Raw genomic sequence first — 70,814 nt, forward strand, 5'->3', positions numbered from 1 at the left:
TATGTGAAAGACAGTTACCTGGAACTGGGACGCTCTGTACCCTTGGAAAATCAGTGCTATGTGACTTCTTTCTGTGACAAGGTGGCCGAGTGGTTAAGGCGCTAGACTGCTGATCCCTTGTTTTCTGCATGCATGGGTTCAAATCCCATCCTTGTTGATCATAACACTTTTTGGCAGGTTTCTTTATTCCTTGTAATACGATATCCCCAGGATTTCTCCACTTGTTCCCCAAATCTTCATTCTTAATTCTGCCAAGAGCAAAGATAAGCCCCAACTCAACTGTGACCAACATCCAACACAAGCACTACTTTCCAGTCGTGCTCCCTCTAAGCTGTGTGGTGTGAGCGGTGTTGCAGACACACCTGGCAGCAGAGCATGAGCACGCCTGCACATCCATGCATGCTGCACAGCGTAAAGGGAATGCTGCTCTCCAGGTGTAGGTGCGGCACGCCTGATCTTGAGCAGACCCACACCACCTTCTTCTCCACCTGTTGTGAAAACTACTCAGTCTTCTCCCTTGCCTACTCCACCTTGAGCAGGGCTTGCATCTTCTCCAAATCCCTTTTGGGCTACAAACACCAGGATTCAAAGCACAGGGAGGACCAGGAGCCACATATCTGAAGTGGTTTTAATGTCTGGCCCAGTAATGATTCAGTACCAACCTTGGGCTACTGAAGCATCACCTGTAGCAGCCTTCAGCACCAGCAATCTATGGTGGACTTTGTCCTCTTTATCCCGCCTACAGCTCTGGTTTCACAGTCACCTCATATATATGTGTTATGGTTATACATTCACAAGGTATTATTGTTGTAGTTTTTATTGATATCTCACCCTATCCAGGCCTCAACTGCAACAACTAAAATGAGGGTATCTTAGTAGATTTGCCTAGGAAATACCTGTCCAAAGTCACAGGCATGACACCTATTCACTGGGTAATGAATGAGTTAAATGACAGACCTCAAATTCAACTGCAGGAGAGGCAACTTCACCGAGCAGGTGCATTTCCAGTATGGTCAGCCTCAAAGGGACTGACCTGGGTTTTCAGGACTTTGGAATGAAACACTGCTCATAAAGGATGCTATTTGCATACGCCATAAAGTCTAGCAAAGCAGGCAAGAGTGAAGAGCACAGGCCAACACATGGGTGCAGTGTCAGTGTCTTGGGCATGTAGGCTCAGGTGAATAATCTGACCTGAATATGCCTGTTCTGAAGGAAACTTCAAGCCACTAACAATTCATCACCTCGGCCTGGCTTGCTGGGAAGCAATGACTGTCAAAAAAGATTTCAGAGAAGTGATAAATGAGCAGTTGAGTATGAGCTCCCATGACCACACACTGCCCAAAAGGCAACTGCCATTGGGGTGCCTAATTTGGGAACCGAGGCAGTTTCTGTTGTACTGTTGGTTCCCCGTGGCAGTAGTGCATCCAGCCATACTTTACCACGGCTTGGTATGCTCCACAGATGTGCACAGATGCTGGGAGCGCTGCTTGCAGTGAGAGGGATCCCTGGGCGGGGGTTATCCCAGCATGATCATGAATCTTTGCGCTTTTGCAGTCTGCCAGGAGGAGCAATGACCCTGCTATCCAGTCTGAAGCTGCTGCCTCCTTTGAGGCTCAAAACTAAAAAAACCCTTTGATTTAAATTAGAGCGTTTTGGTCCCCATCTAATCGGGACCTTGGTCATGTGCCAAGCAACGCTGTTTGGGATGTAGCCAGGAGGATCCATCTGCAGGAGAGAAGCCAACCTGAGAAATGGTGCTGGAGCTGGGAGACTCTTGGGAGAGCTGCCCCTGTGTGGCTAGGGCTGATGTGCCAGTGAGAGCAGCAAGGCAGAGGCTGGTGTCTCCCCAGAAAGCAAAGCCCTTGGTCTTCCATTGGACATGCTCCGTGCCTATTTCCTTTGGGGCACTACCCTTTTTTGCTAATGTCATTTCTGCTGGAACATGAAAAGAGCTAGAAGCAATGAAAAGTGGCACCACATGGATTACTCTGCACTTTCCCAGTCACGCGTAGGGGCAGATCAAATACCTCACAGAGCAGAGGGGAGAGTGCTGAGGACATACCACATGATTGAGGTGGAGCCCTTTGGGTCCACCTCAACCCGTATGATCAACATGCTGCTCCCCATGGAACAAGCCAATGAGACGCTCCTTTGGGCAGTCAGACCACAGCTCTGCGTCTGTCCATCCCACTCACTGCTGCCCAGCACAGATCCCTGCTCAGGCATGACTCCCACTGCCTGGAAAGGAAGCAACCCTGACCCCGGAATGGAAAGCATTATGGACGTGTCCAAAAGCCCAGCAGGTGCAAGGGCAATGGGGAAGGACTAGGCTCACTGTGGATATGCCACAGCCCCAGGCTGCAACTTGTGCCCATTGTCAGACAAGTCCAGAGTTTACCAACTTGCAGAGCTCCTAGGTGCTGAGCATTAGCTTCAGCCAGTGTCCTTGGAGAGAGTATGAGGGCATGGCTTTTCCTCCCTACATCCCATTGCAGTACCAGACCCCTTGCATGGTCACGGCATGGGAGGGAGGGAGGCTTGGAGCTGCCAGGATGGCACTTGCCCCAATCCACATTTGGAGGAAGTTACTGTCAGTGGGAAGCAGCAGAGCTGTAGTTTACAAGTCTGGGATCCCCATCTTCTGTCATGCAGAAAATGTCACCTTGTCCAGACCTGGGAAAGACTCTCCGAGTTGGAAATCATGTAAGAAACTTGTCTCCCTCTCCCTCCCAGATCCAGCCGTACCCACCCAATATTTTTGCACCCTCCTGCCCCAGCCCACCCTAACCAGAGCTAACACCAGTACAGAACTGAATAAGGGAAATGTGGGGCATTAAGGGAAATGTTTCCCCAGATCTTGTCTCCCATGGGCTGTAGGAGTGGTTGGCAGTGGGTAGAAGGACTGCCTTGTGTAGCTGTGTTTATAAACTCCATGCCACTCCACTGCCAGCAGAAAAGCAGAAGTGTGGCAGGGGAGGAAAAAACGTGGTCTCTGACCAGGAATCAAACCCAGGCTGTGGCAGTGAAACCACTAAGTCCTAAGTACGAGACGACCAGGAACCCACTTAAAGCCCTCGTTGTGCTCCTTTTTTATTCAGTCTTGGGCCCCTAATCTGCAGAATGGACATGAATTATATCTGTAAAAGAAGGAAGGGCCTGGGCAATTGCAATCTATGTGCATGTGTGTACTTATAGATTTCATAGACATTAGGGGCCTGAAGGGACTGAGCAAGATCATCAATGTCAGCCTCCCTGCCAGAGACAGCAAGTCCGTGGGGATCAAATGATCTCAGCAACAAATATCTAAACCCCTTTTAAATGAGTGCAGAGTTGGTGCTTGCACCACATCGGGGGAGTCTGTTCCAGACGCTGAACACTCAGTCCATAAAAAAGTTTTTCCTTATGTTCAATCGAAATCAGCCTTTTAGGAGCTTGTCACCATTGGACCTTGTTATTCCTGAGGGGGCCCTGGTGAACAACTCTTCTCCCAGGTCCTGATGCACTCCCCTTATGTACTTCCAGGCTGCCACCAAGTTTCCCCTTAGCCTTCTCTTCTCCAGGCTGAAAAGTCCCATGTCCCTCAGCCTCTCCTCAGAAGGTTTCTCTCTTGGTCACCGATAATATGGTGGCTCTCCTCTGGACTCTCTTGAGCTTATCCACATCCCTCCTGAACTGGGAGGCCCAAAACTGAGTGCAGTACTCCAGTTGTGGACTCACCACAGCTGAATGAAGTGGGAGGAGGCCATCCCAGGTTTTGTTAAAGATGCATCGATGCATTCACGCCAGAGTTTGATTAGCTTTGCTGCCCATGTCATCACATACTGCCCCTCACCCCCAGCCCCTTGGCCAAAGGAAACCTAGGGAGCTGAGGATAGAGTGCTCTCCCAGGACGCTAGGTCCCAAAACTCACTTGCAACAGTCTCCAGTTCCTGTATTTCTTCCTTGGAAAGAGGCTGATTTGGAAGAAGAGGGGAAAGGTGCCTCCCTTTCTGCCACAGAAGCCAGGCCCAGTCATACCGCGTTTGTGGAAGAGTCTCGCCCCCAGGGTCCCAGATCCAAACTGGGTGTGTGTGTGCAAGTTTCTGTGTAAGATTAGGGGTGCATGATACCGCTCAATGTGGTCCTGTGAAATCCCTGGTATGTGGTGAAAAACTAAGCCCATCAACTATAGAGTGGGGACAAAATCCACCCTCAGAAACACAGGCAGAGGTGACCCAGGATATGGCACCGATCATATTCTGTGTCTGTCTCTGCAGCCCCTGACTGCTTTGGGGAGGGGAAAGCCTCAAGGCTCCTGCGCAGATCCTCATCAAGGCCTGAAGAGTCCACCCTGCACCAAGCCCCTGCTCTCCACAGCCAGGGCCAGAGCTGGGGTTGGGGCCAGGGCCAGGGCCCCGGTTGGGCAGGAGCTACAGGGGTGCCCACCCCAGCACCAAACATGAGGTTTGGTGTTCCCAGCTGATGGGCTCAGGTGTTTGTTATGTTTTCACAACTGGAAGGGGTAAAGGTCCGTCTGGCTGCAGGGCAAGTGAGTAGCTGCACCATCGGGAGGAGCAGAGAAGAACTAGACTGAAGCCAAGCAGTTCTTGACAGAAGCTGCTCTTCGATGTGCTGCGCTGTGTAATGTGGTGCAGGGTCACTCTGCTGCTAACCTGGTGTGCATGTTTCACTCGTGTCCTCCCAACACTTTGACCTCTGCCCTATGATGCATTTGAGCTGCCTCCTGCACACGTCCTACAAAGGGAAAAGCAGTGCAAGAAAAGTAAGGCTGAGTTGCCCCTGGAGCATACATGGGTTTCAGTTGCCTTACAGATTTGTGAGGTGAGGCCAGGGGAAGCTCTAGGAATTGGAGAAGCAAGTGCAAGAGCTGCCACCAGTGCCACCTTCCACACGGTCCAGGTACAGGAGGACACGATTGCATCAACCTATGATATTTTTCAGTCCCTGAAGCAATTAGACTGCTCTGAGCGCAGCTTAGCATCCCCTGCTCTTCAGTGCCAGTACTTCCCTCCTCTCTCACATGACTTTCCTCAGGGTGGAAGCAGCATGGAGCTTCCTGCTGTCTGGTTTCTGTGGCTGACCAAGAGGTGGCAGAGAGTCAAGCCTGCTCCTGCCCTGCTCCAGCTGGGAGAGCAGGGAAGCAGCAGCTGGAGTGCCCGTCTTGCATAGGGACAGTGGCAGTGGCAGGTGGGGCCACACTCCTTGCACGTCTTCCCAGTGGACCCACAGCGAACAAGAGCACCTGGAACCCACTGCCACTCTTCTGTCTGGCATACCAAGGTGCAGAAAGGGAGGCTTGGGGGAAGATGCTCCACAGGCTGAATCTGGCCTGTGGGGCATATCTCCTGCACCAGTGAATTAAGCATTAACCATTGCTGAGTGGGAAAACCTGAGAGTCTAAGCAGGATGGATCAGACTCCCAGCCAGCAGCCAGCTTGTCTGTGTGGGAAGCCTGGGATCCCTCCTATCTCGGTAGCTCTTTCTGGCAGGCTCCGCACACTTCCTCCAGATCTAACGTTGCCTTGGAGAGACTCAGACTTTCTCTGAGGATCTCAAGGTGCCCGAGGGTGCCACAGTCCCTGCATTAGAAACCCTCTTTCACAAGCCCAGACACACAGCAGCTCCTTGGGTCCAAGGGGTCGGTGGAGCCCGTGCCCTGGTCCCTGCGGGTGGCTGCACCAGGTACTCGTGGCCTGTCTGAATTTTGTTCCAGTTTCTTGCCCTTGGGTTTTGGTGCCACCGTGTGGCCAAGCCGGGATCAAAGCTTCAGGACTGAGGGAAAGGCACAGCACATCCTCAGGAGGAAAAAGAGCAAGAGAAGGAAGCGTTTAGCAGAAGATGGTTTCAATCCGGCAACCTCCGGGTTATAGGCTCAGCACACTCCCGCTGCGCCACTCTGCTGTGGTAGTCCCAAACTTGTCACCATGCTTCAAATAGCATCTTCACGATCCCCTCTGACAGCACAAGTATTTAGTACTGTGGCCTGTGCCAAGCTGGAGGGACTCTGCATTGGAAATGCAGCCCTGGCACACGCTCCTGCCTCGGGTTAGGGACAGACAGCTCTTGCCACTGCTCTGCGACGGCAGTGCCCCAGGCCCTGCTCTTGCACCATCTCTGCCCATGGCACCAGCTGCCGCCGTCCCCACCAAGGCTCTGCATCCCCCACGGGGACAGTTGAAGCAGCTGGATCTCCCCGGGCCAGCAAGGACCAGCTGAGGACTGGCCACCCTTTGCTGGGGTCTGCAACAGAATGACACGAGGGATTTTTGAGGGACATCACTCCTGGCATTAGGAGCCCCCTCCTGCCCCCTGGCCTGGGCCTGGCAGCAGAGACCCTCCTCTCCCTGCCCCACCTCTGCCCTTCCCTCTGTCCAGCAAAGGAAGTGCTAAACCACCTGCTGCCAGAGGAAAGCACCGCCTCGCGCTGCCACCGTAACCAGGAGCACTGCTGTTCTCTGCTCTGCACAGCATCCATTCCCAGCTGCGGGGCCCACAAGCGCAGGAGTTTCCTGGTCAAACTGCCCGAGTGGAGGGCACTGATCCTGGCACCTGCCTGGTCCCAAATATCCCCATCAGCAATGCAGCACCCCAGGACTGGCTGTGGTGTGCAGGCTCCCTGACACCCTGCAGTGTCACTCTTCCAGCTGCTCCTGTAAGCGCAGGGATGGGGCAGCTCTGACTGTGCGCTGAAGCTTTTCTCGAGTTGAAAGGGAATTGGGTCTCTGGAGCACTGCTGGGTGTCCCTGCTCCATACAGTGAGGGAGACTGCTCCAAGGGGATCACAAGGGTCAGGTCTTGTCCTCCACAAATCCCTAGAGCTGCTGCCAGTTTGAGGGAAGATGCACACAGTGCGGAGGAGCCTTCTTCTCCAGCTGGATGACCCTGGTCTGGTAACCCTGCGTGGATGCTAAAGTGGTGATCACAGCTGTTCCCAGCCATTGATCGGGGTTCAGTTCCTGGCCATCACTGCTTATCTTTTTCTCCCAGTTTTGCTTCCTCACTCAGCCTTTGAGATCCCAACTGCGGGGGTTGGCACAGAAGAGAAATGTGATTCACCAGAAAAACAGTTATGATAACTGTGGGCGAGAGAAGTGGAGATTTTTACCTGCACTCTGGGTACTCATCCCTGCACCCCAACGTGTTTGCTTAGGTGACAGGTGAGGAGTGGCTCCTGCAGAAGCCTTTTCACCCCACGCCTTCCGAGCATCCGTCCATGCCCAAACAGGCCAAGCACTGGCAGAGGACAGGGGCAATATTAGCTTCTCTTCCCTGCAGGCTCCAGCAGATGTAGCCTTTCAGCCCTGCCTTTCAGCCCAGGCCAAGTCCCAAATTGCTCAAAGTAGACAAGCAGTGCAGTGCAAGACATTCCCGTTCAGGTCTCGCCCAAGCCAGACAACACCGGGGAAGCTGACAGGCAACTCTCTGGCTGGCACCTTGCAGGGAGCAGTGTCCTGCATTGCCCTGGGATTCCCAGAGCGGGGGCGGGAGCCCCAACTGGCCAGATGCCAAGGAAGAGGCAGATGCCCATGGTCCATGGTTGCAACGTTTTGCTCCCCTCGTCGCAAACATTGAGAAGAGGGGTGGGGAGCCCGGGATGGAGTAGGAGCATTTCTTCCTCTTTGAATCAAATGGGGAGCAAAGCTTCAGGATGGAGGGAAAAGCACAGCACGTCAGGAGGAGAAAGAGCAAAAAAAAAGGAGAGCCATTCAGCAGAAGGCATCGATCCATCAACCTCTGGGTTATGGGCCCAGCATGCTTCCACTGCAACACTCTGCTGCTGTTTATGTATTCTTGTTGTGTTTCAGAAAGCAACTTCACGACCCGCTCTGACAACATGAGTATTTTTTACTGTAGCCTCTGCCTCAGCTGGAGAGATTCTGGGGTGGGAAGTGTCTGCCTCATGCCTGGCCGGCTCCGACCTGCCCAGCAGGGCTGCGACGGAGCCAGGCCTTGCTGCCACTCCCAGCTGGGACAGGAGTCAGGTGCTTGGTGCGAGCTGAGCGGAGCAGTGGGAGCCTGTGATGTTCGGGCACCAAAGGCCGCTCACCTCCTCCTGGGGCCTTGCCCCTTGTGTGCAGGGTTAGGGCAGAGACCTTTCCCCCAGGGCAATGGACAAGGCTGGGGCTGAGCTCCGTGTGCATGCTGCTCTCTGCTGCGGGGCACATCTCAGCTCTTCCCCAGTGCATTACCTCCCTGTTCAAGGTCTGGAGCCTCCTTGGACCTGTGGAAGAGAAAGGCCAATGGAAATGAGATGCTGAAAGAACAATGCAACAAATAACCATGCCAAGGACCGGAGCGACCTGGTGACAATGAGCACCATGGCAGGAACCGGAGGGGCAATAGCGACTGGCCCCACCTTGCCCGAGGCTGGAGCCCACCTGGCAGCTCGGACCGGTTGGGGCCTCTCGCCTCTCCCAAGACCTGCAGGGATCCTCACTCCCATGCAACGCACCCGCTTGTGCCACCTCCCTGCTTGGGGTCTGCTCCCGGTCTGGGCTCTGCTCCTCTCTCCCAGCTCTGTGGTCCCTGTGGCAGAAATGCCACCGTCGGTGCCCCTCTGCAGAGACCTGTCTCAGCCAGCCTGGGAGGCTGGTGTTTCATTCCTCAGGGTGGGGATCTCCCACCTGGTCTACATGACAAAAGCCTGGCGCCTGGGAGGCAATGCTCTGGTCACCTGGGCAGGGGGGAAAGACCCGGCCCTGCGCGGGCCCAGGTAGCCAGGGATGCTGGGGAGATTGGTCGGCTTGTGGCCAGTATTGGCAGCTTCAATTGGACCGGGCTGCTGAGGTCAGAGAGGTTATTTAAGGGCTCGGTCCAAGAAGAAGGGAGTCAGCCATTAGCCATGCGGTCATCCAGGTGAATCTGAGCCTGGCTCTCTCCTCATCACCGCATGCTCCAAGAGTGCCCTGCCTCCAGAGGATACAACAACCACCTCTGGACGATGAGAGTGAGTAAGCTACTAAAGATCCGATTAGATATTTAGTTTCAGTAACTCAGATGCGTTTAAACGGCTACCTCAGCCACCCTGGTTTGCTCAATGGGATTCCTTTGATATTCCTGTAAGATTTCTATGATACTGCTCTACCTTTTACCCTGTTTTCACCCTACCCCCTGTAATCAATAAAGTTCTCCTTTGTGACCGGTGTGGGAGACTTATTTAGGGGTGGGTCTAAATTATGCCAAGGAGGCCCCTTAGGTCTGTGGACTAAGGGAGACTTTCCTAATAAGCCCCTGACTTGGGGAAGTGCCCCAAGTGCTTGTATTGGATCTAGTACCCATTGGACGATCAGGCCTGCGTTCTCCAAGGCGCGCAGAGCCAGAAGTGAGTCCAGAGCCTTGGATGGTGGCAGCGGGACCCCAGGCTAGCGGGTGTGCTCCAGGGAAGGGGTCGGCCGGACGGGAGGCACCCTAAGGGAGGCACTCGGAGCCTGGACGGTGGTCGGGCGCAGGGAGGTGGGCGGCTCAACGCAGGAGCGCCCCCTACTGGCCCGCCACACGTGGTGGTAGTGGTGGGATCCGAATACCCTGCTGTATTAGAGGCATAATTTGGGGAAAGGAATAGAGTCACTGAAATCCCTTGAGCAAACAATTTCTAATTTGACATCGGGTCGACTGGATAGGGTAGAGAGTCAGGATGGCGGACGAGTATATCCGGATGACTGTGCCCGAACTGAAGGAACTGGCAAAAGAGAGAGGCCTTCATGCAACAGGAAGGCTAAAGAAGGATGAGCTGGTTGAACTCTTGTGCACCAGCGAGTCAGAACCATCGTCAGCTTCATGCTTGTCAACTCCTGGGCCTGACCCAGGACCACACTCCCGCTCGCCAAGCCCAGAGGCTGCTGGGAGATCACTCTCTGAGAGCGAGCAACAGAGACTCCATGAGAGAGAGATGAAAAGGATGGAGCTGGAGGAGAAACAGCTGGAAGACAAGAAGGAACAACGACAGCTGGAGGCCCAGCGCCAGCGTGAGAAGGAGCAGATAGAATTGAAAAGGCTGGAGCTGGAGGCCCAGCGCCAGCGCGAGAAGGAGCAGATAGAATTGAAAAGGATGGAGATGGAAGAGAGGAGGTTGGAAAGGGAAGCCCGGTTGGAGGCACAAAAGCTGGAAGCACAGCTCCATTTGCAGACCATTGGCGAAACGCGAACCCTCCGCAAGCGTCCGGGGAACAGCCCAAACTGGACGTCTCCGCCTTCGCTCGCTACCGAGAGGGAGACGATCCTGCAGTGTTCCTAAGCAACTTCGAAAGACAAGCCCAGCGGTGCAAGGTGCCGGAGGAAAAGATCATGATGTACCTGTCTGCTCTGGTAGAAGGTGACATGGCGGTGATCCTGAACAGCCTGCCCCCAGATGCAGCTGATGACTATAATGCCTTCAAAGCTGCTGTGTCCAAACGGTTCAAGTTAGGACCGGGTTATTTTCGGAAAAAATTCCGGAATACGCGCCCACAACCCGAAAAGTCATTGAATGATTATGCGGTCATGTTGTACGACACATACTTTAAATGGTTGGCTGAAGCCAAGGTTGACAATTTAGATAAGGCAAGCCATCTCCTGGTGCTGGAACAATTCTATTTTTGGTGTCCGAGAGAGGTTAAGACCCTGGTCAGGGACAGGGACCCCAAAGATGCTTACGAGGCCGCAGACATTGCAGACCGTCTGTTGCTAAACCGTGAGAGGCCTCCCTACTCTGGGAAGGAGCAAAAAGGGTTCCAAAGAGGGGGGAAGGGAGGCCCAGGTCAAAAAGGGGAAAGAGGGCCATCTCCTGCCGAGCGCAAGGCGGCCCCAGATTCGGACAAACCACCCAATTCGGAAAAGAGGGGGTGCTATAACTGCGGGGAGCAGGGCCACATCAAGCCCAACTGCCCAAAGCTAAGCACTAGACCCAGGCCCGTCAGGCGTGCAACAGCCGTGAGCAGCGAGGGGGAGGGCCAGAGCCCCTCTGAGGAGAGTGTCTGTTGCTACAGGATCACAAACTCGGAGGAGGTGATGGCCCCCCACCGGAACATGATCACAGTGAAGGGGAGGACCCTTGTGGGGGAACTGGACACGGGGGCCAGTGTGACACTGATTAGTTCCAACCTGGTCTCACCTGCAGACATAATCCCGGGGAAGACCCTCACTATTCACGGAGTGGGGTCCGCACCCCAGAAGGTACCGGTATTCTGTGCCCCCGTCGTGTGGAACGACTGTGCAACGTACCTGGAAATGGGGGTACTGGAAGGGGCTCCGGCCCCCATCCTGGTGGGACGGGATCTTATAGAGCAGGAAGCCCAGCTCCGGAGGTGGGAACAGATCCAAGAGCCAAAGCCCTGCACCGTTCATGCGGTGACTCGCCTGCAGAGCAGGAAGGCTAAAGAAGGGGGGTTAGGAAATCCCCGGGAGAAAGTCACACCATTGGCCGCAGGGGAAGGGACCCCTGCAGACGGCGATTGCACCCTGGTCCCAGAGGGAACCGGTAACCCCGAGGGTGGGTTAAGTGACGTCCCGGGGAGGTGTGTATTCCGTCAGTGGCAGAGGGAGGTGACACTAGCAGGGAGGAGACCCAGGAAGTCCCTGTGGGTGAGTGTGCACTCCCTGCTGATTGCCTAGTTGGGCAAGAGGAGTTCAAGCAGGAGGTTTGGGAGGACCCCGGCTTGGAGGGACTCCGGCAGATGGCTCAGGAGCAAGAGACTGAGTTCACTCCGGACAAGAGGGAACAGGTGGTCTGGGATAAGGGGCTTCTCTATTGGTTGTGGGTGCCAAAGAACCATGCCGAGACCAGGGAGCCCCAGCGCCAGCTCATAGTACCCCGGAAATACAGACAGCAATTGCTTGCCCTGGCTCATGATCTACCTTGTGCTGGTCACATGGGCAGGGAACGGACACGCCAGCGGTTGCAGGTGAACTTTTTAAGGCCCAGAATTGCCCAGAATGTGACGGACTATTGCAAATCTTGCGAGACATGCCAGCGGACGGGCAAAAGCGGGGACAAGAGAAGGGCTCCCCTGCAGCCCCTCCCGATCATCAACCAACCCTTCCACAGGGTGGCCGTGGACATTGTGGGACCGCTGAAGCATAGGACTCGTAGGGGAAAGAAATACATACTGACTCTGGTGGATTACGCAACGCGGTACCCGGAGGCAGTTGCCTTGACCTCCATCGAGGCCCCCGTGGTGGCTGATGCCCTCATCAAGGTCTTCTGCCAGCTGGGTTTTCCCTCCGAGATCCTGACGGACCGGGGTGGGAACTTCATGGCGGAGGTAATGGAGTGCCTGTGGGACTGCTGTGGGGTGCAACACCTTAAGACCACAGCCTACCACCCTCAGACAAATGGGCTGGTGGAAAGGTTCAACGGGACATTGAAGGGGATGCTCAAGGCCTATGTGGACTCCAACCCCAATGACTGGGATGAGAAACTGCCGCATCTGCTCTTTGCCTACCGGGAGGTGCCCCAGGAGTCCACTGGGTTCTCGCCCTTCGAACTGATGTTCGGGAGGCGAGTGCGAGGTCCTCTCGATTTGGTGAGAGAGGAGTGGGAAGGGAAGATCGCTTCCACAAAGACCTCCGTGGTGGAGTATGTGCTTGACTTCCGTCAGAAACTGACTGACATGATGAAGGTGGCACGGGACTCCCTGGGACAGGCCCAGGAGAAGCGAAGGTCCTGGTATGATGAGAAGGCCCGCTTACGTACCTTTGAGCGGGGTGAGAATGTGATGGTTTTCCTGCCACTAAAAACAGACAAGCTGCAAGCTGCTTGGGAAGGTCCCCATGCTGTCCTGGACAGACTGGATGATGTGACCTATGTAGTGGGTATTAAGGGTAGGAAACCTAAGACAATTCACGTGAACATGCTTAAACCCTACTACGACAGAAAGGAGATGGTATTCTGGGTCCCCTCCGTTGAGGGAACTCCGGAGGACCCCGAGGAGCCGGTCATGTATGGAGACTGGGATGGCGAGGCAGGGATCGAGGATCTCCGCCTGCCGGACCATCTGCCCTCCCAGGACAAGGACCAGCTGCTCGCAGCACTCAAGGACTTTGAGACTGTGTTCTCTAACAAACCAGGTAGAATGGACCTGGCGGTACACTCGATAGAGACGGGCAGCCATCGCCCTATATACTCCCGACATTACCCAGTCAATGAGAAGGTGAGGCAAGAAATAGAACGGGAGATCGCGGAGATGGAGCAGTTGGGGGTAATCCGGCCTTCGACGAGTCCCTGGGCCAGTCCGGTGGTGCTCGTCCGGAAGCAGGACAGGACCATCCGGTTCTGTGTGGACTACCGGAAACTGAATGCCATCACCACCCCTGATGCATACCCTATGCCCAGGATGGACACGTTGCTGGATCGCCTGGGCCCAGCCAAGGTGATCTCAACTCTCGATCTGTCCAAAGGATTTTGGCAGATGGCCCTGGACCCAGATGCCATAGCCAAGTCTGCCTTTACCACACCTACGGGGCTATACGAGTTCACAGTTTTACCTTTCGGTTTGCGCAACTCGCCCGCCTCTTTCCAGAGACTGATCAATAATCTGCTGCAAGGATGTGAGCAGTTTGCCATGGCTTACATCGATGACATCACCATCTTCAGTCCGGATTTCGAGTCGCACCTGACTCACCTGACCACCGTGCTAGGTAAGATCAAGCAAGCTGGTCTTACGGTGAAAGCCAAGAAGTGCCAGTGGGCACTATCAGAGGTAGTGTACTTGGGTCATCGTGTGGGTGGAGGTCAGATTGCTCCCTTGTGGGACAAGATCGAGGCTATCAAAGACTAGCCACCTCCACAGACCAAGAAGCAAGTCAGAGCCTTCCTTGGCCTGGCGGGTTACTACCGAAGATTTGTCCCTGGGTTTGGAGCAACCGCAGCCCCGCTGCACGAGCTGACCAAGAAGGGCAGCCCGGACCCGGTGGTCTGGAAGCAGGGGTGCCAGGAAGCGTTCGACGCCCTCAAGGCGGCCCTGGTCAAACAACTGATCCTGAAGGCACCGCTCCAGGATAAACCCTTCTACGTGGCAACGGATGCCTCCGACGTGGGACTGGGAGCTGTGCTCTTACAGGAGCACCAGGAGACACGGCACCCCGTGGCGTACCTCAGCCGGAAGCTGATCCCTCGGGAGCGAAACCTGTCCTCCATCGAGAAGGAGTGCTTGGCCATCGTCTGGGCCCTGAACAAGCTGAAGCCCTACTTGTGGGGACAACAGTTCACCGTCCTGTCGGACCATGCCCCAATGCAGTGGCTGCAGACCATGCACAACACCAATGCCAAGCTGCAACGTTGGTCTTGGCAGCTGCAGGAATTTAATTTTACGGTCCAACACATAAAAGGAAGCCAGAACGTGATAGCGGACGCCTTGTCACGAAAGGACTCTGGGTAGCGAGTCCTTGGGACTTGGGACTAGTGAGGAGATCACTAGTGTAAGACTGCCATCAGGTTTTATGGTTTCTGTATGTTATTGTCTTAACTTGTTCCATGTTCCAGGTTTTTCCCTTTTCCTTCTTCTGGCATCCCGTGGGAACTCCCTGACCCGACACGCCCGGACCCACGGCCCTGTGAGGCCCTGTGTCCGAGCTTGCAAAGGAGGGGGGGGAAGTGTGGCAGAAATGCCACTGTGGGTGCCCCTCTGCAGAGACCTGTCTCAGCCAGCCTGGGAGGCTGGTGTTGAATCCCTCAGGGCGGGGATCTCCCACCTGGTCTACATGACAAAAGCCTGGCGCCTGGGAGGCGGATGCTCTAGTCACCTGGGCAGGGGGGAAAGACCCGGCCCTGCGCGGGCCCAGGTAGCCAGGGATGCTGGGGAGATTGGTCGGCTTGTGGCCAGTATTGGCAGCTTCGATTGGACCGGGCTGCTGAGGTCAGAGAGGTTATTTAAGGGCTCGGTCGAAGAAGAAGGCAGTCAGCCATCAGCCATGCGGTCATCCAGGTGAATCTAAGCCTGGCTCTCTCCTCATCACCGCATGCTCCAAGAGTGCCCTGCCTCCAGAGGAAACAACAACTACCTCTGGACGATGAGAGTGAGTAAGCTACTAAAGATCCAATTAGATATTTAGTTTCAGTAACTCAGATGCGTTTAAACGGCTACCTCAGCCACCCTGGTTTGCTCAATGGGATTCCTTTGATATTCCTGTAAGATTTCTATGATACTGCTCTACCTTTTACCCTGTTTTCACCCTACCCCCTGTAATCAATAAAGTTCTGCTTTGTGACCGGTGTGGGAGACTTATTGAGGGGTGGGTCTAAATTATGCCAAGGAGGCCCCTTAGGTCTGTGGACTAAGGGAGACTTTCCTAATAAGCCCCTGACTTGGGGAAGTGTCCCAAGTGCCTGTATTGGGTCTAGTACCCATTGGACGATCAGGCCTGCGTTCTCCAAGGCGCGCAGAGCCAGAAGTGAGTCCAGAGCCTTGGATGGTGGCAGCGGGACCCCAGGCTAGCGGGTGTGCTCCAGGGAAGGGGTCGGCCGGACGGGAGGCACCCCAGGGAGGCACTCGGAGCCTGGAAGGTGGTCGGGCGCAGGGAGGTGGGCGGCTCAACGCAGGAGCGCCCCCTACTGGCCCGCCACACAGACGTCCCGTGCCATTCGCTTGAGCCTGGAAACTGGGTCTATATCAAGGTTCATCAACGGAAAAACTCACTCCAACCCAGAAGGAAGGGCCCCTTTCAGGCGCTCCTAACCACTAACACTGTTGTTCGTTGCCAAGGACACAGACATGGACTCACGCCTCGCACTGTAAAAAGGTTTCACCTCCATTGGACCCCGAGGCAGCTGAATTCCAACCGGACAGAAAGACTCCACAAGCTGGTAGTGAGCTCAGGGTTTACTGCACTGGCTGGCCATTATTTCACATGTGGAGACAAGGCCTATAAACACCTTCCTTCCGGTTGGGTACTATGTCTCTGCAATATATCCCGCTATTGCTGTTAGATCTTACCGGCCAAAAGGAAAGATTCGCAACATGCAGGAAATGACAGAAACTCAGAGATTTTGGGGAATCATGTTTCCCAACTATGGCTCAGGCTTGGCCATGTCTGAAATAAAGAAGGTTGCAGCATCCCTAGAGAAGATAGCTAATGCTACTGCCATTAGTCTTCACGAAATAAATAATGAAATGAAGGAAATAAGGCAGATGACTTTACAAAACAGACTTGCTTTAGATTACATGTTAGCCAGCAAAGGAGGAGTCTGTGCTTTAATTGGTAAAGAATGCTGTACTTACATCCCCGATAATTCAGAAAAAATACAAGATTTGGCTGAACAAATTACATGAGCCAGACAATTGGAATTTAAGTTCATGGTTCAGGTCCCTTTTTGGCTCCTTAGGATCCACTATTATTTATGGATTATTGATATTCTTTATTATTATCGTCCTGATATGTGTAATTTTTATGCTCGTACGTTGTTGTCTAAGCTACATATCTAAGCAAACCCAACCAGGGAATAGATTAATGTTCCTGCAAAAATCTGAACAAAATCAGCAGGAGGAAAATGGAAGAAAACACACCACAGAAACTAAAATAATGGTACTAAAAAGATGTGAGCAGATTGAAAGAAGATATAGAAGGATGCAAGATGAAATAAAGAGACTCATGGGAATAGAAATAGAATAAGATGAGACTTGTAAGTCTCAAAGAGGGGAAATGTGGAAGCAAAGAATGGCTGAGGCCTCAGGGGGGAGAGAGAAATTCCTTAGATAAGAGGAAGATGACCATTAAAGCTGTCTTGAAGGACACAAGACAGATAGCCCCAAGGTGGGAAAAACTAGTTTAGGCAACCCTTTGTCTTGAATCTATAAAAAGGTTAATTGCCCTGGTTGTAAGGCAGAGAGCCAGAGGGAACCCTTCTGTGACGGTCTCTCTCTGATAGCTATCGAAATAAAGTTTCTACCTGACCCGATTCCAAAGTCTACAGTGTGTTTTTTTCCACGACAAGAGTTAAAGTGACCCATTCATTAAGAGATGTCATTGTCACCAATCCCTTGATTCAGGGATCATCTCTGCCATCACTCACTGACGGGTCTTGAGGTGAGTTAAGAATCAAATCCTTGAGCCATCGGCAGCAGTTACAGGTCTTTCCTCAGGGGAAAGTAGGCTGTAGGCAGTGATTCCTCTGCTTGTCCTTTCTCTGTTCGCTCTACTTTGCTTTGAGGGCAATATGCTTCACCTTGCAATGGACGGCCATTGGTTGAGCCTGCGTCAATCACTGGAGTCAGCTGGTAGCTAGCTCTTCCTAGGTCTTCAAGTTGGCATACATTTTCTAGATATATGCCTTCAATATGCCCTGGCAGCACTTCCTCTGGCCACTGTGAGATCTCAGGCCAAGCCTAGACTGGGAGCTGAGCAGTTGTTTTGGGAGTTACGATTCAGGCATCCCCACACAAAGTCTGGTCTAGTGAAGTTGGTGCTTGAGGATCACTGACTCCAGGCTGGTAACATTGGCTTCAGCCAGGATGCTGGCGTTTGTGCGACAATGTTTCCATTTTGTGTGGAGGATCTTCATAGGACATATGTAGTGATACCTGTACAGGCTGTTGAGATGACAATGGTAGGTCATCCACATTTCACACTGGTAGAGGAGAGTGGGGTTGATCATTGCATTGTAGATCTGGATCTTGGTGCTTTTCCAGAGACCTTGAGGAATAAAGACACAAGGAAGCCATTTCCCCAATGAGGCACTTGTGCACTGGATCCTACACTGGCATGTATGTGGTTAGGAAGAGGTGGATCAGGGAAAGCGTGGGTCCCTCACTGAATGAGGGAGGCAACCTTGTGACAGAGGATGCAGAAAAGGATGAAGTGCTCAATGCCCTTTTCACCTCAGTCTTTACAGGCAAGGTCAGCTCCCAGACTACTGCACTGGGCAGCACAGTTTGGGGAGGTGGTGAGCATCCCTCAGTGGTGAAAAAACAGGTTAGGGACTACATAGAAAAGCTGGATATGTACAAGTCTATGGGACCAGACGGGATGCAACCAAGGGTGCTGAGGGAGTTGGCTGATGAGATTGAAGGGCCACTGGCCATTACCTTTGAAAACTCATAGTGATCAGGAGAGGTCCCAGATGATTGGGAAAGGGCAAACCGTGCCCCTTTTTAAGAATGGAAAGGAGGAGGATCTAGGGAACTACAGACCAGTCAGCCTCACCTCAGTGCTTGGAAAAAATCATAGAACAGATCCTCAAGGAATCCATTTCTAAGCATTTGGAGGAGAAGAAGGTGATTAGGAACAGAGGCAAGTTATGCCTGACCAACCTGATTTCCTTCTATAATGAGGTGACTGGCTCTGTGGATGTGGGGAGACCAGTGGCTGTGGTGTAACTTGATTTTAGCAAGGCTTTCAAAATGGTCCCCGACAACATTCCTGCAGGCAAGCTAAGGAAGTACAGGCTGGCTGAATGGACTATAAGGTGTATAGAAAACTGGCTGGAGCACTGGGCTCAGCGAGTAGTAATCAATGGCTTGATGTCTAGTTGACAGCCAGTATCAAGTGGGGCTCCCCAGTGGCCGGTCCGGGGGCTAGTTTTGTTCAATGTCTTCATCAATGACGTGGAAGATGGCATAGAGTGCACGCTCGGCAAGTTTGCAGATGAAACCAAGCTGGGACAGGATTGTAGATATACTGGAGGGTAGGGCTAGGATTCATAGTTTCATAGTATTTCATAGTTTCATACTGCTTAGGGTTGGAAGGGACCTAAACAGATTCTCAGGTCCGACTCCCTGCCTCAGGCAGGAACGGGTGCCGTGGTCATATCGCCCCAGCCAAATCATAACACCCCAGCCAAATATCTGTTCAGCCTCCTCTTGAAGACTCCCAAGGTAGGAGAGAGTACCACCTTTGAATAACGCCACATATAGGGGTACCGCCTCATTTGGGAGCCCATTGCAGAGCCTGGCATCTCTGACCAATGCTGCATAGAGGGAAAGGATCACCTCCCTGGACCTGCTTGTGATGCATCTGTAGATGCATGAGAAGGCGTGGTTAGCCTTACTGACCGCTTCCTTGCATTGGCAGCTCATGTTCATCCTGGAGTCAACAATGACTCCAAGATCCCTTTCTGCCACTGTGTTGACAAGAAGGGTGCTTCCCAGCCTGTAGGTGTGTTGCTGGTTCCTTCTCCCTAGATGCAGCACCTTGCATTTGTCTGTGTTGAATTCTATCCTATTCTCATGCGCCCACCTCTGCAGCCTGTCAAGATCTAGCTGGCTTCTGTCCCTCCCCTCCAGCGTGCCCACCTTGCCCCACAACTTGGTGTCATTAGCGAATTTGGACAGTGTGCATTCCATGCCCACATCTAGATTGCTGATAAAAATGTTGAACAGTATAGGCCCCAGGACCGAGCCCTGGGGGACTCTACTGCCCACATCTCTCCAGGTCGAAAACGACCTGTCCACCACCACTCTCTGGATGTGGCCATCTAGCCAATTTATCACCCATCTGACTGTGTGGGCATCAGTGCCGCAGTCACCTAGTTTTTTTAAGAGAATGTGGTGGATAACCATGTCAAAGGGCCACCCGCTTGGTGAGAGGGCAGCAGGACAGGCCCTACGAGGAGAGATTGAGGGACCTGAACCTGTTCAGCCTCAGCAAGAGGAGGCTGAGGGGAGACCTAGTGGCTGCCTACAAGCTCATCAGGGGAGGTCAACAGCAAATAGGCAGAGCTCTTTTCTCCCCAGCACCACCTGGGGTGACGAGGAACAATGGTATTAAGCTGATGGAGAATAGGTTTAGGTTATAGATCAGAAGGCAATATTTTACAGTTAGGGTGGCCAAAATCTGGACCTCACCCCTACCTTGGGCAAATTCAAGAGGAGGTTGGATGATCACCTGTCTGGAGTCTTGTGAACCCAACATTCATTCCTGCCTGTGGCAGGGGGTCAGGCTAGATGATCTGTTCAGGTCCCTCCTGACCCTAGCTACTGTGAAACTACTATGAAACTGTGAAAGGCCTACTTAAAGTCCAGGAAAACAACATTCATCCTGACACCCTCATCCAGGGACTTTGTGACCTGATCATAAAAAGAAACCACATTAGTCAGGCAGGACCTTCTCTCAATGAACCCATGTTGGTTGCCCCTTAGCATTACCTCCCCTGCTGGGCCCTTGCAGATGTGCTCCTTGATAATTTTCTCAAAGGTCTTCCCAAGGACTGAAGTAAGACTGACTGGCCTATAATTTCCTGGGTCCTCCTTCCTCCCCTTTTTGTAAATGGGGACCACATTGGACCTTTTCCAATCCTCTGGTACCTGGCCAGTGCCCCACAAGCGCTCATAGATCCATGCCAGGGGCCCTGCTATGACCCCTGCCAATTCCCTCAGCACCCTTAGGTGAAGAGCATCTGGACCTACTGATTTAAATATGTCCAGCCCCTCCAAAAATTCTGTAACTAGGTTGTCCCTGACCCCATAGATTATGGTTGACCCCTTAGATCTAAGTGACCCCATAGATTATGGTTTCTCTAGGACACTTTGGATAGGGGCAAACCTGCCTCAGGCAAGAAGCTGGACTAGATGACCTCTGGAGGTCTCTTCCAGCTGTACTCCAGCACAGGAGAGTGCAATTGCAACATCTAATGGAAAAGCCCTCAGGGACTGTCACTCATACTTTGCTACAGGGATCCTCACTTTCTACCTCTACAAAGGCAGCAAGAAGAAGGAAGTCTGTTTCAGGTCAGTGTGAAAAGGGTGAAGAACTAATTTTCAGTAGAAGAGTGGAAGGAAAAGCTGTCATCCAGCTCCTGGGCTCTGGCTCTAATTTGCTGTGGACAGTGGCCACTCCTCCAACTGCACCTGCGGGGCTGTGCCTGGGATGGGCTGATCCTGATGCTCGTAGGTAGACACCTCAAAGGGTCATCATAATGCTGCTCTGCTCTTCTGCTCTATGTCAAGCCACATGTCAAATTACGGATCAGGATTTTTCCCTTACATTAGAGTGGCAAGGACATCAGGAGGTATGTTTCTCTTCCTTGGATCCTCTGTGCATATATTCAATAACTTCTCTCTCCTTGCAGTATCAGTGCCTTCATGTCCCCTTCTTTTACCTGTGCCATTTTCTGTGGTGTTCAACTTTGGTCTGGTTCTTGTACTTGTTCTATCTGAAAGTTTGCAATGGGTGATTGTTAGGAAACTTTGGAGAAAGGGGTGCTTGGAAATGCAGAGGACTAAACTGGATGGTCTTAGAGGCCCTTCCAGACCTCTGTTCCTAAGGGCTCCTACTTCCAGTCTATTGGAAATGGGGCTGCTTCTTTAAGAGCAGACTCTATTCTCACGTGATTGGATATGGAATTCCTATAACTTCCTGTATGCCGATCCCTTCACTTTCCATCCAGGGAGCACTCTAAGAGGAAATCGCATATATCCGTTTGGAAGAAAAAAAGGATTGTTTCATACTGGAAAGAATGTTTCCAGTAAACCCTGCAGCTAGTTTATAACTGCAATTAGTTGTGAAACTTAATATTTACATTTTGTATTAATATTTTTGTCCATTTTAGTAATGGGAGTTGGCTCGTCGAGGATTGGACACAGGACAAATTTGTAAGCAGGATCAGTCAGGTAGGTGAATTTCAGCTGCTTCACAAAAGTTTACCTGATTGTAGTGTTTTATTTACCCTCTGACAGACACCGTTTTTGACAGTTAATTTAATAATACAAAGATTAGATGATCCTATGATAGTTTGTTTCAGTCTTTACCCAAAGATTGCATTATGTGCATTTTCAAAATGAATTGCATTCAAATTCCATTTTGTTACAGACTGGTTGGTCAGAACAAACAACCAAAAAACTATCCTTCTTGCATTGAAGTTAGTAGATTTGTAACAGAAGAACTTACTTTATTTGGAAAAATGGAAGGAACTAATCGTTTCTCACTCTAGTGTCACATACTTATTTTCCTCTTTTCATCTCTTCTAACTGCAGTTCTCAAGCTCTGACTGTCAAGCTAAATCATGTGACATGTATCTCTGAAAGTGGTAGAATAAATTGTATTTCCAGAATGAATCAAACTCCACATTTTACTAGTTATGAACTCCATGAGGATCCGGAACATTTTAAAGTATTGATGTATAGGAAAAGACATATTTGCTGAATGGGCACCGGAGGGCATTTGTAGACAACACGAGATTTCCCATTTACACTGACACAATAAATGGGATGCCTTTACGTCCTCTTTTTTTTCTCTACAAGAGAAAAATAGGGGGCATAAAGGTGTTGGGTTTTGTATCAATAGAGGACAGAGTAACAGAAAACCAGAATGTCCTCTATGATGGCCACCCTACATTTGCTGCGGGCCCCCTACCCTCCTATGGTCGTCTCTGTGTGTGTGTTTAATATTGATGAGATAACATGGGAAAAGTTTCTGTCACACTGGGAAGCAAGGGTGAGATCTCCTTCCCCGCTAGGGAGTGTCTGTCTAAGCCACAAACCATCTGACTCGCACTCTTTCTTCTGGCCCCACATATACCCGCTTCCTTGTTGCCTAGTGAGGGGAGCTTCAGCACTGTGGGATCTAGTTCATTGCTAAGTTGTGACCTGACGGTTAGAGTATTTTTCTGGGATTAAGGGTCTGCGGTTCAACCCTACCTTTAGGAGACATGGAGCCTACAACTCAGGTCTCCCACTTCTTGAGTAAATGAGCTAAACACCAATCTATTGACTGTTACGCAGGGACTTAATCAAGCGCCTAATTAAATTAGGTTGCTCAATGGGCTGTACCTTATACTGTCTGCTCACACAAAGCGGGTGGTCCTTGGCCCCGAGACAATTAGTTGGTAAACCAGGGTATATCTATCACTACCCAATATACCAGGCAATTAGATGAAGTGGGGTTAACTACCACACACACTCAATTAGCACTAAAATGAATAACATGGTTTATTAATAACAAGAGCAACTAATAGCATTTAACAATTTATACTAACCACAACTAATCAACAAACATTAATCAATTAACTAAAACAGGGAGGAAGGAGTGGAATATATTACAGAGGGGCAAGAGTAATTTTATTTATCTCTGCCGCCGTCTGATCCATCACCAGACGTCCATCCTCCAGTACAGGTCGGTGGTGGCTTACCTCCCCCTCGGTGCCTTTCTAACAAGGGTACTTAACGGATAAAAGGACAGAAGAAGGAGGGGAGGGACGGAGGCGAGACTTATTAATAAAGTAAAAGGGCCGCTCAGTGTCAAAGATACACACACCCAGGAAGGAAAAGTCTGGGGAGCCGACACTATTTACCTTGGTGTAGAAGCGGATCCGGAGGGGAGCAACTGCGAGGAGACCTTCAAGTCTCTCAAGTGTAAACAGTGCAGCCTCTGCGGAGCGCCCCTCTTCTCCTTCAGTCCATCTCTCCTTATGCTCTCACACCCCAGACAATCTCCCACACGGGCCTCAATCAATCTCACTTCCTTGGCCACACGACACACACGTGTCCTGAGACACACAGACCCAAAACCTCACAGCCACACATCCACCCTCAGACACACGCCCTCGGTCCCATACAAAACCACACACAGCCCCGGCACACACCAAGCTCCGCCCGCACACCCCCTTTATAGGCTGTGTACACACGTTACCTAGGCAGCTCTCCACTCGGCCCCAAAATCTTCACACGACACCTCTTTTAGGGGTCTTACATCATCTTTCATGACGTAGGGTCACTCCCAGGTCACTTGGTGACCCGCTGTCCATTTGTGCTGTGGTACCATAGTGTCTTCATCCTTATACATAGCCCCAGGCCCTAAATTTGGCTGCAACAGAATAATGCAGGTAAAAGCTACTCTTCTCCTCCTCCTTCACCTCTGCCCCTAGCAGACAGATAGGCAGTGATTCTGTTTTGCTGCAAGGTGAAGAAGAATCTGAAATTGTTCCTAAGTGCCAACAACTGTAGATCTGCTGTACCGGCGCTAATGAATCACGGAAAATGAAACAGGGTTTAGCTGTGAGCGTGCGCTGTGACATTCCTTGGAGAAGACTGGGCAGAAGGAGAAGACAGGAGTGCACCAGATATGACAGAAGATGGGGGCAGATTTCAGAGTTCAGAATCTAAGAGCCATGACACTTCTGTGAGGGGCGCGTTTCACCCAGCCACCAGTGGAGAAACTCGTGCAAGGGGCTGAGGGTGAGAGCAAGGGACGGAGAAAATATAGATGGTGATAAGAAGCTGACTGATTTTCTGTATCAAGCACTAGCAGAGGCTGAGCTACCCAGAGAAGAGATGCCAGTGACATTGGATGGCTTCATAAAATAAAAAGGCAACAGGCCCAAGTGGCATCACCCAAGTGTTATGGAAAAGCTTCAGTTGGAAGTGGTCAGGGTTGGCTGTGTTGAATGGGAAACAGTGCATCTATATCTGAAGTGGGAACTAAGGGAGATCAAGGAAATAACATATATAGCCGTGGGTTTTACACCTTCATGGGGTAGACTGGCATAAAAGATAATTCATGAGAGATGCACAAAATATCTGGAAGATCATGATCTGAATGTGGTCAAGTAGCCCCATTTTTATAAAGGAGCGTTATGTCTACCTAATCTCAATGGATTCTTTGAACACAGCTACAGAGAGCTTCGGAGAGAAAAAAAAAACAACAAAAAACTGGCTAGATGAATGGGGTTCATGATGGCAAATGAAGTTCATTCTTAATTAATGAAATCCACGTGGCAAGGAAAGTTCTGAGTCTCTGAATTGGCCTCTATCCGTTTTTCCAGTCACTAGTAAATGCCAGGGACAGTGGATAAGATTCACAAGGAGTGCCAGAAACAAGTCTGGGGAATTCCTGACCTATGCTGGTTAGACCATGGTGCTGCAAAATGAGACAAAAAGATACGTTCAAAGCTTCTCTGTACGAGATCCTGAAAACCAGATGTCATGATGCTAGAGAGCTGGCAGGAGCCGGGAGGGGAAAAGAGGAAGCCGCGTTTCTGGAGCAGCTGCTGCATGGAGCTGGTACATCATCAGAAGTGGGGAGTGGGAAAGAGATACCTGGATGACAAGAGGAGTGAAGGCATGGCAGAGAGGGAGAAGAAAGGAACGGATAGGAAAACGGGGAGCAGAGAGGAGTCTGCCATCAGTTGCAGGGAGGAGGCGGCTGTCATCTCGTAGAAAGGGACGAGAGACACTGCCTATCTGGAAGGGGCAGAATAACAAAAGGAAAAAAGGAAGGTCTAATAGAGTCGGTTTGACACTGAGGAGCCAAGGATCAGATGGAGAGAAGCGGCAAAGACATATACTAACAAGTAAACTTTTCTTGAATCCTAGATTTACAAAAGAATTAGGTCGGGTGAAAATTCCCTTGTAAAAGAGAAACCCCCCCCTCCAAGATACAACAAGCCTGGCTCCAATTTAAAGCACTTAAAGGTGAAGTCAACCTATTTTGGGGGGGACACTAATATTTTAGAAACCAGACCTCCAGCTTCCCATGCCAGTGGTCTAACCACTTAGGTACAAGAGCTAAAAATGGGAGAATCAGTTACATCCACGATTTTGTTTTGGGGACTTATGTGCTACACGGTCATCTACACATTCAGTAACAAAACCTGCATAGACATCTAAGACTCTGAGACTGAATCCCCAACACAACTGTTATCTCCACGTAAGTGGCATTTTTGGCACTTAAGTAACTAAAAACAGCCACTTAAGGAAATGGCACCACCAGTTTATTATCCTTATTAACCCACAGTTGTCTTTTCTCCTTAGGAGCAGAAGGAGGAAGTTGGTCACTTTTTGCATCTTCTAAACCATGCACACAATCTACTGCCTTATAGCTACTTGCCATTTGTGTATACCGTTTTTTCTCTCCCCTTTCAGAATAGAGCAAGGCTCCTCCTTTCTGTTGGGCAGCTGGGACTTGAGAAATTGTACCTGCTGTTCCTCTACCTGAGTTTCCAATCCTTCTAGCTGTGGCCTCCTAGAGCAGGAATGTTTTTAAGAGGAGGAACCCCCCAGTCTGGTGGGAGAAGGGAGAAGTGTCACAACCCCCCGCCATGTCAGGCACCGTCACTACATCCAGTGAGGGATGTACTTTATATCAAGTGTCCTAGGGGTTAGGGTCACCAGCCAACAGGCCAACGGCAACAGACAAATACAGGTCTATAGGCATCCACAGTATAACAACATACACTTAAGGGGCAAGTAAACAGGTAGTGGTCAGTACCGCTGGGGTACATACATTCAGCACATAGAGTCCCATGCCCACCTCTGGGGATGTCCCCAAGAACCAGCATTTAGTCCAGAGTTGCTCTGCGCAAGGCTGCAGGTCAGGGATCCTGTGCACTCGGTCTGGGGTTCATCTGTGCTGTGCAGGGGCTTCTCTCCCTTTCGGTTCAGCTCAGGGCAGCACCATCAGCTCCAGCAGTTCTGGCACGTCGCCAGCCCGGGCTCAGAGAGATCCCCGACCTCTTCCTGCAGCCCCCAAGGTTTTATGACATGTGAAGTCCAGCAGCAGGGCTCTGCAGGGTTTCTTCTCACTTCACTTCCTGCTTCCAGGTGTCTCTGGAGTTTGTAGTCCATGGTTGGTCAGCAAGTCTCCACAAGGTTTAGACACCTAAGTTATACTTTGTCAGTTTTTAGATGTCTACATTAGGGCTGTCCAACTTCTGAATGGCTGGGGGTGCAGGATACACAGTCCCTGGGCCACATGCTGCACCACAACACATGGGCTACCCCTTGCCACACCATGCCAATGCCCCAACGCTGTGCTGCTTGGTCCTCACCCACTGTGGCATGCCAGCATCCCAGGACCCACTCAATGCAATGGCTGTGGGATCCCCTGGCCCTGTGGGCCATGCCGGGGCAGAGACAGGCAGTGGAAACTGGAGGAGAGGCCAAGAAATAATTCTGCTGCCCGACATTGAGTTCTCTCTTCCCAAAGCTTTTCCATTTGTGTGTCTGCACTTCTTGTCAGCCATCCTGCTTTAGGAGCTGTTACAAGTGACCACTCAAGCTCTGTGACAGCTCTCTCTCTCATGGCAGTTATTACTCCTTGTGTATAAAAAATACTTGTAAGAGCAGGATTGTTAAATGAAAAAAAAAAAACTTAGAAGGACTCAGGAAAGTGGAAAAGCTGGAGATTCAATTCAAACACCCTTTAGCTGAAACCTAGCACCATTTGCAATTGTTTATATCACTTCCTAGGATAATATAGATCCAGGATGAACATGGAGCCCCAACCTGGACACATGGGATGCAAAGTGTCACCTACAAGAAATCATCTTCTTCATCTTGAGTACACGTAACCAGAATAAGCTATATTCACTGTACTGGGACTGATCATTATCTTTTTCTCTGCTTTACCCACCAGGTTTATACTCTATCTCATGCTCCTTTTACTTCTGTATTTGACTCACTATGAAGAAGAAGGCCTCCTCATTTCAATGCTTCAGTGTGAGCATGTCTCTTCCTCATGCGATCATTTTCTTCATGACTTTTCATATCTGCAAGCCAACATCTGGTAGGATGAATCCCCTCATCAATTCATGTCCCTTTGCTTCCTCTAGGAATCATTTAGTTATTTGATATAGAGTTTGTATCATATTAAGGAATTTGTGAAAACGGAACAGAAACTGGCACACACGCATGCAAACCTCTCTAGGCATATAGAAAATGTTTTTTTTCCACCAAGCTCCTCAGAGGTATACTACTTGTTCTTCCACCCAACTATATTTCTTTTTCTATGTTGGTACGGATATGGTCCTTAACACCATTCTATTGAACACACGTCGCCATCACCCCACTGCACACCTGGAAGCACAGTGGTCAACAAAAGCAAGCTCTTGAGAAAAACATTTCCCAATATATCAATGTGTTCTCATTGCAAAGTAATCAGACAATTCAAAATAATCATAATTTTTATGGAGCAAATGTTTCAGAAAATTTCCAAAGAAAAACACTGACACTTTTAAATGAAAAAATGCATTCAGTATTGCACACAAACTGCCAGGTGCAGGCACTGAATAGCTCCAGGTAACGTTAGCTAAGGGTGCAGGTGTCAGCTACAGCTGTCGTTAAGTTTACCTGTGCTGGCGGGGGAGGGGAGCAGACGTAATGCCTTTGAACTCTCCCAGTACTCTGTGAATGGGGGAGAGAGCCTGACACTTGTTCAGCTGCTAGGGTCTCCCTGGGTTTTGCGCTGTTGCTGCGTACCCATGGGGAGCTATGCACTCACTGAGAGCCAGCACCCTCCCCAGCAGATGCTTGCTTACTACCACGAGTCTGTGCAGCCTCCTGCAGCTGCTCTTGGCTGTGAAGAGAGGTGCCACAGGTGCTGCACAGATGCACTGCAGCAGAAAAGCCCATTACACTTGAAATCTTGTGCAGACACTTGTGTCTGCACCATGATGCTTTCCGTGGTAAAACTGTTTCAGGTGCTTATACTTTTACCAGTTCTGGCTGATTTCCTCCAAGGTGGGTATCTGCCTCCTGGTGATTCATGTGGAAAAATCTCCTTTTCCTTCTCTCTTTGAGTTATTGCTTCATACATTTCACAGCCCAATTTAAGGTCATTGGACCTGATCAGCCAGTTACTGCCATTGTGGGGCAGGAAACCGTGTTGCCTTGTCACTTGTCCCTCAACACGAGTGCGGAGAACATGGAAGTGAGGTGGTTTCAATATGAGCCTCAGACTTTTGTGCACCTCTACCCCAATGGAAAAGATCAGTACGGACAGCAGATGCCAGAATATCACGGAAGGACAGAGCTGCTGAAAGATGGCCTCACGGACGGACATGTTTCAATACTAGACCGTCGGATGAGGGGCCATATCACTGCTCTGTTACAGACGGGATTTCTTATGCAGAAGCCATACTGGAACTGAGGGTAGCAGGTCAGTGCCTGTATCTGTGCCATTTTTGTATGACCTACAGATATTTCTTTCATAATATGACAACTAAAAAGTGGCCACTTAGATGACCAGTAGAAAGACAATGTTGCCCATGAGGTACTGGTCATTCAGCAGCCTTCCTGCACCTGGGGCCAATAAAAGAAGGATGCACGTGGCCATGGGCACCTGTTGCGGAAGGAGACAGCTGGCTTTGGTCACCTCTAGCATAGGAGAGGCAGAGGAGAGGCAGTCCTGGGACCCATGTCTCTTTCTTTCCAGGCAAGTGACCTGACATCTCAACTACTGGGTCCTAAACACAGGATAAGCCTCCTTCTTTTCTGTCAAAATCTGCCAGCCAGAGAATTTTGGGGGGCTATAATTTTGTGAGTTATTAATACACATAGTATGCACACTCATTGCCATGTAGCGGCTTGGCCAGAATGCAGACTACTGAGCATGTGGAGTTGCTATGTGGATGTTTCTGCATCCACACCACACCACTGCTAACTCTTCAAATGAAGCACAAGTACCAGAAATGGCTCTTACAAGTCTAGAAAGTCTTTTGGCCATGTATAGTGACATGGGATTTGACTCTAGGATTTTGCTGCTAGACATAATAAGAACTGTCTAAGTGATGCAGACTCTCAAAATGAGACATTCTTCTGCTCGTTTTACATTCAGAGCCCAATCTAGGCAACTTTCCAGATCAGGCCCAAAACCAAGTTGACCATTTAGCAAGTAGCATTTATGGATAATGTTCCTAGGTGCCTGACTCTGCCTATCCTGTGGGTAGGGAGCTGAAGCACCTAGCTTGGGCTCTAGGCTCCATGGGCATTTTTACATGTGCTCCATGAGGTGTGTGTGTGGGGGAGGGCACTTCAATTAGCAAGCTGCGCTAATTAAAAGCGCCCATGTGTCACATGTATCAGTGCCCCCCAAGCTGAAAAATGGCAGCAGGGTGCTTTGAACTAAATTTCATCAAATGGGCTTTCTTTCAAAACACCTCACCGCCATTTCTCAGGGTGCGGGATGCCGATTCATGTGACACTAGAGTCCGATGAAGTGCGTTAATGTCCGTGCACCTGCAGTGTTGATTAATTGAGTCACACTGGATTTCCAGCTCATCAGAGCCAGCTCCCTGCACATCTATAAGAGCCCCATGAGGCGACAAGGGGAATAGCAGTTAGATACTGAAATACCAATGTTCTTCGTTGCATAGCTTCACGATTGACAGTAGTCGATCCTCTTGAGTGCAAAGACTCTCAACCCCATGCCTTACAATTTACAAAATTAAATCATAACTTTTACAGAAAAGCCCCTAATTTTCCTCTAGGCGTAGGCTCTGCTCCTCAAATTACTTTTGAGAATTACCAGGATGGAGGGATACGAATGGTTTGTCGATCAGCAGGGTGGTTCCCTGAGCCCAGAGTGCTGTGGAGAGACCAAAGTGGACAGAATTTGACAGCACTTTCTGGAACCAGATCCAAGAGGGAGGACGGCCTGTTTGAAATAGAAATCTCTATCATTATATACGAACATTCGCACCGGAACTTGTCCTGTTGGATCAGAAATAACTTACTCAATCAAGTGAAGGAATCGGCAGTTTTTATATCAGGTTGGTTGCCATCCACAGCCCCAAATCACCCCCTTCAGTAGCAAGTGAAGTATTAACAGCAGTTATAGGGGGAAGATGGGTGGCTAATCCATATTTGGACTAATTTGATTACCTTGATTATAGTCTGGCTTTTTTGAATAATAATGAACAAATTGATTGCTAGTGTAACTCTGAAATCATTTCAGTCACATAGTCTGATAATTTTAATTATTTTGTTCTTCAAAAAGCACTTCATCAGACAAATCCTGTTGTTTCACTGATAAATTCTTATTAACACTGTAAGGAGGCATGTCTACATGAGATGATGAATGCGCAGTAGATTAATTCTACTGCACATAACACATCCTGGTAAAACCCACACTTATGTGCAGACAAATTAGTCTACTGCACATTAGCATCACTAAAAGACTGTGTGTTGGCACTACTGTGCACTAGCACTGGTTACTACACATGGAGTTAGTACCTGGTATTTCAGGGCACTTTTACATGTGCTCCAGGGGTAATTGGGGGGCGGTGCTACAAAGTGCCACCAAGTCTCTTGTGTCAGCACCCTCATACTTAAAAACAGTGGTAGGGGTGCTTGAACTAACGCTTAGTTGATTTAATTCAAGTGCCCCCACCAACATTTTTAAGCGCAGGGACGCTGATACACACGACGCAGGAGGCTGCTGGAGTGTGGCAATCACCAGGCTCCAGTAGACTCAATTAATCGAGTCTGCTTCAACACACGGGATCCCAGCACATTGAAGAAGCCTCCACATTTGTGATTAGGCATCCACAGATACTAAATGTAATGCGCAGTAATTTCAGCGCATTCATGAATGTGCAGACGTGATCAGAGATATGTTTGGGATCAGTTTCTGGTTTTTGAGGACAGCTGAAGAGATTCTGCTCTCATTCTGCCCTCAGGTACAACCATTTGGAAAATAGTTGGAGGACAGCTATTTGTTTCTGTGAAATTAATACACTTGATTTTTGTCACCAGTTGCACACTAATGGAAGTCCTAAGCATTTTGGTTTTTAGATCCCTTTTTCCCAAAGGTGAATCCCTGGATGGTGGCACTGTGTGTGATGCTAGTGGTTTTATTCGGCTTCATTCTCTTGACTGTACATCTCCTCAAGATAAAGCGTAAGTTTTCTAAGGGTGGTTATGCTCTATTAAGTAAGGGAGCTTTCTTTTAATACTTTAATCTATCTTATATGGGAAATAATACCCATTAAGAAATGGTGAAACCAGCTTTACCATGTGCATAATACAAACCTTTCAGAGCCTTGTTGCTACCCTTGTTGCTAGCACATGCTGCAGCATCTCTACCCACGTGAAAGGGAAAACCTTTGACCAGTGAAATAAAATGACGGTTATGCTTTCCTGTGGTCCTATGAGAAGTATCAGTGTATCAGAAGCATAGGAGTGCAGTCATCAGGATCTAGACTGTGCAGGTTTTCATATAGGGGATGTGCAGGGTGTCAATGTTCATATTAGGGTCAGTGTGATGACCAAGTGACCTCCAGCCCAGCACCCATGGACCTGGGGTCATGAGGAACTTTATGCTGCTCTGAAGCCAGCCCATATTCTTGAAAAGGAATCCTGCCCCAGGACCTCATAGCTCACTGTTTCTAGCTGGGATACCTGGTCTTTGTAGACCCGACTTTGTAGTCTTTGGATAGCTTTTCTCTTGAGAGGACTGCTGTTAATTCCACCCACTGAGAGACTCAATCTGTGTTTTTCTTTCTGACTGTGTCTTATTTAGGTGACCAGAAACTTGGTGGGTTTTTCTCTTTCCCTAATGCAATATTTCCATGTTCTCAAATCTTTCCATCTCCCGCTGTTATTCTGCTGCCCCTTGGCTGACTGTCTGCTCCTTATACGTAAATGCTAAATAGTGATGACACTTATGGACTTCACAGAGTACCTAGTTCTGTCTCTTCTTTGGGTAAAACCTCCCCTGGAATAAGACACAGTGTTGTTCCTTGTTTCTTTTGAGGAGGAGGCGTCAGCACTCTGAGTTCAGGTCCTGCTCTACTGAAAAGACTTTCTGGGCAGCAAGGTTTTATAGACCTTTCTAGGGATGACCAAGGCTCTAAGTTCATTTCTAAACTTTGTTGTAGAGCAAGATCACCTCAGCCACATTGCCTCTGCCCACAGCTATCATGAATTTGTTCCTGGGATTGGTGCTCACCAGCTGTTGAGGTCCCTCACAACAGAAATATGGCCCTTAATGTAGTTGGTGTTTGATTAAGGCCTAAATCCTAAACTGCCTTGGAAGCCAACTGTGATTTGGAATAGGGACCTACGTGCTCATAATAGCCTGAGCAATGAAGAGAGAGTGGCAATGGCATTGTGTACCACTCAAGAGAGTTCATTGTCAGCTCAGATATAGTGGATTAGATCAATGCAACTGGGAGGTGACCGAAGTGGGAATTCCTCAGGCAGTTTCTCATCCAGGAGGATGAGGTAAAATGCTGCTTGGTCACTGAAACTTGGTGGGAGGTCAAACAGGACCTTGTGGCTTAGCACCACTTTGATATATGGTGTCTGGATAGAAGCAGTGATAGAAAGGGACAATGGCTTGGTTTGGTCTTTAAGAGTTTTCACATTGCTGTCCAGCATTACTTCAGTCTTCATGCAAAAGTCCTTTTGCTGCAACCTTTGCTAGGAGGAGTTTTCATTCCTATTTCCATTTGGTTTCAGAGTGGAGAAGAATCATGAGCCATCCAGGTACTGAAAGATCATCATGGATCAATGTCTTCTTTTTACAGTGATACTCTAGGACTAACTAACAGTTTGGGACATGAGAATATTTTTACCAAGCTATAAGGAGTCAAAACCGTTTGTGCCAGACTGAGAATTTTGGGGTCTCTCACTGTCCCCATCCCACTGGGGTCCATACGATTCTCAAAGTGGTGGTAAAAGTGGAGAACCTGGGAAGGGGAAGTACCAGAGGGGTGGGAAAGAGCCTAGTGAAGGACTAGGTTGCTCAGTTATAGTTTTCAAATGCTTGAATTGGCACCTGTGGTTGCCAGTTTCTTCCTTTTCCCCTCCAATTGTCATTAACATGAGTGCCCTACTTTTATCTTAGTGGGTACAAAAGGAACTGACTCAGACGAAGCTTATATTTTTTTAAACCTATAGAAAAAAACTCTTAGAGAATATTTTTGACAACTTTCAATGGTAAGTTAAAATTTCTGGTTTTACCATGGCTGCACAGGAACCATGGCTGCAGAGAAATCAAAGCTTTAAAAGTTTGAAAGAACAACAACTGAACAAAATACAGATCACCAGCTGAAAGGCCTGGCCTGGAGAAAATAGAGTGGGCAGATGGAGGAACTGGAAGGCGCTGGAGTAGTGAGGGTGGGTCAGTGGAGACCACAGTTAAGTGTGTTCCCATGTTCATACTCATATATACAGGGCCAATTTTGTCTAATCTTCCTCTTTTTGGAGCCAACTCCCTGCCCTCCTGTCATCATTCAGGGCTCTGAAATCTTCTACCCACAGTCATCAACACTACCTGCTGGGAGCAGATTTGGGAAAGTCTCTGCTCCTCCATTCAACCACCATAACCATGATCTTTCTCCTATGTCATTGACTTGAGGCATCAATATCTCCTCTCTGTTTTTACTACAATTGACTTCTTCATTTGGTCAATCCTTAACCTTTATCCCTAATCCCCACACACATACCACACCACACCCATACACTATTCCTCTTCACCACATGCACACACACACTCCTCCCCTGCCATTTGGGTATATATTTTTCTCATTCCTCTTCACCATAAGGGAGACTCTTCCTTTCTGTTAGCCACTCAGCACTTGAGAAAAAGGACCCATTCATGAGTAGTATAAAATCTAAAAGCAAACATATCTTGCGTCCTGGTGCTCTAGGTTGTCTCTGCCATGGCCTGCACAACTGGGGATGTCTCTGAGGGAGACCGAGTCCTGGGCTGGGGCAAGTGGAGCAGGGTGAGATTTTAAAATGAGGACTAGAAACTGTAAGGGACAGTGAGCTGTGTGCATGATTGCCTCATAATATACTGCTGGGACTCCCTGTGCCACCAGGGCCTCTAATCCCCACCTCCTGTGACAGACAGGGGCAGGAGGGAAACAATACTGAGTCCCAGCCTGGACCCAGCCAAGCGTTTCTGTCTATCACTAACCCATGTCTGCAACTTGCCTTGCCCTATGCTAAGGCCCCAAAACTCCTTCCATTCAGGGCTGTGTAAGTCTGGAGGGCAGGAAACTCTCTAATTCACCCTCACATTGGGGCTGGTTCTGTCACTGTCATGATCAAACTCTCCCCCAGGACTGAGCTCTGCCCCAATGCCCTGATTCTCTCTTCTCCTGTGCAGAGAAAGTGATTCTGGATCCAGACACGGCTCATCGCTACATCATCTTGTCTGAGGATGGGAAACTCATAGGAAGAGGATCCGGTTCACAGAATTGGCCTGACAACCCTAAGAGATTTATTACACTTCCCTGTGTGCTGGGCTCTGAGGGACTCACTTCAGGGAGGCATTGCTGGGAGGTGGAGGTGGGGGACGTGGGAGATCTGTGGGCTCTCGGGGTCTCTAGAGAATCGGTGAAGAGGAAGGGAGGGAGCAGCCGTGATGCTGACGATGGGATCTGGGCTGTGGAGCAGTACTTGCGTAAGTGCCGGGCTATGACCACCTCGAAGTGGGTCCCCTTGGGCCAGGTCCCCAAGAGGATCTGGGTCGTCCTAGACTGTGATGAGGCATGGGTAGCGTTTGTCAATGGTGATACAGATACCCTGATGTATACCTTTTCACAAGCCTCATTTGCTGGGGAGAGACTCTACCCTTGGTTCTGGCTGGAGCATATTACTGAGGAACCCCAACTCCGACTCTGCCATTGAGATACAAGAAAAGTTTGGCAGAGAGGACCTTTAAATACCCACTTCATCCTCAGATAATTCAGTGTAATCTCTATGTCCCTGGAGGGGCAGGGTTGGGTTGTTGGACTGTCGCACTACAGAGAGCAGGAAGTGTTTGAAGCAGTAAGCCTATCTGTCAGATCTCTTCGCCTATCTGTCAGATCCTTTATGGACTGTAGAATCAGAAACTGCTAGATGGGAACCAATGGAAGGTGGGATCTTAGGTACTGGAGAGAAATGACCCCAAACTAGGAAACTTTGGGATTTGTAAATGCCACGGAAACTGGAAATGACCTCCATTGCCCTGTTGCTTTACTTAAAGCCTTAGCTAATTTCAAGTGGAGACATTGCAAGGACTTACACTATTGATTTAGATAAACTTTTGTTCTTTCCCCTTTTTTCCTTGTTATTGTTTAATCTTTCCCCAGTGATTGGATGTCCTCACAATTACAGAATATAAAGCTATTTTTGCTCAATGCAAAATTTGTTTCTTCTTGGTTTGTGTTTTCCCCAACTCTGTTTTGATATTTGGTCCCTTGATGAGAATTTGTTAGCAGAAGCAGGTAAGCTCAAAGAGTACGGCTCCTCACTGACCATATCCCTGTTCCTGACTGGAGGGTCTTGTTCTCAAGATCAGCACATTCAGGATCAGGAAGGACTTTTTCCTTAGGTCAGGTAGAAGGGCTGTCAAAAAGAAAGTCAGCAGGGCATAATCATGGGATCTTGCACTTGCTGATAATTAAAATCCTAGTATTCATATGTAGAAAAAACAGGAAAATGTGCAGCTAGTATCCTGCCTGCAGTCCTTACAGCGGCTCCTAATGCCACTGTCATGTGTGTTTGAAGGAAAGCCCACGAGGAAGCTGCTTCCTGGCAATAGGGCAGTGATTCTTCACCTGAAGTTTGTCCAGTGGAGAGTGACTTTGGACAGCTTGAGGCCTCTTCTGGTCAAGGAAAGGGACTAGAGCCTATTCGAGGAGGGGAAAAGGGCACGTGCTTTTCTGGCTGTCCCTGAACTCTGCAGAAATAATTCTCCCTCATATACTTTTAGATGAAAGATGGTCAAAGCACTTGGACTTTCAAAGTTTCTTCTAAGAAAGACAATTTTTGTGGGGAAAGAAAAAAACTTCCATGTTGTCAACCAACTGTAAGTGAAACACTTCAGTGACAACAGCCAGAGATGAAGAGACTCCAACTCAATGGGGCTGGGAGGGAAACCTGCTCTGCATCAACAAGGCCAATTTTTTCCATTGAGAAGCTTGCTATGGGCAGCCCTAGAAAAAGACTCAAAATTAGAAGTAGAAATTACTGAGGATTATGGAATTTTGATAGAACTTTCTTTGAATTTTCCTGGATGTTTGAAGAGCAAGTCATAATTTTAAAAGCTACATTACACAGTTTAGTGTTGATGTACTATTCCTAGAGAAAATCACCTTCCCTAGTTGAACCAAGCAGTCAACCAACAGAAGTGCTAGGTGATGCTCACTTGCAGCAGAATTACACATTTATGGGGTACCTCTCCAATAATGTATTTAATCACACAATGGGTAAATGGGAGACACCTCCTTTCCAATTAAAGCTGAGAGCATAAAAATGGCCTCTTTTATAGCAGCTTCCATTGTGTTAACAATCTTGCTCATCTTTCTTTCATCCCAACTGGTCATTGCTCAGACTCTCTGAGCCCTTTCCTATGTGTCACCAAATCCCATCTCTGCAGCCAGAATAAATGCATGACCTAGCTACCACCCTCCAAATGGGAAGGGTGAACAGCAAGGAAAAGCAGAAAGAGCAAGAAAATGTGAAGGGACAAGGAACGCTAAGGTATGGACAGGCCAGCACTGTGAGCAGAGAGGAGGCTTTATTGGCAGTAATGGACATTGTATCTGTGGTGGGATTTTGCAAGTAAGAACTTTTCCAGCCGGTGGTGAACTACAGCACAAAAGCTCTTATGCGTCTTATGTTCAGCACAGCCCTGGGTGTCCTTGACCTGCTGAAGCATTTGTTTAAACATGTAAACATTTCTATATGTCAGTCTGACACTTGTCAGAGAGGAGAGCACAGAAGACCTGGGCTGGGCTGGGCTGGGCTTCAACCTTTGGACCCTGCAATAATACATAAATGAACTTCATCAATCAAATGGTTACTAGTGACTCAGCTGTTTGGTGAAGTTATTCCAGTTTGACAATGAAATGAAATGTCCTTTGTATTTAACCAGTCTCCTGTCCAACAGCAAGGAGAACAGACTTCTCAGGATTGCTCTTGCCTCCATCTCAAATGGAGGATGTGCAAAACAGTCTACAATCACCAGTGCTGCCAGTACAGCCAGTCTGTGATGGCTTCTTTAAAGGACTCTTATCTCCAAATCCTAAAGGAGATGCCCTCAGGGACTGCCATTCAAACTTTGCTACAGGTATCCTCGCTTGCTACTTCTATGAAGGCAGCAAGTAGGAGAAGGAGGTATGTTTCAGGTCAGTGTGAAAAAAGTTAAGAACTACTTTTCTGTAGAAGAGTGGAAGGAAAACTGTCATCCAGCTCCTTGGCTTTGGCCCTAATTTGGCTTGGACAGTGGCCACACCTACAACTGGGGGCAGTGCGTGGGATGGGCTGATCCTCATGCTCATATGCAGACACCTCAAAGGTTCATCATAAGACTACTATGCTCTTCTGCTCAATGTCAAGCCAATTGTCAAATTAGGGATCAAGATTTTTCACTTATATCAGACTGGCAGCGACAGCACGAGGTATATTCCTCTTCCTTGGATCCTCTGAGCATATATTCAATAATTTCTCTCTCCTTGCAGTCTCAGTGCCTGCATGTCCCCTTCTTTTACCTGTGACATTTTCTGGGGGGTTGCTCTTTAGTCAGGTTGTTGTACTTGTTCTATATGAAAATTTGCAGTGGGTTATTGTTGGGAAATATTTGGGAAAGGGGTGCCTTGAAATGCAGAGGACTGAACTGGATGGCCTTAGAGGCCCTTCCAGACCTATGTTCCTAGGCAAGGCTGCCCAGAGTGGGGTGAAATTGGTGCAATATGCCCCTGGCCCCTGCATAGTAAGGGCCCCGCAGCGCAGAGGGCGTGCTGCCTCTGAGCCCCTTACTATCTGTCGCCAAATCCCCACTCTGCAGGCAGAATGGATGCATGGGCTAGCTATCAACCTCAGTGTGGGAAGAGTGAATAGTGAGGAAAACAGAAAGAGCAAGAAAATGTGAAGGCACAACAAACACTAAGGAATAGACAGCCCAGCACTGTGAGTGGAGAGGAGGCTTTATTGGCAGTAATGGACATTGTATCTGTGGTGGGATTTGACAAGCAAGAACTTTTCCAGCCAGTGGCGACCTACAGCACAAAAGCTCTTATGAGTCTTATGTTGAGCAGAGCCCTGGGTGTCCTTGACCTGTTGAAGCATTTGTGTCAGTCTGACACTTGCCTGAGAGGAGAGCACAGAACTGGGCTGGGCTAGGCTGGGCTGGGCTGTCTGGATAGAGGCAAACCTGACTCAGGCAGGAGATCGGACTAGATGACCTCAGGCGGTCCCTCCCAGCTGTACTCCAGCACAATGAAGTACAATTGCAATATCTAAAGGAGATGTTCTCAGGGACTGTCTCTCATATTTTGCTACAGGTATCCTCACTTTCTACCTCTAGGAAGGCAGCAAGAAGAAGGAGGTCTGTTTCAGGTCAGTGTGAAAAGAGTTAAGAGCAACTTTTCAATACAAGAGTGGACTAAACTGGATGGCCTTTGAGGCCCTTCTAGGCCTATGTTCCTAGGTGCCTCTACTTGCATTTTATTGGAAGTGTGGCTGTTTCTTTAAGAGCGGACTCTATTCCCACTAGATTGGATTTGAAATTGCTCCAACATCCTGTATGCGATCCCTTCACTTTCCAGCCAGGGAACACTGCAAGAGGAAATCTCATATATCAGTTTGGAAGGAAAAAAAAGGACTGTTTAATCCTGGAAGGAATGGCTGAGGATAAACCCTGCATCTAGTTTATAATGGCAGTTAGCTGTGAAACAATATTTGACACCGTGAACGGGGCCCCAGCCAGGCCAGAGCATGGGGCAGTCTGATCCCAGCTGCTCCTCCAGGGGCGCGGCGCGGGGGAGCAAGTGGAGGAATGCACTCCACCCCAGCAGCCCTTCCTGTCCCCCGGCCCCTCACCTGCAAACTTTCTGGGGGTGGGTAGGGTGAGGGTACGCATGCACACTCAGCCCCCTGCAAATACATTTTTCTCCCTCCGCCTATGCTTAAAGACTTGACATGACTTTAATGGATGAGGTCTGTATGGATTTAATGACATGAAAGGACAGTGTCCCAGAGAGTCCTTCCACATGTTGCCCCATTTGTGTCCAGCATCACTCTGGTAATCCCTGGCTTTTGCTCGAGGCAGATGCTCCTCATCCAGGAATCCTTTACAGCTGCATTTGCTCAGATACGTTCTCACCCTGATTTCACATTCTTTCAGTGGAGAAGAGCTGTGATCTATCCAGGTAATGCAAGTTCATACTGTAGTGTATGCACTGTATAATGTAATGTATTGTGTGCCTAGGACATGTAATGTTAGTATATAGCAGAAGGGGAGCAACCCTGCAGGGTGTTGCAGGCTGTGTTGCTGAACTACAAATCCCAGAGGCATCTGGAAGCAGGAAGAGGAAGTGATGAGCGGTGATGAGCAACTCTGCAGAGTCCTGAACTTTTCTTTATAAAAGTAACAAAACCCCTTTTGGCTGTGGTGCTCCTGCCTGAGTATTGTGATGGGCAAGTTTGTTTTTACCCTGAAATAAAATAGTTTTCTGTAGCATACTGTTAGGTTAACAATAATTTAGATTATTGAAAAGTATTAGCTTTGTAGCTAAACACAAGGCATGACCTGTGGCCTTGCAATGCTGCTGACCACAAGACAGAATGATAGCTAAGCCAGCCATTTTCTTATGCCAAGTGCCTTAACCATTTTGTTAGAAAAAGCAAAAATTAAGTCTGTGTACTGAGTACCAGTTGCAGCTAGGAGCAAGATAAGATAAGGGGGTCCCAGAAGGAGGAAGATGGTACAGCCGAGTACAGGAAAACAGATTGGAATGTGTAAGATAACACTAACTTTTTTCTTTTGGAAAAGTACTGAAATTTGTAATGCACCATGTACGGAGATGATTACCATAAGTATTGCATGTTCAATAGCCTTGTAGTTTTCTTTGTTAGAAGAGGTATAAAAGACGGCCCCACCTTTCAGTGGGGGCCATTTTGCCTCTTTGCTGGCTTATGGTCATTTGCTCTAGCAAATAAACTGCAGTTAACCCTTTACCCGTGTTGTCTGGATTCTATGCGGCTAGACAACAGACTCCAGGGAGTTTTCTTCAATGACAATTTGGTGACCCAGATGGGACCCGTCTAGCTTGGAGCCTTTGGAGATCTCCACCCCCTGACACCCCAGTGCGCACCAGGTGAGTTCACCTATTTGGGTCAGTCTCTGAGGTGGACAGTCCCCTTGGAACCAATAAGGCGGGATCCTTAAATCGGGTAAAGGGACGATGCTGGTGAGTACCTCAGGTCTGTATGTTTTTGGTTTTTGGTTTAATTTCTGGTTCCCGGTTGCTCCTGGGTTTTGGTTTCTGGTTAGTCTTTTAGAGGACTCTGGTCTTCTGTTTGATTGTGGGTTCGAGTCCCACCTTTATTCCTCTAGAGGACTCTGAGAGCAGTCTTTAAGGGCATCCGTCTGCCACTTTAAAAGCTGTTAGAGCGGCAGCCTGGCCGAAAGTCGAAAGACACGGATAAGAGGTAGAAGTGCTGTTATAACGGCCAACGACTAGGGTCTCGGACTCAAGATGCCCCTCCTCACGGAGAAAGCCAGTGGGGTCCAAGAACACCGGATGTTGTACGTGGACGAAACAGCTTCTAGGCAGGTAGGACTTAGGGAAATAAGACTGCTTATACTTGGATATAATCATGGGTTCTGGCCAAGGAAAAGGAAAAGTTATTCCGGATTCACCCCTTGATTATATGATCAAAAATTGGAAACATTTGGAGGGACGGACGGGACTGTCCAGGTCTCATATGGCAGAACTCTGTTCGGCGGACTGGACGTCTTATACGTCTCAGTTAGATTTGAAAAGACAATGGCCAGAGAATGGATCATTTGACCCAAATCTCTTAACTGCCTTGCGAAAAATCTTGGAGATCGTTCGCCCCGGTGAAATGGACTATTGGTATCTGTGGGACAATGTTGCCAGCACACAGTCAAAGCTCTTGTCAGTCACCCCGACCCCTATATCTTCCCCGAACTTGTTAGCTCCCCTTCAATGTCCAAAACCTTCCGCCCCACCCTCATATTCAGAAGATGATTATAAACCCATGCCTAGGCCCCCTAACCTGCCGTTAGTTCCACCTCCAATAATACCTGAACCCCGAAGCAGCACCCCCGGGCCGGCCGAGGGACCGGAAAATTCTGGAGAGACGTCATCCCGATCGCCTCTCTCAGAATTACAGGGTCCCGGATCTGGAGATAGATCAAGAAATCGCTCTCCAGATTCCAGCACCACTCCCATAGCCAGTCACACCCGTTCCCACACAGCTGCGACTAAACTTCAGTTGCCTCTGAGAGAATACCCTGTGCCTGGTGAGGGTGGAGGAGTTGTCAGTCACTGGACACACACACCGTTCACCACCACTGATCTTTTAAATTGGCAAGAAAACACCCCCAGGCTCAGAGATGGCCCCGAGGTAGTTCTAAGGTGCTTCAGAACCATTTTCATGACTCATAACCCCTCCTGGTCAGATGTCATGCAACTTCTCGATAGCCTTTTAACCTCAGACGAGAAGACCCAAGTATTATGCCACGCTGACCAATTTTTAACTAATCAGCCGCATCAATACCACCCCATGCCACATGGCGTGCCTAGGCAAGATCCAAATTGGAATAATAACAAGGAAAGGGGAAAAAATGTGATACGAATGCTAAAGGAAAGCATCTCAGAAGGGTTAAAGAAAGCAGGAGATAAGACTATGAGCTGGTCCAAAGTGACAGCTACTGTTCAGAGTCCAGAAGAACACCCTTCAGACTACTTTGAAAGACTCTGTAAAGCCATGCGCCGGTATGGGAACATAGATCCTGAATCACCTGACGCTTTGTCTGTGTTAAGACTTGTCTGCATGAGTCAGGCTAGTGAAGGTATTAAACAAAAGCTCCAACATAACACTGAGGGTGTTGAAGGTTAATCCATGGCAGAAATCTTACCTATTGCTACTAAAACTTTTAATGGAAGGGAAGAAAAAAAGAGAAAAGAAAAACAAAAGGAAGATCAGTCCAACATTCGCATGTTGGCAGCGGTAATTCAGCCACCAAACCCTTACAGGACCAATCTGCCCCGTGGCCCGAGGCCCTTTGTGCCTAGGCCACTGGGCCGCACCTACCAACCTCATGGGCCCAATGTGTGCCATTACTGCAAACAGGAAGGACACTAGAAAAGAGAGTGTAAGTTAAGACCGAAAGGACCCCCAAGTGACAATCCCGAAAACCAAAAGTTCAAGAACCCCCAGCTCGCTACTGTTGCCCAAGACTTTGCTCAGGACCAATTTAACAACTGACGCGATGAGGGAGATTCTACATGTCACCTTTTGCAACTATCCTCTGTTCAACCTAAAGAAATTAACCTAAACTGCAGTACTCAGGATCCCCTGATACCCTTAGAAATAGGAGGACACGTCTATGAGTGCCTGCTAGACACAGGGGCAACTTTTTCCAGTATTTCCAAAGGACACCTTTCCCCAAGCGGAAAACAAGTCACAGTTATGGGTATCGAGGGCAGACCTTTCCGTTGCCCTTTTTCTCAAGCTGTTAATATCAAGATTGGTCCTCTTTCAGCAGAACACTCCTTTCTCTTAGCCAATAGTCCTGTCAACCTTCTAGAAAGGGACCTTCTCTGCAAACTACGTGCCACCATACAGTGTACACCCGACAGAATTATCTTAACATTCCCATCCTCTCAAATCCCTACATTGGCTGCAGTCCTTGTACCCACCCAAAACCCACGTTTAGAGTCTCTTCCTTCTATTTTAAAGGAAAAAGTACCCTCAGAACTTTGGGGTCTCGCCTCCAGCTCAGTGGGACTCCTAAAATCTATGGATCCTGTTAAAATCCTAACTCGTACCAATGTCGAACCACCTAGAGTACCCCAATACCCTTTAAAAGCAGAGGTAATTGAGGGACTTAAGCCTTTAATTGAAGACTTTTCTAAACAAGGAATTTTGATTCCCTGTCAGTCACCCCGTAACACTCCTATACTTCCAGCAAAGAAACCCAAGCCTGGTCCAGACGGAAAGCCTGTTTATCGTTTTGTTCAAGACCTCAGGCAAATTAATAAATATGTCATTCCTCGACACACCGTTGTTCCTAACTCCAATACTATTTTGACTGCAATACCTCCTGACACTGCTGTTCACACAGTAGTAGAGCTCTGTTCAGCTTTTTTCAGCATCCCCATCCACCCTGAATCCCAGTATCTTTTTGCCTTCACCTGAGGTTCCTCTCAATTAACCTGAACACGGTTACCCCAAGGATATGTAGAATCTCCCAGCATTTTTTCTCAAATTCTTCACAAAGATTTGCAAGATGTTACCTTTCCTAACTCCTCATCCCTTCTAATATACATGGATGATTTACTCTTGTGCTCTACCTCACACAAGGCTTCCACCCAGGACACCATCATTTTACTCACTGCACTAGCCGCCAAAGGCCACAAGGTGTCACCAAGCAAACTTCAGTTCTGTAAATCCACTGTCAAATTCTTGGGACATATTTTAGAATCAGGCCAACGACGCCTTAGTGATGACAGAATCCAAGCCATTCTTAATATTCCTCGACCTATAACAAAGCGCCAGGCTAGAGGTCTGCTGGGAATGGTGGGGTTCTGTCGCTCCTGGATCCCAGCCTTCAGAGAATTAACCAAGCCACTTGTGCAGCTCACCATGAAAGATGCAGAAGAACCAGTCTTTTGGGATCATGAAGCCGCCCGCAGTTTCAGTGATATAAAGACGGCTTTAATTTCTGCCCCAGCCCTAGGGCTACCAGATTATCAAAAGCATTTCACGCTCTTTGTTCATGAGCGACTAGGAATAGCCTCTGGGGTACTTACCCAACCCTTGGGCACCACCCAACGCCCGGTAGCTTACTTCTCTGCACAATTAGATCCAGTGGCAAAGGGGGGAGTGGGATGCCTTCGTGCTGTGGCAGCAGCTGCAACAATAGTTGAGAAAGCCCAGGAATTAGTCCTCGGATACCCCCTTATCCTAAAGGCTCCACACACAGTAGCCCTCCTCTTCCAAAAAATACTCAACATTTTTCTCATCAGAGAATAAACAAATAGAAAACCACACTTTTAATGGCTACAAACCTGGTCATAGAGAGATGCAATACCCTGAATCCAGCTACTCTATTATCTCTACCCAGCGACGGGGAACCAGACTCCCACGATTGCCTTCAAGTTACAGCATTTTCAGACAAACCCGGGGCAGATCTTAGTGACTTACCCTTAGACAACCCTGACTTGATTTTTTTTGTAGATGGCTCTTCAAAATTAGTCAATGGAGTTAGAAGAACGGGTTATGCAGTAGTAACTCCATTTAAAGTACTTGAAGCTGAACCACTGCCTGGGCAGTTGAGCTCGCAGGTGGCTGAACTTACTGCCCTTACACGAGCTTGTCAATTAACATCGGGCCACTCTGTAAATATTTGGACTGATTCTAAGTATGCCTTTGGAATCTGTCATGCCACTGGACAATTGTGGAAACAGAGAGGATTTATGACAGCTTCTGGAACTAAAATATCAAATGCTAAACAAGTCAATGATCTCCTACAAGCTATAATGTTGCCAAAAGCCATAGCTGTAATGCATTGCCCAGCCCATACCAAAACGGGAGATCAAGTCTCAAAAGGCAATGCCCTGGCTGATGCTGCAGCTCAAACAACAGCCCTACAGCCACTATCCGCCCTAGCCTTCCAAACTCAAATTCCTCAGTCAAAGGTATATTTGGGAATATTGCTAGAGCCAAAAATGTACAAGTCTGCACCACCTTTAGAACAACAGAGATGGAAAGTGGCAGGAGCCACCTGTGAAAAAGATGGAATATGGCAATTGTCAGATGAAAGGATAGCGCTACCTAAAGCAGCCCTTAGACCCTATCTGCAACAACTCCATCAAAACGAGCATTTAGGTTGTGAAAAACTTGCCACTATCACTAACAGGCTGTTCTACGCACCCGGAGTCTACCAGGAAGCAAAAAGGCTTTTAGAACGCTGCAGCATATGCAACAGTTTAATATCAAAGGAGAAAAATCAGGACCCCCTGGAGCCCGCCCCTGGGCTTATACTCCCTTTGAAAGACTACAAATAGATTTTGCTGATATGCCTAAAGACAATGGGTACAAAAACCTCCTAGTAATTGTTGACCAACTCACGGGGTGGGTAGAAGCCTTCCCCACCAGAAGAGCTACAGCACAACAAGTAGTAAAAATACTCTTTAATGAAATTATACCCAGGTTTGGTCCTCCACGTATCATTGAAAGCAATCAAGGATTACATTTTACTGCTGACTTAAACAAAACACTGGCCAGCTGCCTAGGAATAAAATAAAAATTCCATACCCCTTGGCACCCAGAAAGCTCAGGACAAGTAGAGAGAATGAATCAGACCCTGAAACAAAAAACTGGAAAGCTATGTGCTGAGAGCGGGTTAAAATGGACTAAGATTCTCCCACTGGCCCTTATGTCCATCAGAACGACCCCTAGGAGAAAACTAAAGCTCAGCCCTTACGAGCTGCTGTTTGGACACCCTGTTCCCCAACATTTCCCCTTACTACCGGCTCACACTTCTTCTCTTTTAGGCGATGAAGGACTCACCTCTTATATTTTATCTCTACAGTCTCAGTTAAAATCTCTCCATAGGTATGCTGCTTTAAGCCAACCCCTCCCTGCCGGTGTCCCAGCACATCGCATCCAGCCTGGAGACTGGGTGTATGTAAAAACATGGAAACGGTCTCCTCTTGAACCTAAGTGGCAAGGACCGTATCGAGTCCTCCTCACCTCCCACACCGCCGTAAAAGTAGCAGAAAAGGACAACTGGATTCATTATACTCGTACAAAGAAGACAGAAGTTTCACCAGAGCTCAGGATCGGCTCCAACACGAGCTTCCCTGACCTGGAAAAGGGGAAGCCAGAAGAAGACGACTGCGGACTTCGTGGGAGCACCGCACGCCCACCTGACTGCGACAAGGGTGAGCCAGAAGCAGACAAAAAAAATAAAACCAAACACCTCCTGGACCTGCAGCCCATTAGATAATATAAAACTCAAACTAACCAAAGTCCACTAATAAACTGTCACCCTTTTGGGGTCCTGCCCAGCCCAGAGAACACCGAACTCCAAGTACTGCATCCTCTAGACACTTTTGTATCAGCTGAAACCGAGCACTTTGAGACTGTAACATGTCCCAGAGATCAGTTATTGGAGCTGCAGGGTTCTGCATACTGTTTGTGCTGATTTTGTTATAATATAGTTTTTATAACTATGTTATTTCTAATCTTTCTCTTTGCTGGAGAAATAAGTCTCTCACAGGGGTCGGCTATAGCTGCCAGTTGCTGTAGATGTGCTAATCCTGGCGCCCGAGGTTTTCCTGTCTGGATAAGCAATTCAATCGAACTCTCTGATATAGACGGAAAGGTCAACATTGCCCGTTGGTATCCTCCCTCACATTGCTGTAGTTCAGCAGAAGTTCGGGTATTTACTTATGGAACAGAATATTGTGTAAAGCCTAGCCACTCAGTTTTCAGACAATTTACAGAGTCTCCTCAGGCTAAGGCTACTCTTAAACCTACTGTTGCCCATATCTCTGATAATAATATGTATCTCCAATACGTTGACAGAGCCGCTAAAGCAGAAAACCAAAGTGACTGTTGGGTGTGCAGTCATTTTCCTCTCCACGCCCAAGGAGGAATTCCCATGACTCCCATCCCCTTGGGCCTCATCGAGTCACTTTTAAACCCCTCTAATAACCAAGCTTGGGACCAAAGTCAGCAGGAGTTCCTTCTAGTAAAGACTGTTGTTAGAGATTGGTGTTTTTATATAAACTGCTCAGTATCAGTCTACATTAGTTTAGGCACAAACATATGTCACCACTATTTTACTAGTTCAGGTGGAGGAGACTGGCATAATAATAACACAGCAACTCCTACCTATTGCAGCTCTTACAATGATTTCTACAGCAACAAAAATTTAACCAAGAGCACTAATCCTATCTGTACCCCCATCTCCTCTTTAAATAATACCTTGTGGTATTGTTTGTACACTGATACTTCTCGGGGACAATGCTTCTTCAGTGAAACTGCAAATCCTTCCTTTAAATCAAAGGGTGAACGCGGGGTGCTAGGATTAAGAAACGGAGTCCAAATACCTCCTAAGTATTCAAACCTCACTGCTTTAAAAAGACAATACTGGGTCTGTGGCTCCCACGCCTACCATAAGATCCCTGCCAAAGGAAAAGGTATCTGCTATTCGGCAATGCTAAAACCCTCTACGTCCTTCGCCACGCGCCTTCCACAGGGCAGGTGGTGAAACGAGGGATTTGCAAGAAAGCCTTGATATAATAGACAAATATCAAAAAACTCCACTTACCAAAGGAGTATTACTCGGGTGTTCCCTTACAAATATACTCCCAGGAATAGGCACTGTGTGTCTTGGAAGATTTACACTACGCCTGCAAGCTGTGATAAAAATCATGGCTCATGAATTCAGTGAAGGTCACAAGGAACTCTCGAAGGCCGTTGCTGCCGTGGCTGACACCCAAGAAGAACTCCGACAAATGATAGTCTCTGCCCAAAGATTTTTTGCAATTTACATTATAGGATAATAGTAGTAATTTTTTCCCCTTCTCTTCCCTTTCCTCACCACGGGAAATGAGGGAAGGAACAGTAAACTGGAAAAATTTTATATTGTAGGGCCTTTTTTCTTTATTTTTTCGAATGAAAACCCCCAAAATGTTAACCCAAATGAACGTAAGTGGCTTGCTTCAGAAAGACAAGGACTTTTAGTGTATGATTCAAAGAGAAGTACTTGTAATTGGTCATATTTGAACACCTCTATTTTTTGTTCTTGATTAGCACCCTGTTCTGCTAGCTGCTGTGGAGCCCTTATTATAAAAGGGTAATCCATGCCACAAACAGTTTAGGCAGTCTCAAAGCAATGTATCTTGGAGTACTAGGCCAGAGGAAACAACAGAGTTTTCCCTCAGTGCTGGCTACTTTACCATGAAACTGGAAAATGAGACTGAATATAAGACCTTACCAACTCATCATTTACCTTGTGAGCTGCTGCATAAACCCAAATGGATTGGGACTTCCTGAAGTATGAGACAGGGCAGGTCATAGCATCATAGAAAATGAGGGTTGGAAGGGACCTCAGGATCTCGCATCTAGTCCAACCTCTGGCTCAAAGTACGACCAGCCCCAACTACATCATCCCGGCCAAAGCTTTATCTACCCAGGTCTGAAAAACCTTCATGGATGGAGATTGCACCACCTTTCTGGGTAACCTGCTCCAGTGTTTTACTGCCCTTCTAGTGAGAAAATCTTACTTAATATCTAAAATAAGCTTCTCTTGCTGCAACTTGAGACCCTTGCTCCGTTCTGTCATCTGTCACCACTGAGAACAGTCCAGCTCCATCCCCTCTGTAACCACCCTTCAGGTCACTAAAGGCTGTTATTAAGCCTCCCCCACAATTCTTCTCTTCTCCAGACTAATCAAGTCCAGGTCCCTCAGCTTCTCCTCTCAAGTCATGTCCCCCAGCTCCCTCACCATTTTTGTTGCTCTCCCTTAGACTCTCCAACTTGCCCACATCCTTTCTGTAATGGAAGGCTCAAAATTGGACACAGGACTCCAGATGTGGCCTCAGCAGTGCCAAGTAGAGATGAAGAAACACTTCCCTTGATCTGCCAGCAGCATTCCTCCTAACTCAGCCCAGTACAGGATGCCATTAGCCTTCTTTGCAACAAGGGCATACTGTTGGATCATATTCAGCGTATTGTCTGCTCTAACCCCCACATCCTTTTCGACAGAGCTGCTGCTTAGCCAGTCAGCCCCCAGCCTGCACCCACGTGTAGGATCGTTCCTTCTTAAGCCTGGGAAACGTCTGAATGATGTGTAGCATTTGGTGCTGCAGATGTCTGCAGTGAGTGCCACATGCTTGTGGAATCAGAAAAAATAAATGCCTTAAACTTTGATCGTACGAGTTATAAGATGACATAACCGCTTTGTGGGGAGTTGCTGGCTCTGCATATTAGAGCGGATAAGGGAAAGTGTTCTTTGTAACTCCCCTGCAACTGCTTCGCTCACCGCAGCCTTGAAGATAGCAGAAAAAAGTATGTGCTTGATCTCCCTGAGAAAGCAGAGTGCTTGCTAATTATCTTTGACTGTTTTCTCTGAGAATTTTTTTTTGGCAATTATGTCCTGTGTAACAGTCTGTTTTTTAAAAGCATATATAAACTGCATGATTCAGTTTTGGAGGCGGAGACCTCTCTGTAGTGCAGGTGACTCCATGTACTCTGAGCTCTTTCCCACGGTACCATGGATCTGAATAAAGCTTCTACTGACCTGACCCGAAAGTCTACACGTGTTTTTCCACGACATGCTGCACCGCCATGCTCATCTGTACACAGCCAGCCTGAAAGTCATTCTTTTTTTTTCTTCACGCTGATCCCCAGGCAGTATAACGTTACATTAAAGTAGCTCTTTCTGCTTTCTGATTTTTTTTTTGGATTTTTTTTTACAGAAGAGGCAAAGAAACAAACAAGAAACCCTGAACCTAAGAATTCATCTCTCTGACCCAGCTGCCCTTGAATGGGTCTTTACACTGAGGTGCTGCTCTGTAACCGCTGTGCCACACGTGGATGGAAGCGGACCTGATGGGGAACTGAACCAGCCCGATGCTTGGGAATGGGGCAGGCACTCAAGCAGCTCTCATTGGCTGTTTGATAAACCAATCGGATTGCATGGACTCCCTCCTGCCCAGTGCACAGGCTAAGACCCGCGCGCCGAAGAACTAGGATGAAAGGACAGACTGGAGCTCCCAGGGGGGCAGGAAGACACTGCCCGGGTTTTAGCCTAATTCAGCCAGAGCCCCCGAGCCCCGGGCACCTCCTTCCTCTGGAGCTGGCAGCAGGATCCACCCCCGTGCCTCTGACGGCCCCACTTCAACTCCCATTTCCTCAGTCTTTCCCTGACACGATGCCCACCACAGGCATTGCCCTAGCAATAGGATTACACGTCAAATGCAGGGTGCCTGTTCCGCTTTCAGGCCCCAGAGGGTTGGCGATGAGAGCTTACAAAGCAATGACAAGTTATATATGCACAGGAGTGTATTTGATCAACCATATGCCTATGCCACTACTAGACGTGGCTGGGGGTCTTTTTCGGGATTCACCTAAAACTAATTCAGTGCAAGTCGTGACCTCGGCTTGCAAGATTTCAACTCGAAGCAACCCAATCATTAACTATGCAGGATGAAAGCATGTTTGTCCTGTGTCTTCCTTGCTGTCACGAAGAGTGGGATTACTCTGTCGTAGGCACTGGCCATGCATAGGGGGCATAGCCCCTGAGCATGGCCATGCACCCCCTGCTAAAAGGTGCTGTCGACATTGCCAGTGGCACCTGTGGGCAATTGCCACTTGCCACCCCCCACCTCGCTGCCGACACCGCCAGCAGTATCTGTGGGCGGTCCATGATCACTGCTGGCTACCGCCGACACTGCCAGTGCTGTCTGCGGGTGGTTGCCAACCGCTAGCCACCCCCTACCGCCGGCAGTGCCGTGGCCACCTGCGGGAGCTCACCGCTCACCACCGCCATGCTGCCACTGCTGACAGTACTGCTGCCGCCTGTGGGAGCTTGCCGTGCCCCCCCAGCCTCCAGGGGCACACAGCATTCATGGTCGTAGGAAATGCGGGGGGCTTGTAAGAGTTGCTGGGTGTCCCTAAGGTAGGAAGATCCCGTCTCCCTGAAATACTGTGCTACAAACAACACAGCATGAGGAGGGAAAGGCCTGGTAAGAGGACAGGGTGTTTTAACCAATTGTTTCCTGGCTGGCAACCCAGCTTGGTCAAGATCCCCACAATATTTTCTAGCAGTTTACTCTGTCGCTGGTTGGAGACGTGATACAGAGACCCATTTAGGACGGGTTTCCTACTTGCCCTCAGAACTGAACTGCTTCAGAAACAGAAGCACATACAAAATTAAGGACATGAAAGGACCTGGAACCCGCCGGAAGAGCATTGCAAACATTGCAGTCCCATCCACGGAGCTCAGGATTCACCTGCAACTTCCCAACCTCCTCGCACCCGCTACCCAAACTACTGGCACCTCCCTTTTCTTCCCTCCCCCCAAACACCCCCCTGCCCCACCCAAATGACTCAGGTTTGGCTGAATAGAGCACTTGTCTCCTCCTGATTGGATAGCTACTCTTGCCCAATGCTAGTGCTAGTGGCTAGCACCTAGTGGCTAATTGCTAGTGGCAATACTAGTGGCTGGCAATGCTAGTGGTTAGCATCTAGTAGATAGTGGCTAATTGATCCAATGGGAGCGCTCCACCCCTTTTTTAATTCAGTGCCTGGCTTTTCAGACTAACGGGGTGGAGCAAGGCGGCCTGACTTGAACAAGTGCTCAAGGAGAAAGAAGGAAGGTTATACCTGATTTTCTAGAGTATTTCAAAGGGAGCCTGATTTTTTTAAAACCACTACTAATGTTTAACAGATAGGTTATGTATTCTTTCCATTTTTGTACCAGCTATGAACTCACTGCCCAGAGGAGTTTTCCATCTATTGACTCCTCTGTGAAATCCTGTGAAATATGAACTTTCATTTCTACCCAAGAGAACTTTTATAATCTTTTCTCCAATGCCTGATGCCTTAAGGGTGTTTGTGCCTGAAAGCTTGCAATTAAAGATTTTTTTTTTTGCAACAATCTTGTTGGTCTAATAAAAAATATCATCTCTACTACGAGTCCTGATTTCCTTTTCATTTTTGTAGGTTTTCTTGAGAGATATAAAGGAAACCAATGAGTTTCTATTTCTGCTGAAATATTTTACTCAGCTCTCTACATCATTTTTTCATAGACAACACAATTCTGCGGTGAAACAAATAATCTGTGAAATTAAGCAGATATGGGGGGAAATCTTTAAAAAAAAAAAAAGGAAGTGCTACATAAGTGGTTGGCAATTTGATATAATGTGCTGCTTTTAAACACGGTAACAACTGCTGTGAAAGGATCTTGAGACATGCTTGTTCCAGGTGACAATATTATTATTATACTGTCCAAGGAATTGCATTGACATTCATAACCAGACTAATGAAACAGGAGTGGAACATCCTGCGTTGGTCTCAGCTGTGCTGACTTCTGCTTGTGCACATAATAATTGTCCTTTTTCTCACAGCCCATAACAGCTTCTGTATTATTATATTCCCCACTCTGCTATTGTTGGACATCGTTCAAGTTCTCAAGCATTGACTCATGCAACAGTCATTTTGTTGAGGGTGCAGGGGGGACAAAGAGCTAACTCTAAATGACACAGTTACTACATCAGAGTAATTAAATTAAAAAGTGCGGACTTTCAGTATCACAACACTGACATAACACAAAATAAAGTTGCAGTATTATGAATATTTTCATGAGTTGCTGTAATTTCACATCACACGCTAGGAAGATTTGATGTCCCAACAATAAACACATCCCTGCTGATTCTGGGCAAATTCAACAATATTTTCTGGTTAAGTAAAGACACTTTTTAGCCAAAACACTGTCCAAAATATATAGGCAACTTATAACATAGACATAGGAACCTTGACTACCATAGATCTTTATTTTTTACATTATTCTTTTTATATTTTGATAGTCTGTTGCGAAACATTTATTCCCAGCACAAAGAAACTCGCTTAACAACAGCAGTGTATCTTAATGTTACGGAGAGGAGAACATTAAAGGGAACTTTGCATTCCTGTTTGGAGAAACCATCAGCTTCTCCCATCGCCTTAAAAAAAAAAAGGGTAATAGCCATGTATTCGAGACATCTGAAAGGCTATTTAACAAAATTTTTAAAAAACTAAAAATGTAAAAACAAACAAAGCTACAAAGATGAACCAAGTGCTTCCCTCTACAGCAGCATGGTGACTCCCAAGGAAAGCTGTAGAGAAATCTTTCCTGAGAAGGGTTGTCCTGTGTGCCTCTATGAAGTTCACGCTCTGTCTCCCCGGAGGCATCTCACAAGATGAACGTCGCTGGGCCGCACGGAGGCTCTTTTAGCATGAAGAGCACATTGGTTCCAGTCTTCAAACAGCCGCAGGAGATGAGCTTCAGTGGCTTCCTGCAGAGGCAGGAGAGCTGGCGACTGGAAACGCAAGTTACTCTTCAGATCACAAGCGTCTTTCATTAGTCGTCGGAAGCCAACCGGGGAAATCACCAGGCCGCTGCGTTGCTGATACCAGTGAATTTTTTGGAACATTTTAGCGTCAGGGCGAGACTGGGGACGCAGAGGCTTCTCCACCTCTTCTGCTGCAGAAGCACGGGTTTTTCCAGCAGGCTTTTTCCAAGTACCTGCTCGGTAGGAGATGCATAGATGGTCTCTGCTACCCTTTTTCGAGCTGTTCTCTTGAGCAGGCCCTCCCGAGGGAGTCCTTCAGTGGCAAGCTTACGACTGAGCTGCTTTACACGAGCCATCAAAAGCTGCTTCCTTCTGCTGGATACAGAAAAGTAAGCGAGAGATACTCCCAAGGCTATTTATGAAGACCTCAGAGAGGAAGGACTGGCTCAGAGCAGAGAGACTGGTTAGTCTGACTGGGGAAAGGGCCCCAGAGGTGTAGCCCAGAGAGCCCCCCCCCCCTCTGTGCCAGCACCAGCGGACCTGGTTGAAAACAGGCCCCCAAATCAGCAGAGTCCTCAGTGCTATTGACTGTTCCCACCTCCTCCCAAAACAGCTGGAAGAAAACAAAGGAGAGGTATTTGGATGTGAGAATCAGCTGAAAATCTGTATATATATTTAAAGCATCCCATGATGGTATCACCCTTAGTAAGGAAATATACAGGGATTAAAAAAAAAAGAAAATAAGGAAATATAAAAATACTCCGAAAAATCCCCGGTTTTGGAAAGCTGTGAACAAACAGGACACCATCACAGCCCATTAGAGCCTCCTGCAATTAAAACCACCTTCAAGTACCACAAATAGATCCAGTCACCACGTGGTATTAAATATTTGTTTCATGCTACTCTGGAAGGGAGGCTTCAGAGGCATAAAGCAATGATAGATACAGTCATTAACATATTCCTTTATGAATAATAAGCCGGATTCACCTCTAAAAAGGAACCGATTCAAGCAGGGAGCAGTATAACTAACTGTCCGGGGCAAACGTAAGTGCAAGGAGCAGCAGCTCCAGGCTGGGAGTTCCCCGCTCCCGGCTCCCGCCTTGTCCCGGCGGGCATGGGAATGCCACCCAATAGGAAGCGGCATTTGTAGTCGCGTTGGACGGCTTGTCCAATAGGAATGAAGCATTCCTATCCGCACCGCACTGGAGCAGCAGAGCAGTGCGGGGGCTTTCTCGTCTCGCCCGTGCCCGCGTGCCCCGCTCCCGCCCTGGGCCGGCGGGGGCCTGCCGCCGCCCGTGCTCAGCTCGGGCAACGAGAAACGCTGCTTTCCCTGTTGCCTCTTAAATCATTTATTCTCTCTTTGCCGCAAATCAGGGTCGCTTCTTGCCCCTCGCGCTCCAGTTGTCCAAGGCAACCGAATCACCAGTACGAATCAACGGGCATCTCCGGAAGAAATGGCTGCACCATTAACAACGGCTAGGAGTGCCGGTGTCCCTGGTGTATGGATCTGTCAAGCACTAGATAAAATAACAACCTCCCGGCTAGGAAAAGATACGGAGATCGCTTCTCTGCACCTTGAAAAAAAAAAAAAGCCCTTCAAAGCATTCATTATTTTCCGTATTTGCCCTCAGGTTACAACAGAGACAAGCCAAGGATTTCGCTATGAGACTTCAAGCCTCTGACTGATATTAATAATGGAGGCAGGGAAATATTCGCTGGTATCACCGGTCTCCAAACGAGCCCATGACAAGGCGCAGGATGAAAACCCCGGCTCTGCAACTCGGGAGAGCTGCACAGTTCGTGACTGGTCAAGGAAAGGATCTGCTCGAGCAACTACATGGCTCAAGCTCCACTGAGTGCCATAGCAGCAGGAGCTGCAGCGCTCAGGACGGTCCTGCTTTTAACTAATTCACAGCTGAGAAAGGGACCAATACACGCATGGGGTTTGGGGGCGGTTCGGAGGAAAAAGAAAAGCAGCTCGCCAACGCAGAAAAGAGTCTTACTCTTCGGAGGTGTGGAAGAGGTTAAACCCAAGTGTTTCTTTGAAATTTATAAAGGTAATGCAGGGGGGGTTTAGGAATGACCTGCTTAAAGGTAGCTGAAAAAGTATCCTCCCCCCATTTAGGCATACATCCGCACCTAGCTCCAGAAATATCTTAAGACTGCTGGTAGTTTCCTGCTCCCCAGCAGGCTAGTGAAGGACCCTGGGCTTAAAGGTAAGAAAGTTACTACCAAATGTGCTAGCTCAAAGCACATTTTCTGCACCTGGGTGGAAGGAGAAGGGTTCTTCTGTTAAAAAAGGTCCTTTTAAGAGTTGCTTATTTGTTGTATAAAAGAGCCATCGTAGAGGACCCTTCATATGGCAACTGAATTTATGGCAAATAATTCCAGGTTTTAAAAATCGAATAAAGATATAGTCACACGTTTGGAGCTGGCTAGCAGGGGAAAAAATGTTTCACAGCTGTCACCTATACCAGTAACTATCCTGTCCTAAACCTAGGCAAATCACTCCCTCAATTAGAACTAAATTGCTGTGGTTTTAAGTTGTATTCAGTGGAGGTGAGTGTGTTCAGTAATAAATCATGGTCCCTGGCTCATTAGCTTCATTCTGGTCGTTTATGTATTAAACGAGTTAATCATTTTAAACGATTTCTAGGGAGCATTGGCATACAGGGGTTGTGCAAATGTGATGCCACTTGCAAAAGCTGTGACACCAGCTAGCTTTGTAAAGTTATGGCTATGGGGAATCTGACAGGAAACACTGTCTTGCTTTACAGATGTTTCAAACAAACTTAGAGAGATGCGACACGTTTTCTTTGCAGAAGTCACCCTTCCATTGCCTTCTCTTCTGTATGGTGGTGATGCCTATTAAGGCTCTTCCTTAATTATAGATCCTATTTACCAGTTTGGGTCTTTCTTCCAGGTAATCGTCAAGGATTTAGAAAGGCTACTGAAAGATTTTAGTGATCTGCAGAATAGGAATTGAATCTGCAAAAAGCGAGCAATGAAATAATTTACTTAACTGCAGAGAGGGAGGGAGCGTGTCTGTCTGAGAGAGATCTCTCCCCCTTTCAGTTATGCTGGATGTCACCTCCTTGGTGTAGTATGCAAACGGAGCACCTCTTTTAGGTGCCTTCCAATAACTGAATATTTTCTTGTTCAAGAAGAAAACTCGAGATCGGAGGGATCTGTCCGGTTGCACTGAAGCCAGACTCATCAGTCATCAATCAAGACAGCTGTACATTTCTCCCAGATGTAAACGGGTGAATAAACTAAAGTACTACGATGCATCTGCCTTAGCACTTTTGCTATGCCATCATTGTGCTTTTTTCATCAGGAAAATCTGCCTATAGCTAAATCGTTCTAAATAGGGCAAGTCATTCAAAATTAATATTTATGTTTTATTGAAATAATGATGCATCTCGTTCTCATGAGGATTTTTTTAGCCCTTCTCTCTTTCTGATTTAACCAACGACTCCCTTCCCTTGCATGGCAGGGCATTGGCATTGCCCGTGTCGCGCTGCCTCACCTGTGGCAAGTGAAAAGGACCCCTGAGGTCTCTTCCAGCCTCGCTCTTGTGTGACTCCCTCAGTGGGAGATTTGCCATTCATTTCTTTCCGAGGTGAGAAAGGAGGATGAGTGTGCAAAGCTACAGCCACCCAGGCAGGTGCTTCCTCAGCCCGAGGAAGGGGTTTTAGCCCCGAAAGCTTGCTGAGGAAGACACTTTCCAGCCAGTTAGCTGGTCTAATAACAGATATCAGATGCACCCCGAGAGCCTTGCCGAGCTACAACCCAGGCGTCCACCTCCTTCCGTTGCCTTTCACTTGAGCGGAGATCTGGGTCTTGCTTTGACTTGGCCGCACTTTTGAAGCCGGAGCAATCCTGGCAGGCTCCCCCTGAGAAGGGCCGGTGTTTGCGGCGCGGCGGGCCGGCCGGCCGGCCGGGGGAAGACGCGGGGCGATTTCTTCGCGCAGGGAGTCTCCGCCCCGCGGTCCTGTCCGCGCAGTCTCCTCCTGCCGCCTGCCCGCGGGGCTTTCCGTCTAGCACCAAACCCACGTGTTATCCGGGCACGGGGGCCGGCGCTTTTCACCGAGGGCACTTGATTCATTTAACCCGGCAAACAGCGGGGATGAACGCGCGGCCGGGCTGGAGCAGGGCCCCGCAAGGCCCGATCCCGGGGGCGGGGTTCTGCGGCGGCGGGCTGTGCTGTGTACAAGGCGCGGCGGCGGCGGCAGTCACCGCCCCCCTCACCAAGGGCTCCGGCAGGGGCAATAAGCGGGGCAATTAAACCCCCAAGCAGCCGGCGGCCGGACCCGGCGGAAAGCCGCGGGCAGGAAGCGGCAGTGAACCCCGTGCCGCGCTCACTTGCAAACACAAAGGCTCTTTTAAGAGCCACCACGTGGTGGGGGGAGGAGCGCATACACTGCGGGGGGCTCCCCGACAGCCGCCTGGCACCCTGGCAGAGCCGCGGGCAGTTGCTCTGCTCCCGGCCCCTCCCGGGCTCCAGCTGTCCCTCCCGCAGCCTGGCCCCCGGCCCCTGCCGCTGGTATCAGCTAGGTCTCATGCCCCCTTCTCGAGGTCAGCAGCCTCTAGCAGGGTCCTGCCCGCAAGAGCTTGGAGCTGCCCCGAGAGCGCCCTCTTCCCCCTGCTCTCGTGTCCGGGCTTCGCGCCGGCCTCTGCAGCGAGGGCAGAGCCGCGGCTTGAGCTCTCCGCCGGGATCGGGACTGCCGCCCAGGACGGCAACCTGGGGTGCAAGCTGCAAAATGTGGCCAACCGTCGCTATAGGGCTGTAGGAAATCTGTCACACGAGTTATGTGGAGAAGCAGCTTTTAAAGGCACTTTTCTGGTGCCTGGTCAGTGATCGCTGCTTGTGATCAAGATCTGAAGAGTAACCCATGCTTAGAGTTATTACATGGAGTTTGTTTATGTGCCAAGGAAATGGCTCGTCGTAACTTCATTTGACCTGAAAATGGCAGATTTTGCGCTATCCGTGCAGCCGTCCTTGCACCCCCAGAAAGGCCGTCCGAGTGCGTGCAGACGAGTTGCTGTTTTAACCAAATCATTAGAGAAATTGCACCAAAAAAGAACATTGAATCTCAGTCTCCCAAGAAGATGTTCTGTTATTATTTCAAGTGACTTTAAGTACCTGTTTTTAGTTTCTCAGGTCTCGATACGCGAAGGAAAAGGCTAGTTTTGAACGGGAGCTGTTTTAAGTTTCCAGAAAGAAAAGAATTCTTGTGGGTAAGAACTGGGCCTAATGCAGGGTTGGGATAGACAAAGACAGGCATTTGGGTATCACGGTACCTTTCTCCAGGCCTCTGAGAGAGAAGCAGACATAGAAGAGCTAAGAAGCAGAAATATTTCAGCCCAGCCCTTTGTACCAAAAAGCTACACATGAAAGCACATGTTCTGCAGAATTAGCTAGTACCTCGTTCTGCAGAAGTGCTGCCTAGCTGAAGCACCAGCAGAAGTCAGAGGGTGCCGTGTATTAATAATAGAGGGTGCCCATCTATTATTAATAAAAATGCCATGCATGCAGTTTTAGCTTCTTTTAATATAGTTGAGCAACTGGAACAAAGGGAAGAGTCCAAAGAGACAAACAGGCTGGAGAAAATCTGGAGCTGTGAAGCTCTTTCTTCCACCTCCTCCTCCTCCCTCTGAAGAGTGAGAGTCTAAAGGGCTAAGGCTGACCGCCGATCGGGAAGATGGCTTATCCTGTCCCTTAGGGTGACAATATTACTTGGGAGTTTGTACTCAAGAGTTCAAAGAAAGGTCGGATTGTCTCCCCGGTGAAAGATCCTGGTGGAAAAGTGAAGATCGGGGCTTTGTTACCAGCATCGTAAAACGCCACCAATCCCCTTTCATAGTCCAAATAAATCCGAATCCTTGTGGGAATCCCACGCACGTGCAGAGTGGTTTCAGGAGAAGTGAGAGCCTGGTATTTCTCCCAGTATTTCCGCACAGCCCAGATGCCCTGCTTGGCTGCAGTCCTGCTCCCCCCTTTTTTCTTCACAGATTCCTTTGCTACTCCCAGAACCCAGACTGCCTCTTCCCCAACTTCCACCTCCCAATAGTGTCTCCCCGAAGTGAAGCCTTCGCAGCCCAGCACGCAAGGCGCAGCATCAAATCTCTCAGGGCTGTCAGGCACCTCCTGCTGTGTGACTCCCCAGTTTACACTTGTTCGATCTGGAGACAGACGGAGCCAAGAAAACGCTGTGTCGGGATCCAGAGTCACGCTCACTGGAGACAGGGAAAAACAGAATATAAGAACCAGAGGCAGAGCTTGGCCTGAGGGAGGGACAGGGATTGGGATGATCTGGCACATCATGTCCTCTCTCCATTCAAAATATTCTGGCCATTTTGGGGCCGTCTGCCCCTTATTGCCTTGTGCATTGGATCAATGGGTATTTTTAAGTTTTCATCTCACCCATTTCTGGTCCGCCCATCAAATCACAGGGAAAGAAAAACTCCTCACCCTTCATCACTTGAGTACAGACGTTTGCTGACCAGGCTCACCTGGTAACTCATAAAATAGTCCCAATTGATCATCATGGTATCACAGTGCCAGCCCCCTCCCAAATATCAGATTTGCTTAAACAATCATAAAGCATTTTTTTAAATACATCTTAGTTTCTTCCTATTTGCATTTCTTGTGGCTCAGAATGGAGAAATCCATGGGGACAGGCTTTCTGCTTTTCCACTATAATCACAAGAACAAGGAATTTACTGTCAACTGAAAACAAGATTCTTTCAACTAAGTGTTTTGCCAACCAAAAGGCAGACAAGGTTCTTTGGGTAGATATGGTATCTTTTATAAGACCCACTAAATCCTTGGAGAAAATTGTTATTAGTAAGCTTTTGAGCACAAACACCCTTCTTCAGGCACAAGGAGAGTCTGCTGGTGTTATGTGTGCTCTCCTACCAAAGGGACTGCAAGTAGTCACAAGCCTTGCAATAAAATACCAGGAATTGAGACCACTGCAATAGTGAGTAATAACTTCCTTGTCTTTCTATCAAGCATCTCCAGCATAGGTGGGCTACTTTTTTAGCAGTGATTCCCCCAGTTTGATTCCTGTTGCTTTGAGTGGCCCCAAACAACTATTTTCTCCTGCTTCAGGAAACTATGCATTGTATTGTCCACCCTCCCCACAAACCCCCGAATATTTACCTCTGTCCACCTTTGGGTCAGGCAATAAGCACACTAAAAGAAGAAAAAACACACAGCAGAGATCAGATCATGGTGGTTACTCTCAGACTTGAATACCAAGAAAGAAATGAGGGTCTGGACAGGTGAAGTAATGACACTAAAAACCCAGAGATAATCTTAGCAACATAGTGCTCTGCAGTGTATGAATTAGAAAACATTTAGGACTGCTTTCTTCTATCACCTTTGTACTAGAAAGACAGACCCTGGGATCCATTCTCGTTCTATCCCCTAGGCACGTCTACACAAGATGTTTGCTGTAGAGCTAATTAGCTCTGCAATGAAAATGTCACCATTTACGCACGTGACCTTATTAGGTTGCAGTAGATAATAAATGCCACCGCAGGGTAGTCCAGCTAAACACAAGCAGTACCCTGTGGCAGCATTGCTTTGTGTGCTACAGCACATATGTAGGCAGTGATGGGGCTGGCTGGGGGATGAGGGTGCTTCAGCGTAGGGGCTGCCTGCTGACCAGCCCCTCTGCAGCACATGGAGCCTGGTCAGACCAGCCCCAGCTGGCAGCCTGACCCCTGGGCCCCCCGCCAGCCTGGGCTGCTCTGGCCCACCTCAACATGCTGTGCATGAATAAACTCCGGAGCAATTAGTTCTGGAGTTTATGCATACGTATTAATCACACATGTACATGTGCCCCCTAAGTGTGAACTAGTTTTAACTCCACAGAAGACACCAGGATGGATTCCCATCATGCCCATCCCAATGTAAATGGAGAGTAATCTCCCTGGAGTCTCTGAAGCTGTTGCCACTCTCTCTCTCACAGGAATAAATAGATTAAAGGCATGCCTAAGCCTCGTGGCTCACTGGGCTTTTCATGGTTTCCATAGTCAGCAAACACAAGGAAGTGATGTGTGGAGCCTTCTGGGCATTTAACCTTTAACTCCCCAGACCAAAATGCCCGAGTAAACATATACAGCTGGCATTGGCATGGCTCCAATGGACGATTCAAACTCATACTACTGGACCTGAAGTGAGATGCCTTAAACCCTCTGCTGGAGTTCTGCGCCCATCTTGTTTCCCCCTCCCCACTCCCAACATGTGCTTTCTCTCTCAGCCCAGTGTAAATTGACTAATTCCAATGGAGTCACCAGAGCTGATTTTCTATTTCACTGGTGCCGGTATAAAAATCAGGAGCAGCTTCCCTAGGGACAATTTCTCACTCATTCACCCTATTGTGAATTAGCATCCAGCTTCAGTGCAATCATCATGAGAACAGCACCTGCACAGACACTCACACTCCTCTTTAAGCTCTCCGTTTCCATATTACCTTGCAGTTTCTCCAGAGCCTCCTGTAGAAAAGTAATATTTTGAGAAAATAACCAAATCCTCCAGTTTGTTTCAGGACAAGAAAGTGCTGGGGGCCAGGCTCTCTCTGTCTCACATCTGGAAAGAGACACAGACTTATCCATCTCTTGACTATTCAACCTAAGGCATCAGCCAAAAAGCTGGGCTGACAGTCAGTTCCCACCCGCAGGTGACTCCCTTCCCCCTCTGGGCGGGCAAGGGGAAATGTCAGAAGTCTCAGGATTGTGGGCATGGGGTGGGACTGGGAGCTTCAGGGAAAGACACTCTCATGCCCGTCCTCCCCAGGCTCGCTCCAGGAAGGTGTGTCCTTCACCTGGTGCCCAAACCCCTTCTCAGCTTCAGGAGTCAGGGCATGAGAAGCCACATACCTGTTCAAGGTGCTTCTGGCATCCTAGATTGGAGAAAGAAAGAAGGAGTTAAGTCATGTGTGGCCTACGCCTGGGACCTTCCTGCTTTGGATGGACTCCATTAGGTCATGCCCCAAAACAGCCCCAGTTCCCTCGGTCACTTCACGTCCTACAGGAGGCTTCAAGATCTAAATCTTTCAGCTCCTGTCAATGACTGGATGAAACCAGGAATAAAGCCTTTGCAGCTGGGTGGGGAAGGAGGGAGTTTTCTCCTATTCAAGTCAGATCAAGAGATTTTTCTTCCCCACAAAGAGCAAATGGCAACGTAGGCATGGAGGTCAGCTGTGGCCAGTGACTGTGCAGGGCTCTGGGGGCTGCTCATGCAGTCTCACCTCCAGAAATCCCATTGCTGGCTCCTCACATTTCTCCTCCAGTTCTCTGAGCAGAGCATCAAGACAGGAAAGCTTCTCTGAGAGCTGTGTGATACTTTCATCCTTCCTGGTCTCTATGTCTCTCTCCAGCTCTTCCAACCAAGCCAGAAAGAGACGCTCTTGTTTTTCCAAGAACCGGTGCAGTCGCTCAAATTGAAATTGCATCTTCTCTTTCTCAATCTCTGTTTGCTTCTAGAAGGGACACGGAAGGGCCAGAAACATGGATGAAATCATGGAACGTGTCACTTTAAAGGTAGTTTTCAAAGAAGAAAAATCTGTAAGCTACTATATGTTTTATAAAGAAGACCTAAAACTTTATAATTAGTACATTTTTTTTTCTATTTCTTGACATTAGAAATGTTTTTCTTACCTCTCCTGGAAGACTGTGCACAACTAGATAACCTCATCACTGTCTAACACTGAGTCTAGAAGAGAAGGAGGGGTTTAATTCAAAATGTTCAAAACTTTAGCTGCACTGACACCTCATTTAACCTGGCAGATAACAGACAAAAAGTTGTTAAAATTTCTCCTTCCATATCCCTGGCTCCCCCAAATCCTCCCATAAGCCATAGCTGCAGGGAACTGTTTCTGGTACTGTAGGCTGTAGACATGGTCAGTGACATTGGTGACACGTAGGGGGTGCACATGGGTGCACGTGCACCCCCTAAAATTGGCAGTGTACCCCCTGCGATTGGCCATCACCACCGTTGCTTGCCACCCTCCCCGCCTTGCTGCCAGAGGCGTCTGTGGGCAGTTGTAGAGCATCACTGACCACCGCTGACACTGCTGGTGGCATCTGCAGGTAATTGCTAACCGCTAGTCGGCACGTGCCACCATCCCGCTGTCGCCAACACTGCTGTGGCCACCTGCGGGAGCTCCCCCCTTGCCACCACCACCGCCGCCTGCGGGTGGTCACCGTGCCCCCCCAGCCTCAGGGGCATGCTTCGTTCATGGTCAGTGACTGACAGAGACTGACTAGTGCGGACTATGGACCTAGCAAAAATCTGAGTTATGAATGATATGCCTCTGGAAGGCTCAGGTCAAGCACAGTGCCTGTTCTTAACCTGGCAGGTGAAATACCACGTATCTGTCCATGAAGGCAGTTTTCCTAAAGTGCACCCGGAGAGAACTGCTCTTCTGGTGTGGTTCAGTACCCGCTGAGGTGCAGCGGCTTTAAGCCCACTTTATGGAAATGAGAGTCTCTGTCCTAGCTTGCTCCGAGGGCCTTATGGCTAAGGGCAAGAAAACTCGGGGGCACCTGAACCCCACACCCCAGGGCTTGGGCCGGCAAGTAGGATCCCTCCCAAAGGATTTGGAAACATCTGAAGCCCCAGGAGTGGCTGGAGGACGTTTTCCAGTCATAGGGCCACTTATGGTTCTGGACTGCCTCATGGATTTGGAATTGGATTTGGCTATTTTGGCTTGGAACATGGATAAATTAAAAAAAATCCTAAATAGTAGCCTGGGAAAGTAGAATAAGAATCTGTTTATCAAGTCATTAATATCAGACTAGGCCAGGAATGAATGCCTGCTTGTTGGAGTTTTGTTCTGCCATTTGATAGCCATTGATTTGTAAGTAGTCAGCTAGAACCCTATTGCAATAATAATGTGTCTCTGTTAACCCGTTGTGCATTATAACTGGCCTGCTCAGCAAAGTAAAGAGAACATGGTAAGGAGCATTCCCAGATGGTGAAGGAAAGAGATAAGAAGCTGTACTTCCCAGAACTGTACTTTTCACAAGGACACAAGCCCCATTTAACTGGTGTCTTTCAAGTCCACAGGAAAACTGGTTCAATCCAATTTCCAAAGTCTCAGTAAAATAAATCAATCTGAATAATGTCAATGAGAATATGACTCAGAGGGTGGTGGTGGACGGGTCATATTCTCTGGGGGAAGTGGGCAGTGGAGTCCCCCAGGGCTCGGTCCTTGGGCCCGTGCTGTTCAATTTCTTTATTAGCGATTTGGACGACGGGGTGAAAAGCAACCTGTTCAAATTTGCTGATGATACCAAAATTTGGGGTGAGGTGGGCACGCTAGTAGGGAGGGAAAGACTGCAGCAAGACCTGGATAGGTTGCAGGGGTGGGCTAACAAAAACAGGATGCGTTTCAATACTGACAAGTGCAGGGTGCTGCACTTGGGCAGTAGTAACCAGCAGCACACGTATAAGATGGGAAACTCCCTTGAGAGCACGGAGGCAGAAAGGGATCTTGGAGTCATCACTGATCCCAAGATGAACATGGGCTGACAATGCGAGGTCACGGTCGGCAAGGCTAACCGGACCCTAACGTGCATCCACAGGTGCATCTCAAGTAGGTCCAAGGAGGTGATCCTCCCCTGCTATGTGACACTGGTCAGGCCACAGCTGGAGTACTGTGTCCAGTTCTGGACACCCCACTTCAAGAGGGATGTGGACAACATTGAGAGGGTCCAGAGGAAGGCCACCCACATGATCCGGGGACAGCAGGGCAGACCCTACAATGAGAGGCTACGGGACCTGAACCTGTTCAGCCTTCACAAGAGAAGGCTGAGGGGGGACGTGGTGACCATCTATAAACTCACTAGGGAGGACCAAAAGGGTTTGGAGGAGACCTTGTTTCCCCTAGCGTCCCCTGGGATAACAAGGAATAATGGCCACAAGTTGTTGGAGAGTAGGTTTAGATTAGACATCCGTAAGAACTACTTCACAGTCAGGGCGGCCAGGATCTGGAACCGACTTCCAAGGGAAGTGGTGCTGGCTCCTACCCTGGGGGTCTTTAAGAAGCAGCTCGATGCCTACCTGGCTGGGGTCATTTGAGCCCAGTTTTCCTCCTGCCCAGGCAGGGGGTCGGACTTGAAGATCTACAAGGTCCCTTCCGACCCGACATCTATGATTCTATGTATTTAAATAACCCATATATAAGTACTGGGTATAAACAGAGAATTTGGGGAAGACCTCAGCAAATTCAAAGCAACCTGCTGCCAGCCTGCATCCCACCTTCTTCCTCTCTCCTGTGTCTCTCCTCAGCCAGTATAAGTGAAAATCTGTATTATGCTATTGCAGGTAGCTAGATAGGCATAGAGACAAGTGCTTATTCTAATGTTTTCAGGGTGTTGTCAAGAAAAGATTGGGTTATAGATCTGTCTTGCCTCTTTATCTGACTTGGGTGGCAGAAGTAGCTTACCTGCTAAGGGGGAATGGAGGAGCACTGGAAAATGTGATTGTATCTTGACTTGCTATATAGAAAGGGTAATCGGGAAGGGAATTGTAACTGTCTTTGAATTCAATGTCTAAGCCTGCAGAGAATAGACAGGCTGTAGTCTTCTCTCAAAAGACCAAACAGTGCTGGGTTTTTTGTAACAGTGCTGTGAGGGATAGGGATCCAGGTGTACCGCAGTGGTATTAGATCATTAGTGTAGGTACTGCATGCAATGGTACTCGAAACCTTATGGCCAATATGGGCACATTGCACCACTGATGCTATCCTACCTATTCAGTCGTCTAGTTTGAATAAAAGCCATCCCCTCCCACAGCAAAGAATACAACCCAGAAGCCTAACTTCCTTGTATAGCTAGTTTAACCACTAAATTACAGTCCCATCTCTGAACTGAAAATAAAAATCCAGGAATCTGAATTCTCTTCCCCTCCCCTCTCCCATGTACTCACACCAGGAAACTAGGGAGAGCCCAGGAATATGGACTCCCAGCCTCCTTGCTCTAATACTAGGCCCCACAGTCCTCCCAGAGGCCAGGACACAGCCCAGGAGTCCTGATTCCAAAACCTACTCTAACCAGTAGGCAACTCTCTCCTCCCAGAGCTGGGGAAGGAGTGCTGCCTCCCAGTTCTCCTCTCCCCCGTGTCACCACTTTGACCCCACTCCTGCCAGCTGCGAATTTCTATTACCTCTTGCTGCCAATGGGGAAACTGAAGCACCGCGTCACCTGCCCGACACCACACAGGAAGTCTGTGGCAGAGCTGAGAACTGAATCTAGATCTTGACAATCCAAATTTAATATCCAAACTAGTAAATCATCCTTCCTCTTACTGCAGCATACCTGCCCTCAGTGGATCAGGCCTAGAACCAGACCCATGGCACTTACCAGCAGTTCCTGGCTTTGCTCATCCTCTTGGGCTATAAGAGCTAGAATCTCTTCTTTTTCCTCCTCCAAAACATCCAGGTGTCTCCAGATTTGCTCCTGAAAGAATTGGAAGATAAATGTCCATGGGGCTTTGCTTCTCCTCCCCTTTGCCCCCCCCAACCCAGATGTGCCCTCCAGCTTGGGCCTGAAGTGCATTGTTTAAACACAGCAGGAAAACATCACACACATCACTAGGGTCTCAAGTGCCAATTTCCCTGGAAAATGCTCCCCTCGCCAGTAGGAAACAAGCAGCTTCTGGGCAGTTGTTGGTCCTAAACACCACAAAATGGGGAATCAAAAGGATCTGTTCTGCTTGTAGCAAGCAACCCTGAAACCCACTTTAATCCAGGGATGGGCAAAATGCGGCCTGCGAGCCAAATGCAGCCCACCAGGCCATTTTATCTGGCTCACAGGGCCCTTAAAAAATTTAGAAAATTAATATATATTTGTCCCTGGCTGCCTGTCATGTGGCTTTCGATGGCTTGCCAAAACTCAGTAAGTGGCCCTCCACCCAAAATAATTGCCCGCCCCTGCAATCCCTTGCTCTGGTCAAATCCTCTCCTACCTTGTATTCCTGGGCAGCCTCCTCCATAGGCACCACAGAGTGATCCTCATGTGCAGATCCAACACAAACCAGACACATGAGGGTTTGGTCATCTTCACAGAAGAGCTTCAGAGGCTCCTGGTGCTTTTGGCAAACCTTGTCTGCTCTCTGCTCCGGCTCTATCTCTCCCCTGAAGTTTTGGAGCAACTCCAGGAGATTTCCCAGCTGTCTGTTCGGTCTGAAATTCTTCTGGGGAAAGCTCTCTCTGCATTGAGGGCAGGAAACTTCTGCATCAAACCCCTCCCAGCACTGGGTGATGCAGGCTCTGCAGAAATTGTCCCCACAGTCCAGAGTAACTGGATCCTCAAAATATTTCAGGCAGACAGAGCAAGAAGCTTCATCCTCAAAAGCCTGTGCTGGATCGGCAGCAGCCATGGAGCCTTCTGAGTAGCAGCTCAGCTGAGCAGTTGAGTAACAAGTTTCATTTCCTATTCCCAGAAATACACTAAAGCTTTTTGTAAACTGCTGGGTGTTTCCTGCATGTTTGCTGGACTATTTTTTGTCTCCCTTTTAATCTGCATTGGCTCTATGAGCATTGCTGCCGCTGGTGCCTCTTGGGAGACAGGGCAGAGGAACTGGGTGGCAGCAGCACGAACGACTCCTTCCCTGATCTGTGCTGAAGGCCAGGTTTTTCAAGGGTAACTTATTTAGGGCACTTAAAGGTTTAGATTTCCATGGTACTTAGGTGTTTATCCCACTACTAGCTGAGGCATCACTAGACCCCTATATGCATTTTTAATCCCTTAAATACCTTTTGGAAAAAAAGTGTCACCTCTCTTTCTCCCTCTGATAGCCAGTAGAGAGAACATAGTTCTCCTTTTCATAGCAGGCCAAGTACCCTGAACTGTTTTTTTCCTATGGGGTCCCCAGAAAGGAGTCACAAGGCAATGGACCACAGACCCGCTCTTGCTGGGTCCTGAACTCAGCACTGTTGGAGCAGGACTGAAGCAGATTCGATTCCTATAGATACATCTCAGTGGTGTAAGGGACTACAAGGACAAGGTTCAATAAGCCAGTTCCTCCACTGCAGTAATCCCTTAGGATCACTGATTTCCTCTCAGTCTCTCTTTAGCCTCCTGCCCTCTCAGGTCACACTGTAGCACCCTCAGGACACAGGCAGCCCCAGTCACTGTCTACATGTGCATTGCAACAGAGGAAATAACTCCATCCTAGGATAGTACTTGTGTCAGGCAGTACTATCCTATGGCAGAGTGAATTAGTTTACTCCAGCCTAACAGTGCTGCATATATGATGATGATGATGCTTTACTGCAGAGCTAATTAGTCAACTGTAAGTGTAGTGTAAAGCGTATGTGTAGATACCCTTACTGACTCTCTCAGGTATTTTCTTGCTCAAGGCTTTGGGAAAATCCCATGCAGTTCCATTCACTCAGAATTAGCCATCTGTGGACTGTCCTCATTCTCATTCACTGGCTCATCACCTGCTGGGATGGAGAGAGAGAATACAGATATAAGTTGTCCCCTGTGCCTGGCAGAAAGGAAAGGAGGGGGAACAGCAAAGTGGGAAAAACAACAGGATGGTTGAGGACACTCAGAAATAGGAGTCTTCCTCTTCATGTCACACACTCCCGAGGAAATAAAGTGAGGGAGGCTGCTCCTGCCAACTGTCCATCACAATAGGTGGGGAGCTCTGAATGATTTTAAGCATGGCACCCTGTGCCAGATTCGAAGTATGCCTAGGATGTCCAAGTACCTTAATGCACCTGAGTTTCTAGTCCACACTGCTCAAGTCCTAAAAATCCATGAATATGCCTACTTTTGTAGCATGCTGTCACCTCACATAAGACTGAGTAGGTTTGGACCTTGGTGTAGCTGCAATGATCCAGGAAATAAGCAAGAAGCAAGGCTTTCCTGGGTTTTTTTTGTTGGTTGGTTGGTTTTTGTAGTGTTATTTTTTATTGGATCAAGTGTACTGATGGGAGAGGACACTTCTACGTGTGCTATCAATGCACAGTAAGGTTACTGCATGTTAAAAAAGGAGCCGTAAATTGCTGTCCCAGAAAGGGTCTACACATGTGCTGACTTGGCAGAAAATTTGCTCTCAATGGAGGCAGGTGAGACCAGGGACGTTCCTGCCCTACTGACCTGTTTTGCCCCGTTGCAGTAGCCAGGGGGAGCTCCAGGCTCCCCTGGGTGCCATCCCACATCTGGCAAGGGGCAGCGTGCTGGTCCCAATCCCCACATGGTGTGGGGAGAGCTGTCCCAGCAGCTGACACTGCTGCATCCCAGACACATGGGGATTAGACCCAATCCCCATGTGGCTGGGAAAGGTGTCCCCGTGGGGATGCTGCCTGGCAGCCATATGGGGATTGGGAGGGTCCCAATCCCCAAGTGGCCAGGAGAGGTGTCCCTGCCCAGCAACAACTCTGTCTGGCAGCCACATGAGGATTGTGACTCTCCTCATTCCCATATGGCTGCCCCCACCAGACGGGAGTGCTCCTCCCAGCCACGTGGGGATCAGGACCCAAACTGGTTTCAGCCAGCATCTACATGTACACTACTGTGCAGTAGCTAATGTGCAGTTAATCTACTATCATTAGCCTCTTTTATTGCACAATAGCCTAGTGCATGGTTAAATAGTGATGCTTTACTGTGCACTAGATGACACAGGGCCAGCCCACAATTTTTTGGGGCCCCCTGCAAAAGATAGTTTTGGGGCCCCCTGACACGAACAAGCTGTTGGTGGAGGGGGAGGGGAAGGCTTGGCCTCAATTAGCACCAGCCCTGCTCGGGGTGCCTCCGTGTCTCCCCAAACCTGCCCCTTCCACCTGCTGGGGACCCTGGGCATTAACCAGAACAACCCTGATGCCAACACTGGCTTTGCTGGCCCTGCTGGCAGCCCCCTTGGGTGAGCGCCTTCTGCCATGGGGAGCAGGGGGATGCAGAAGCAGGGAGGGAGGGTGCATTAGCTAACACGGTGTGCATTTCTCCATTAGCTGTCCCGTCCCAGGGCACGCTGAAGGAGTCCGGCCCAGGGGTGGTGAAGCCCACAGAGACTCTCAGCGTGATCTTTGCTGTGTCTGCTTTCTCTCTCACTACCCAGGATATGCACTGGGTGCCCCAGGCGGCAGGGGAAGAGCTGGAGTGGCTTGGAGGTATCTGGAGT

General features: G+C 48.7%; 2 protein-coding genes and 3 long non-coding RNA genes across 5 annotated transcripts in view; 3 read left to right on the forward strand and 2 right to left on the reverse strand.

The window, feature by feature from the left end:
• The first annotated feature begins 21,276 nt into the window (after positions 1 to 21,276).
• Positions 21,277 to 40,578, forward strand: LOC132244122 (butyrophilin subfamily 1 member A1-like). Its single transcript, XM_059715132.1, is given in 6 exon segments — positions 21,277 to 21,518; positions 27,259 to 27,408; positions 28,445 to 28,690; positions 28,693 to 28,779; positions 30,110 to 30,391; positions 31,416 to 40,578. Coding segments are annotated over 5 exon segments (876 nt in total). The 5' UTR covers positions 21,277 to 21,518; positions 27,259 to 27,305; the 3' UTR covers positions 31,574 to 40,578.
• Positions 40,579 to 53,144: 12,566 nt separating this feature from the next.
• LOC132244129 (uncharacterized) lies at positions 53,145 to 58,279 on the reverse strand. The gene is made up of 2 exons (XR_009455727.1): positions 57,195 to 58,279; positions 53,145 to 54,040 (listed from the first exon to the last, which is right to left on the reverse strand). It is a non-coding gene; the product is annotated as an uncharacterized LOC132244129 (long non-coding RNA).
• Positions 54,872 to 56,967, forward strand: LOC132244127 (uncharacterized). Its single transcript, XR_009455725.1, has 2 exons — positions 54,872 to 55,881; positions 56,589 to 56,967. It is a non-coding gene; the product is annotated as an uncharacterized LOC132244127 (long non-coding RNA).
• Positions 58,280 to 59,199: 920 nt separating the features above from the next.
• On the reverse strand, positions 59,200 to 68,063 carry LOC132244119 (zinc finger protein RFP-like). Its single transcript, XM_059715130.1, has 7 exons — positions 67,650 to 68,063; positions 67,046 to 67,141; positions 62,929 to 63,159; positions 62,558 to 62,580; positions 62,152 to 62,267; positions 60,834 to 60,866; positions 59,200 to 59,905 (listed from the first exon to the last, which is right to left on the reverse strand). The coding sequence occupies exons 1-7, from the start codon at positions 68,061 to 68,063 to the stop codon at positions 59,388 to 59,390; spliced, it is 1,431 nt and encodes a 476-aa protein (XP_059571113.1). The 3' UTR covers positions 59,200 to 59,387.
• LOC132244128 (uncharacterized) overlaps positions 68,006 to 70,814 on the forward strand; it is a 4,335-nt gene continuing 1,526 nt past the window's right edge. Inside the window, exons 1-2 of the long non-coding RNA XR_009455726.1 lie at positions 68,006 to 68,094; positions 70,752 to 70,814. The exon at positions 70,752 to 70,814 is cut by the window's right edge and continues 1,526 nt beyond it. This is a non-coding gene — a long non-coding RNA (uncharacterized LOC132244128). The remainder of the gene's footprint in view (positions 68,095 to 70,751) is intronic.

The sequence above is a fragment of the Alligator mississippiensis genome, chromosome 11 (assembly GCF_030867095.1).
Source record: "Alligator mississippiensis isolate rAllMis1 chromosome 11, rAllMis1, whole genome shotgun sequence".
NCBI lineage: Eukaryota > Metazoa > Chordata > Crocodylia > Alligatoridae > Alligator > Alligator mississippiensis.

Bases quoted from the DNA above. Each gene is read 5' to 3' on its own strand.
- LOC132244119 (XM_059715130.1), bottom strand. From the start codon at position 68,063: ATGGCTGCTGCCGATCCAGCACAGGCTTTTGAGGATGAAGCTTCTTGC. The intron at 67,142-67,649 runs GTAGGAGAGGAT...CAATTCTTTCAG, and splicing joins AGGCTGCCCAGGAATACAAG to GAGCAAATCTGGAGACACCT. The intron at 59,906-60,833 runs GTAAATATTCGG...CCCTGTCTCCAG, and splicing joins TGACCCAAAGGTGGACAGAG to TGAGCGTGACTCTGGATCCC.